General features: G+C 42.8%; 3 protein-coding genes across 3 annotated transcripts in view; all 3 read left to right on the top strand.

Moving 5' to 3' along the window:
- LOC309331889 (carboxypeptidase inhibitor SmCI-like) overlaps positions 1-9,538 on the top strand; it is a 9,658-nt gene extending 120 nt beyond the window's left edge. Inside the window, exons 1-5 of the mRNA XM_081844471.1 lie at positions 1-86; positions 2,981-3,160; positions 4,201-4,383; positions 7,805-7,984; positions 9,330-9,538. The exon at positions 1-86 is cut by the window's left edge and continues 120 nt beyond it. Of these exons, the coding sequence (XP_081700597.1) occupies positions 1-86; positions 2,981-3,160; positions 4,201-4,383; positions 7,805-7,984; positions 9,330-9,370 (670 nt within the window). The 3' untranslated portion in view covers positions 9,371-9,538. The remainder of the gene's footprint in view (positions 87-2,980; positions 3,161-4,200; positions 4,384-7,804; positions 7,985-9,329) is intronic.
- Positions 9,539-16,900: 7,362 nt separating this feature from the next.
- Positions 16,901-38,561, top strand: EI24 (EI24 autophagy associated transmembrane protein). The gene is made up of 11 exons (XM_081844461.1): positions 16,901-17,058; positions 23,593-23,740; positions 26,771-26,916; positions 27,747-27,807; positions 29,823-29,889; positions 30,655-30,779; positions 32,300-32,419; positions 33,415-33,526; positions 34,564-34,675; positions 35,504-35,578; positions 36,829-38,561. Exons 2-11 carry the CDS (start codon positions 23,699-23,701, stop codon positions 36,992-36,994), a joined length of 1,026 nt encoding a protein of 341 aa, XP_081700587.1. The 5' UTR covers positions 16,901-17,058; positions 23,593-23,698; the 3' UTR covers positions 36,995-38,561.
- Positions 38,562-41,047: 2,486 nt separating this feature from the next.
- On the top strand, positions 41,048-53,512 carry STT3A (STT3 oligosaccharyltransferase complex catalytic subunit A). The gene is made up of 18 exons (XM_081843240.1): positions 41,048-41,202; positions 44,850-44,972; positions 45,207-45,267; positions 45,997-46,118; positions 46,424-46,569; positions 46,969-47,059; positions 47,160-47,266; positions 47,861-48,025; positions 48,539-48,719; positions 49,198-49,353; positions 49,687-49,778; positions 49,917-50,072; positions 50,334-50,522; positions 51,719-51,835; positions 52,049-52,151; positions 52,262-52,450; positions 52,640-52,755; positions 53,248-53,512. The coding sequence occupies exons 2-18, from the start codon at positions 44,885-44,887 to the stop codon at positions 53,284-53,286; spliced, it is 2,118 nt and encodes a 705-aa protein (XP_081699366.1). The 5' UTR covers positions 41,048-41,202; positions 44,850-44,884; the 3' UTR covers positions 53,287-53,512.
- The last annotated feature ends 1,264 nt before the right edge of the window (positions 53,513-54,776 follow it).

Raw genomic sequence — 54,776 nt, 5'->3', positions numbered from 1 at the left:
GACAGCAGTCATGCAGGGTAGTCACATTGCTGTCCTGATCCTGGAACTTCTCATATGCTCATATGCTGCCGCTCAGCAAAAATCAGGTAAGAGTTCCCTCTCAGAGAGGTGTGGATGATGATGATGATGATTTCAATTTACCGTATTTTTCGCCCTATAGGATGCACTTTTCCCCCTCCAAAAATGAAGGGGAAATATGTGTGCGTCCTATGGGGTGAATGCAGGCTTTCGCTGAAGCCTGGAGAGCGAGAGGGGTCAGTGCACACCCTTCTCACTCTCCAGGCTTCAGGAAGCTATTTGCAAGCTTTGGGAGCCCGCGGGACTTCCCACTGGGCTCCCTAGGCTTGCGGATAGCAGCCTGTTCTAGGGGCTTTATTCCCCCCCCCAAAAAAAAACACTAGGTGCACTCTATGGGCTGGTGCGCCCTATGCGGTGAAAAATACAGTATATACCGCCCTTTAGCAAAAGATCCCAGGGTGGAATTCCACAGCCCGAACAAAAGAAAATGGTATCACACAGCCTGAACAATATAAAATTGCATTAGAACCGTACAGAATGTGTCCTTGGACCTGAAACTGAGATTGATCCAGCAAAAATGACTGTTTCAAGTACACTGGACTCCACAACATTTGTCTAGGAAGGAACTAAGAGCTTTGACTGCTCAAACAAAGCTTTCCGTTTCTCTGTGGAACACGATGTAAGGTGGTTTTGGATAGCATGGGGGACTCGCATCAAATATTAACAGTTTTCTCTTTCATTATAACAGGGAAAACCTGCAAGAAACCCTTGAAAAATACAAGAATTCAATGGTTGTCTTCTTACTCATTCCTGTTGCATTTCTTCAATATTGCTACCTGCTTCTTAAGCCCCCTTTCATTGTTTCTTTGCAACTTGATAGTTTCCACCTGGATCCCAGAGCACTGGGCTTGCCTTCTCCCAAGACACAATGGGATGTGTTAAAAGGACACAGCTTCCACCATCTGTTGGACTCACTGTGCTCAGAGGCAGTTCCTAGAGCTTAGCAGAAATCACAAAACTCTGAGGAAATTAAGCAATTCTTATATGCTTGAATAAGGATGAGGTTGAGCAGTTAAGCAGCGCTTCCCTACTCAGCCAGCCATCCCAACCAGTTGTGCCATCAGCACAGGTCTTTGGAGCAGATGTCAAGGGCCCTGCTCCGGATTGAGCAGGGAGGGCCCTCAAACCAGTAGATCTGGCTTAAGACATTTTGAAGTAAGTGAAATAATATGCATTACCATTAAATCCAGAGTTTAATGCTGCTGACCTGCACCACTGATCCCAGCTGACTCAAGAGGGTCAGAGCTGAGCTTTGTGGCTGGTCAAAACCCTTGAGAATAATATCAGTCAGAAAAACAGGATAGGTGCCTCATCATCAGTAGGAACAGGGTAGAAACTCAATTTCATTTGTGTTTAAAGGCAAATCTACTGAATTTCTACTTCCCGAAATAATATGCGAACTGAAACACAACGCAGTTCTCCAGCCAAGTAATGTGTACCAAACTGTATATTCTAAAGTAATGTGTGCATAAAAAGGTATATAGGTATATATAAAATATATAAAGGTATATATATGAAATATATAAGGGTATATATAAAAAGATATATCAGTGATAATGGCATACAAAATGCACCATATGTTAAAAATGTTAAGTGTTGTTACGCAGTACCTCGGGTTAAGTACTTAATTTGTTCCGGAGGTCCGTTCTTAACCTGAAACTGTTCTTAACCTGAAGCACCACTTTAGCTAATAGGGCCTCCTGCTGCTGCTGCACTGCCGCTGCACAATTTCTGTTCTCATCCTGAAGCAAAGTTCTTAACCCGAGGTAATATTTCTGGGTTAGCGGAGTCTGTAACTTGAAGTGTATGTAACCTGAAGCATATGTAACCCGAGGTACCACTGTAGTTCATGTGGATGGCGATAGATGGAGATGCGAACTACAGCCTGAAGACAGAATTCTGAAAAGTGACTAAGTCATTGCAACAGCTTGGGAGGGCAAGAGGAGGGAGACTGGCTGGCTGGCAGGTGGGCAGGCAGGTAGCCCGGGTGAGTGAGTGAGTGATTGCACAGGTCACCCAAGCAAATGCCATGGGTGGGCATGTGACCCCAGGGGAAGCAGCAGAACAAGAGGCAGTGTGGATAAGCCCTCAGTTGTTGGACAGCCATGTTCAGGTGCAACACACATACTTTACATTTCCCTTCTCATTTTCATGCTTTGCAAACGCTTCTGCATTCCTGACAGGATGAGCAACAAACAAAAGTTTGCCAAGTATGATAAAAGAAAACAAGAAAGTTTCTGAGTGTGTGTAATGTCAAATGTACTCAAATGGTACCACTATCATGACTACAGAAATGAATGGTGGTTTGTTTCTGCTGCCTTGTTCCTTGGGAACAAGTACCAGTATGTTGTAGAAAAGGATATGTTTTATCACGTAAAAGTAAGGGCAGACCCACTGAAATTAACCAACCTAAGTCATGCCCATTATCTTCAGTGGGTCTACTCTGAGTAGGGCTAGCGTTGGATACAACCCAAGGGCATTGCGCTGCAGAGGTTGGGAATTGTCTTTCTGCCAAAGGGCTGAATGAGTGCCTCCGTCCTAGTGGTGGATGTGACCAGATGTAAAAGTGCCTGGGTGTTGAAATCCAATGTTTTCATCCCTCATCTAAATTTAATCCAGGGTTATCATTTCCGTAGTGTTTCTCTTTTGGGAGGGGAAAAAACCCACTTTTTTGGATTTTCCACAGAAAAGGTAAATCTGGATTAAACGGAAAAAGAATGTGTGATGGCATTTTAATGAGGACAAAATTGTATAGAAACTGCGTAAGACTTGCATGTATTAGCAAGAACATCCACAATAAACTGCCATGTGGAAGCTTCCTGGGGGTGTGATAAGGAAGTTTCTCTCTCTCTCTCTCTCTCTCTCTCTCTCTCTCTCTCTCTCTCTCTCTCTCTCCCTCTAGGAAGATATCCTTCAAAATGCGAACTCCCTACAGAAACAGGAAAATGCAAAGGAAGCTTTCTAAGATTTTACTTTGATCTCCACACCAGGAAGTGTGAAGAATTCGTTTACGGTGGCTGTAGAGGCAATGCTAATAACTTCAGGAATCCGACGGATTGCATTTGGGAATGTGAAAGGTTTGGTAAGGGAAAATGCTACCTTTTGGGTCTCATCTGGACAACCAAGAGCCTGCACTTTATTCTTAACATGCTGAGCAGTCTACTGCAGGGGTCACCAGCAGTGGCGTAGCGTGGGGGGTGCAGGGGGGGCCGGCCGCACCGGGCGCAACATCTGGGGTTAGGGCAAATCCACGGGTTAGGGGGCGCAAATCCACGGGTTAGGGGGCGCAAATTACTTGCCTTGCCCCGGGTGCTGACAACCCACGCTACGCCACTGGTCACCAGTATGATGCCCTTGGGTAGAATAGCACCCCGGAGGTGCCTTTCTTTTTGCAGTTTCAGACTATTTGAGCGGCACAGTGTTCAGTCCCCCTGGAAGATCTGTGATGAATTGCTCATCATTTAATCCGCTTTCATTCCTGGAGGAAAGGGCTATTAAATTACTCATTTCTTCCATTATTTTCTCTGTTCTGTACAATATGGAAAAATAGGGGCACTTACTGAAGAAGGAGCAAGGGGGGGAAAAATCAGGATTCTTCTTTTGCAACTCTACTTTCCCCCATATATCTAATCGCCATATGCTACAATGGTATTGGAGATAATGTGGAAAGGTAGGACCAGACATTTAAGCAATAAATAAAAAGAAAGATGGTTGTAGCAGAACCATGAGGGCAGCCTGCTCAGAACTGGAACCTTTTTTTTGGTCTGTGTGATTTTATTTATTAAAAGCATTTTAACCTAGATTGGCTTTCATTCAGATCAATAAAAAAACCAAGATATTCCCTGCTCACATGATGACAATCTAAAAAACATGGCACAAAAGGCAAAAGGGGATGGAGAGGGAAGAGGGAAAGCAAACTCAGACACCAGTTTAGAAAGATTTTGCCCATCTCTCACGGTCAGCACTTGATCCCTTTCCAGAAGTCCCTCATTTCTCACTTGGAAGAGATTATCTCAGGGTTTGGAATCACAAACAAGACATCTTCCAATACTGTTATCTTCTGTGTTTCAAAAGGTGAAATTTCAGATATGAGCCTTGCCTTCTTCTCTCTTCTTTTTTCAGAATTGCTGCCTGAAAAATGCAAACTCCCGCTAAACAAGGGAGTATGGGGCAGAAAACCCACAGTGAGATATTTCTATGATTTCAAAAAGAAGAAGTGTACAATGTTCTTTTATAATGGCTTTAGAGGCAATAAAAACAACTTTTTGGATATTCGACAATGTATTCGAGAGTGTGCAGCTGTTGGTAAGTGCAAATAAATTTGTGGGCTTTCCCAGGCAGCTCCAAATGTCCTACACTTTATTCTAACCATTAGTCATGGACAAGTGCCATTTGAACTCCAGCGATGCAATTGTCTGTTCTTTCCTAGGCCACACCCACGCCATGCATTTTAAAAAGCACTATGATACCACTGTGGTGTGGTGTAGTGGTTAAGAGCGGTAGTCTCGTAATCTGGGGAACCGGGTTCGCGTCTCCGCTCCTCCACATGCAGCTGTTGGGTGACCTTGGGCTAGTCACACTTCTCTGAAGTCTCTCAGCCCCACTCACCTCACAGAGTGTTTGTTGTGGGGGAGGAAGGGAAAGGAGAATGTTAGCCGCTTGGAGACTCCTTAAAGGGAGTGAAAGGCGGGATATCAAATCCAAACTCTTCTTCTTCTTCTTCTTCTTTAAAGTGTTGTGGCTTCCCCCAAAGAATTCTGGGAACTGTGATTTGTTAAGGGTGCTGAGTGTTGTTAAGAGAACCCTCCTCCCTTCGCAGAGATTTAACAACCAATCTTTCTTCACAGGGAACCTTGGAAACTGTAGCTTTCTGAGGCGGGTAGGGTGTCCTGACAACTCTCTGCACCCTGAACAAACTAGTTTCTAGGATTCTTGGGGGGGGGGGGGGAGTCATGACTCTATCATAACACTTGAAAGGCATGGTGTGTCAATTTCACAGAATCATAGAGTTGGAAGAGACCACAAGGGCCATCGAGTCCAACCCCCTGCCAAGCAGGAAACACCATCAGAGCACTCCTGACATATGGTTGTCAAGCCTCTGCTTAAAGACCTCCAAAGAAGGAGACTCCACCACACTCCTTGGCAGCAAATTCCACTGTCGAACAGCTCTTACTGTCAGGAAGTTCTTCCTAATGTTTAGGTGGAATCTTCTTTCTTGTAGTTTGGAACCATTGCTCCGTGTCCGCTTCTCTGGAGCAGCAGAAAACAACCTTTCTCCCTCCTCTATGTGACATCCTTTTATATATTTGAACATGGCTATCATATCACCCCTTAACCTCCTCTTCTCCAGGCTAAACATGCCCAGCTCCCTTAGCCGTTCCTCATAAGGCATCGTTTCCAGGCCTTTGACCATTTTGGTTGCCCTCCTTGGGACACGTTCCAGTTTACCTGTGTCCTTCTTGAACTGTGGTGTCCAGAACTGGACACAGTACTCCAGGTGAGGTCTGACCAGAGCAGAATACAGTGGCACTATTACTTCCCTTGATCTAGATGCTATACTCCTATTGATGCAGCCCAGAATTGCATTGGCTTTTTTAGCTGCCGCGTCACACTGTTGGCTAATTTGACTAATTTGACTAATTCTAAATATTCTGAAAGATATAAGAAGACAAAAACCAAAAAGTGAAGTGAAAAAGGAATGGGAGTGCCTAAATGAATACCTCAAAAGCCAAGGTTCGAGGACAGAAATCTGGAATAACCTTGTGAAGTGAAAGCATAAGTAAGAGGGATTTATATCTAGATGCTAGGATAGAGATGATAAGGAAAACAGGGTGATACAATGAGAGGTAAAGGAGGTGCTGTGGGATTGGTGGAAGTCAATGTTTGTTTTTCTTTTTAGTGTTTATATTATTAACTTGTAAGATATGGATTTTTTTGTATGCTGGTTTTTGTGTTTTGTGTATTGTTATTTTTTTATATTTTTCGTGTTGTTGTTGTGTGGAAAATACTAATAAAATTTATTATTTAAATAATAGTAAAAAAGAAAGTAAAAAAGAAAGGCATGGTGTGAATGTGGCCCCAACTGAGTCGCCTTGCTATAGGAAAGGACATCTGCCATGAGAATGGGGGTGGCAATAGCTAGTTGACTGTGTGTTCGCTCTTTAAAAAACCCTCAGAAGGGATTAATCTTATTGTTCTGGAGAGGAAAAAACACACAGGTTTCAAGGAAAAAGAAGGAAAGCCCTTGAACTCTATTTATCTTCAGTATTGATATTCTAGCAATTGTTTCATCAAGTCTGGAGAAGCTGCGGCTTTCCAGATGCTGTTGGACTACAACTCCCATCATACTGTTGTCATCTGGCATCTGGAGCATCACAGCTTCCTCATCCTTGTACTAAAATGTCCACTGCAGCTGCAAAGGCAGGGGACACACTGGTCCATGGGGCTTCTCTGCCGACAGCAGTCTGCCAGCAGCCAGCCAGCAGCTGCCTATTGTGATTTGTTGTTGTTGTTTAGTTGTTTAGTTGTGTCTGACTCTTTGTGACCCCATGGACCAGAGCATGCCAGGCACTTCTGTCTTCCACTGCCTCCTGCAGTTTAGTCAAACTCATCCTGGTAGCTTCAAGAACACTATCCAACCATCTTGTCCTCTGTCGTCCCCTTCTCCTTGTGCCCTCCATCTTTCCCAACATCAGGGTCTTTTCCAGAGAGTCTTCTCTTCCCATGAGGTGGCCAAAGTGTTGGAGCCTCAGCTTCAGGATCTGTCCTTCCAGTGAGCACTCAGGGCTGATTTCCTTCAGAATGGAGAGGTTTGATCTTCTTGCAGTCCATGGGACTCTCAAGAGTCTCCTCCAGCACCATCATTCAAAAGCATCAATTCTTTGGCGATCAGCCTTCTTTGTGGTCCAGCTCTCACTTCCATACATCACTACTGGGAAAACCATAGCTTTAACTATACGGACCTTTGTTGCCTATTGTGATACTTACAACCATTCCAGAAGATGGGACTGGCTGTCCTTGCCTCTGGCTCCACCTGCTGACGGCTGAGGTAGCTCAGTAGACAGAGCGTGAGACCCTTAATCTCAGGGTCGTGTGTTTGAGCCCCATGTTCGGCAAAAGATTCCTTCATTGCAGGGAGTTGAACTGGATGAGACCCTCGTGGTCACTTCCAACTCTACAATTCTGTGATACTGTTGGGGTCCATGTCTCTCCCCCCCCCCGCAAGTCCCAATGGGCACCAGTGACCACTGGGCACAGGGAACTGGAGAAAGATAGAGCAGAATAGCACTGTACGCCGACCACGTTGCATTGAAACCGAGAGATCCTTTCAGTGAGGCAAGTTCTAATCTTTATTCAGTAATATAGCTACAGCAGGTGTCCAGATATAAACTTAGGGTTCTACTCAGAGAACACCCACTGAAAGTAATAGACACGGCTGATAGTGCTATTACTTTTAATGTAATGGGTCTATTCTAGAATAGAGGTTAGTTGGAAATGACCCTTATTTAGTTGGAAATGACTGAAATACTTTGTATATTTAAAAGTTAGATATAGATATTGAACAGCAAGCTTCCACTACCTTCAATTACAACCTTTTGCAATGTTCCTTAAGGTTATGGCTAACATATTTTATAATAATAATAATTTGCTTTTGCCATAATGTTCTCTTTTTCAAATGGTGCGATTATATATATGAGCCTTTTGCCTTTGTCCCCCCCCCATCCAGTATATATGCCCAAGAGATGTAAGCTCCCTGTAATCAGCGGACCCTGTAGAGCATACATTCGTCGCTACTTCTATAATACTAAGACCAATAGGTGTGAGCTGTTTATCTATGGTGGCTGTATGGGCAATGAGAACAACTTTACAGAACGGATAGATTGCATCCGCCAGTGCCAAAGTTACGGTAAGACACACACACACAAAAAAACAAAAACAAAAAACCACCCCACAATCGACAGCACCTACGGTACATTCTTTCCACCAGATAATTCCGGGCATGGTAGTAAGGGTTGTCGGGAATAGTAATTCTGAGGGGTAAACAACAATGTTGAGAACTATTTGAGGGAAATATTGTGTTTTGAATGTAAAGTATAGTGTGCACACAGCCCTAGAGTGCAGCGAGACTTGTAAAAGTAAAGGGATCCCGACCATTAGGTCCAGTCGTGACCGACTCTGGGGTTGCGGCACTCATCTCGCTTTATTGGCCGAGGGAACCAGCGTACAGCTTCCGGGTCATGTGGCCAGCATGACTAAGCCGCTTCTGGCGAACCAGAGCAGTGCACGGAAACGCCGTTTGCCTTCCCGCCGGAGCGGTACCTATTTATCTACTTGCACTGTGACGTGTTTTCGAACTGCTAGGTTGGCAGGGGCAGGGACCGAGCAATGGGAGCTCACCCCGTTGCGGGGATTCGAACCTCTGACCTTCTGATCGGCAAGTCCTAGGCTCTATGGTTTAATCCACAGCGCCACCCGCGTCCCTCTAGGGAGACTTTTAAGTGTCTTCAAATGAACAATGCAGCAAGATCAGGGTTGGGAGCACAACCCTCAACTCCAACAGGGTTTTGTTCTGATACTTCAGGAAAGTTTTTAATATTTGACGTTTTATTGTGTTTTCATTATTCTGCTGGGAGCTGCCCAGAGTGGCTGGGGAAACCCAGCCAGATGGGTGGGGTATAAATAATAAAAAAATGTTATTATTATTATTTTACTGTCTGACGAGGGCTAAAGTATGGAGAAGTGCCTCAAAAGAATATTGAAAAAAGGCAGGCTAGTAAACAACAACACACAAAACTAATGACATTTTTTTTTTCTTTTTACTTAGTAACATCAAGGTACTTGAGCAAAAAACCTCGTGTTAAATTTGTTGCCATTGTGTTGTCAATTAGGATGCGGAGATATAGAACATTCCCAGTGATTAGTGGTCGTTGTTTTTCATTGTATGGTATGGTGTTGTGGGCAAGGGCTAACTGATGAAGACTGATGGGACCTGATTCCAACTCCATAAAAAGACCACCCCCTAATGGCTACTGGAGCTCAGGAGCAGGAATAGCCTATGTTCCACCTTCATATTTAAGAATAGTGTGCAACCTTCCTTCAGATTTCTTTAGGTTGTATCCAATTAATTTCTACTCTCAGTTGACTCACTGAACCTCAGTTGGTCATGTGCATGAATTTCAATGCTTCTATTATCTGAATAGGACTAGTGTTGGGTACAGCCCTTCATGACCAGCTCTCCTTTCCCCCCTCAGGTCCATGTGAAGACTATGACCCCAAACAACGATACCCCTGATTAATTTTTCATTGTGTCCTCTCATGGAGCAAAGGCACCGAGTGAAAGAATGCTGACTCTCTTACAGCTGTACCAAACTTTGCGGGAATTTCTTGCCAATGAACTTAACTTTTCTTCAGCAAATTGTAGTCTGCTCCTTCAGTGTCATTGTCCACAGTCTCTTTTTATCAAATGCCCGTTTTGCTTCATTAGTTGTTTGTTCTGAGAGGCTTCCCTGATGCTACCACATTACTGGTGTCCAGAGGAGCTATAGTGCAACAAAAGCAGGACAAAAATAAAAAAAACGACATTTGTGATTTCAGTTACAGGATACCTGTATGCACGGCTTCAAAATGAAGCGGTGTGACCACCCCAGAACTTTTGCATGTGGAAACAGCATTAAAAGTGGGATTGCGTATGACCACCCCACTAGCACCGTGAGCACAAATCATCATGAATGTGTAATAAAAAGGAAGTAATGTGTAATAAAAAGGAAGTCTGAGAGATACAGGGAAACAGCTACTATAGAGGGGACCTTATGGAATCTGAGTTAATGCCACAATGCCTTTATACTTTTAGTCAGTCTCCAAGCTATTTTCCTAAACAAAAGTTTCCAATATTAGACCTCTGGGAAGAACCATTTTCTCAGGCAAATTGCTCTTCATGTTCCATATATTTAGAGTACTTTTCCTTGTTGCAAATATAGCAGGAAGAAAGCAAAGAAAGGAGCGAAATCAGCTTACTTTAGCAATAAGAACATCCTATCCTAATTGAAACATATGTATTAACATAAGCAGTTCATTTATCCAAACAAATACCCAAATAGCACTGATGGTAAGATAATGTTTCAAATATAGAAAGGCAACAGAAAAACGAATGATGGGTGTATATCCTTCCAACACTGAAATATAAAAGTCTTTTCACAACCATAGGGATCTACTTCTGCTGTCCACATCATCACAGAAATATGAGTGTGAGAGCACTGGCATATGTCCATGATTTTTCCAAAACAATGAATGCAAACAACAATTTCTGATCAAAACCCACACAATATGCCTCAGAGAGGCATTGTCATGAGCATCTTTCTGAACTAATTTGTTCCTTACCAGAAACATCCATTTTTATTGACTCATTCTCAATTTTAAACCTAAAGCAACAATACATATAGATGCTAAAGCAACTTTCAATTGGTTTGAAGACTGGTTTGAACATTGTAACACCCTATTGCATAGGGAACTTGAGCACCTAAGAACTTGAGCGTCCCATTTACAACTTTCCAACAAACATTTATAAACAAATAGTATGGTTTAGCAGGGACGCGGGTGGTGCTGTGGGTAAAACCTCAGCGCCTAGGGCTTGCCGATCGCATGGTCAGCGGTTTGAATCCCTGTGGTGGGGTGAGCTCCCGTCTTTCGGTCCCAGCTCCTGCCCACCTAGCAGTTCGAAAGCACCCCGGGACTTCCGGTCGGCGCCAGCGATTAATGGCGGACTTCTCCCGGAGCTCCGAGAGAAGTCTGCTCCGCGGGTTCGGGTCCTGCCGCTACGGCAAAGCGGGGACCCTCAGAAATCGCAGGCAGTGAAGCCTGCGAACAAGGAGGCTTGGCGGGTGCCTTTGGGGTCTCCCCAAGCCGCGAAGGAGCCTTTTTAAAGGCTTCGGAACGGCGCGGGGGGAGCGCGGCACTGAGAGCTGTCACCCAGTCCGCGGAGTGAAGCCGCATTGCCATTATCGGAGAGCGCTGATTTTTTCCTGCAAATTGGATCCAAAAACAACTACTCGTGAGTAGGACTAAAAAGCTTAATCGGACCTAAAAAATTTACAAATTCCGTCACGGGAAAAGGTATAAAAGGGAAGTCTGCCTTTTCCGATCTGTAGATACAGCAAAGCAAAGAGACTGCTAAACTGTAACCTTTGAAGACTATCTTTTGTTAAGGGTAACTCATTGATAAAAAGCAAGAACTAACCCCCCACCTAGCTAGCAGGAGCGGTGGGGAGAATTCATCTGGAAAGTTTATTTCCTGCATGAAGGGAGAAGGGAAATTACATCCATTGTCTTTGCACCCTGAGGGAGGACTGCCTTGAAAGAGACAAAGACCTCTTAACTTTGGAATAATTTTAAGAACTTTACTGAACTTTATTGAATTCTACTGAAAGTTACTCCATCTGAGACTGTCTTTTTAAAAACTGTTACATATCTGCAACAAAAAGTTGGGACTAAGGCTTTTCCTTTCCTTTTAAGAAGAAGAACTAGGGGGGGACTTATAAAAAGTATCTTTATTTTAAAAGACTTTGTATCTAAGCTGAGAACTTCCCCCCCTAGAGGAGACTTGGTCATGGGACTGGCAGAGATGACTGGCAGAATCCGAGATCAGGACAAAGAGACAGTGGAAGAAGATTGGAAGAAGTTTAAAGACTATCTTAATAAACATTACAAAATTAATGAAGGTTAAAAAGATATGGGTTTAAAAATCAGTGGTTTGCAGGGGCATTGATTAAGGAAAATGAATAGAATTAATAAAAACTATGGGAAATGTGGGAATGGATTTGCTGACAAGATAAATGAGATTAGAATACAGAAGGGGGAGGTGTGAGGAGGTCAGCGAAATTAGGTTTAGAAAATATGGTTTGAACTTATACTTGTTTATAATTTGTTTGTTTATTCGTTTATGTCTTTATTGTTTTTGTGTTTATATGTGTTTATTCAAAACTTTAATAAATATCATTAAAAAAAAAAAAGCAGTTCGAAAGCACCCTTAAGTGCAAGTAGATAAATAGGTACCGCTTTATAGCGGGAAGGTAAACGGTGTTTCCGTGTGCTGTGCTGTTGCTGGCTCGCCAGAGCAGCTTCGTCACGCTGGCCACGTGACCTGGAAGTGTCTTCGGACGGTGCCGGCTCCCGGCCTCTTAAGTGAGATGAGTGCACAACCCTAGAGTCGGACACGACTGGCCCCTCGGACACGAGGGCAGGGGTACCTTTACCTTATAGTATGGTTTAACTTTCGGTAAATTTCCAATTATTTCCTCTGTGTTGAAATACTCAAAGGTGCCAGTCCATAAATAGACACCCAAAGGTGCTGTAATTTAAGATATTGCCATTCAACAGCAGTGGGTAGATGGCACTTGGACCACAATATTAAAAATGATCTGAAAGTATAAGGAAGATTTCTATGTACCAAATGGATTCTACTTTCTGACAATTGAATTAGCCAGTTAATCTATCCCCTTTTCACCTTCCAAAAAGGTATATGCACATGATCTCAAGTTCAAGCCCTCGAATCTGTAGGCAGGGTTAGGAAAGACTCCTGTCTGAAACCTTGGACAGTAGGTAATATCATAGCCTCGGAAGGAGGCCTGACTAATTTCTCCCTATATCAGAAGTCAGGTTATGCCTGCTCATGTGCAGTGAAGAGGCAGCAACTTTAGACAGAGTTGTAAAAAGCCCTTTCCCCTTCAGTTTGTTCCAATTTATTTTTTCATAGATCAAAAAATTATGCACAGATGTTTTAAAGGAGACAGTAGTGCAGGTATATCAGTGCTGTTGAAAATACAGGAACACAAGTTTCAACCAGATAAGCTTTTGGATCTCAACTGAATTTCACTCTGAGGGTGTTTGTCAGTGGGCTTGAGGATGTTGATTGTCTGTTATGGGCCATTGGTAGAAAGCCAAACACAGAGGGGTTGAATCTTGACCAGCAGAATATTAAGGTAGATTCTATGGGTCATATTATTGTTGATGAGTTCCAAAGTACCAGCAGAAAGGGGATCTACGCTGTTGGAGATGTATGTGGGAAAGCTCTTCTTACCCCAGTTGCAATAGCTGCTGGAAGGAAACTGGCACACAGGAAGAAGATTCTCAACTTGACTACACCAACATTCATATCGTGGTCTTCAGTCACCCACCTACTGGAATGGTGGGACTAACAGAAGCAGAAGCTAGAACTACATATGGAAGCGAGAATGTGAAAACCTATACGACTTATTTTATCCCAATGTATCATGCTGTAACTAAAAGGAAGACGAAGTGTGTAATGAAACTGGTGTTTGCAACTAAACAGGAGAAGGTGGTAGGCCTTCATATGCAAGGGTTAGGATGTGATGAAATGCTTCAAGGCTTTGCTGTGGCTGTCAAAATGGGAGCAACAAAAGCAGATTTTGACCAGACAGTGGCCATCCACCCAACATCTTCTGAAGAACTCATTACACTTCATTGGGTTTTTTCATAAGGTGCCTAGATGTAATTTTCACAGAATCATGGCAGATTCTGGTGAGATCTTGTGAGATCTTCCTGAGCTCTTGCAAGATCTTACAGAGCTCATGAGATCTTGAGAGATTTCAGGAAGATCTCACAAGGTCTTGCTATTAAACTTGCTATTAAAGGTTGTCTCCATGGATCCTATTGTCCACTTTCTCCACTGCATATTATTTCATAGTCCATATTTTATATCTTTCCATATTATCCATAATATTCACTACATTACAAGTGTTATTAAAATCCTGCTAAGGTTTTCATCTGCTTACAGTGGTCTCCTAGAAAATTATAAATTTTTCCCATTCTTCGTTGAAGTTTTGGTCTTCTTGGTTCCTGAGCCTTCCGGTCAGTTTTGTCATTTTGGCATAGTCCAACAGCTTGGTTTGCCATTCCTCTCTGGTAGGGACTTTGTCTTCTTTCCATCTCTGGGCTAGTAGCATCCACATTGCTGTTGTCACATACATGAAAAGTCTTTTCTGTTCCTTTGGAATGTTGGTACCTACAATTCCTAATAAAAGGCTTCTGGGTTTGTTTGTTTTTACAAAAGTTATTTTAAACATTTATTTTTCAATTCATTATACCAGTAGTTTATAAATTTTACCCAAAAGGTAGACCTCTGTTATGATGGACTCAAGTTCTGTCTTTTCTCTGATTTAACTGTTTGCCATACAGTCTTTGTTGAATCTGGATATTAGTTGACAGTATGTAAGCAGTTTCATATTTTTTCTCCTCTTTAATACTTTGGCATATTTTTGATCTCTTCTTGAAGATGAACCATATCTTGGTAAAATATATAGTCGTACATTCTTCTCTTGGCTCTAATAGTAACATTCCAGTGGTGACATTAACAGTGCTGGTGAGTGCCTTTTTGTGATTTTTGTGGCGCAAGTGATGATTTTTGTGGTGCAGGCTGTGCCCCTGGCCATGACGTGTGATTTGACGGTGAGTTTGGGGTTGTTTAGTCGTTTAGTCGTGTCCGACACTTCGTGACCCCATGGACTAGAACACGCCAGGCACTCTTGTCTTCAACTGCCTCCCGCAGTTTGGTCAAACTCATGCTGGTAGCTTCGAGAACACTATCCAACCATCTTGTCCTCTGTCGTCCCCTTCTCCTTGTGCCCTCCATCTTTCCCAACATCAGGGTCTTTCCCAGGGAGTCTTCTCTTCTCATGAGGTGGCCGAAGTATTGGAGCCTCAGCTTCACGATCTGTCCTTCCAGTGAGCACTCAGGGCTGATTTCCTTCAGAATGGAGAGGTTTGATCTTCTTGCAGTCCATGGGACTCTCAAGAGTCTCCTCCAACACCAGAATTCAAAAGCATCAATTCTTGGGCGATCAGCCTTCTTGATGGTCCAGCTCTCACTTCCATACATCACTACTGGGAAAACTATGCCTTTAACTATACGGACCTTTGTTGGCAAGGTGATGTCTCTGCTTTTTAAGACGCTGTCTAGGTTTGCCATCTCCTTTCTCCCAAGGAGCAGGCGTCTTTTAATTTTGTGACTGCTGTCACCATCTGCAGTGATCATGGAGCCCAAGAAAGTAAAATCTCTCACTGCCTCCATTTCTTCCCCTTCTATTTGCCAGGAGGTGATGGGCCCAGTGGCCATGATCTTCGTTTTTTTGATGTTGAGCTTCAGACCATATTTTGCGCTCTCCTCTTTCACCCTCATTAAAAGGTTCTTTAATTCCTCCTCACTTTCTGCCATCAAGGTTGTGTCATCTGCATATCTGAGGTCTCCTCCAGCACCATAATTCAAAAGCAACAATTCTTCGGCAATCAGCCTTCTTTATGGTCCAGCTCTTGAGTTTGGGGTGACCCAAAGCAAAAACCCTGAGGATCCATGAGGATCCATGGTTTGGAACCACATTTTTGGCCCACGGTGTCGTCAGGAAGCCATGGATCCATGTTTTTTTTGTGGTGCTGGCTGTGCCCATGGACACGCCGTGTGATTTGACAGTGAGTTAGGGGTGGCCCAATGCAAAAAAGCGTAAGGATCCATGAGGATCCGTGCTTCAAAACCAAGTTTTTGGGCCACAATGTTGCCAGGAAGCCGTGGGTCCGAGTTTTTTGTGGTACAGGCTGTGCCCCTGGCTATGATGTGTGAGTTAGGGGTGGCTCAATGCAAAAAGTGTGAGGATCCATGAGGATCTGTGCTTCAAAAGCACATTTTTGGGCCATGGTATGGACAGCAAGCCGTGGATCTGTGATTTTTGTGGTGCAGGCTGTGCCCCTGGCTATGTGTGATTTGCCAGTGATTTAGGGGTGGCCCAATGCAAAAAGTGTGAGGATCCATGCTTTGAAACCACGTTTTTGGGCCATAGAGTTGCCAGGAATCCATGGATCCGAAGCTTTTGAGGTGCAGCTATGCCCCTGGACATGATATTTGATCTGATGGTGACTTCGGGCTGATCTAGTGCAAAAATCATGAAGATCCTTGAGGATCCGTGTTTTTTAACCATGTTTTTGCTCCATTGCAGCACCACGAAACCGTGCATGCATGATTTTTTTTTGTTCTGCCTATAGACTAAGATGTGGTCCAGCGTATCATGGTGGTTTTATTTTGTTTCAATATAAAAATCGTATGAATTCATGAGGATCCATGCCTCGGATCCATGTTTTTGTGGTGCTGCTGTGCAGCAAAGTGTTGCATCCACCTTTTTTATACTCCAGTCTGTAGGCGTGCCTTCCAGATGTGATTTGACACTGGATTTGTTGGAGTTATTTTTTAAAACAGTGGAGGATCCATGAGGATCCGTGTAGATCCGCCTTTAACCCAGTCCCGTAAAAGTGCAAAGGATTTCTGAGCTTGTTCCTCCCTTCTTCCTTCCTATATTTAAGCACATCGTTATGTCATCCGCACATGCGGAACCTGGGAATCACCTAGCCCTACTCAGAGGTAGGTTAAGAGCACAAGCTTGTGCATGCCTACTCGGAAGTACGGTAAGTCCCATTAACGGGGAACTACCTCCCCCATCCCGGTGAGTGTAGGATTACAGCCTAAACGGCGGATTTCCCCCCACCCCAACCGGTCTTTTAAGACATGCCCAAATGGAAGGTTTGGGCACTGATATCAATTGTGGAAGCATCCGCAGCAGACGGTGCTCGCTCTAGATCTATGCAGAGAACCCGGCGCTGCGATGGGATCCCGGATGCGGGGGGGGGGGGGGGCAACGCACGGAAGATTTCTCATTGGACGCCGAGAAAGCGGAGAAGGACCCATTAGATTGAACTACAGCTCCCAGATTGCTCTCCGCGGCCACTCAAGGCAGTGTAAAAGTGACACAACCCTCCTGTTATGCAAAGCAAGGGAAGGCTCAGAACTACGTTTCCCAGAGGGCACCGGCTGTGTACAAAGATGCCCCTGGCCTTGGACAGGGGAGCTGTTTGCACAGAACAGAACGACAGAGACTGACAGGTGTGCGGACACCTGGATGAGGTCTGTTTGGAGAGCCTCCGGAGGTAAGTTTGGACCTGGAGAAAGAGGGGCTGTAAATAACGGGGGCTCGGTTTGCATAGTATCAGGTTCTAAGGGCGGAAAACTGACGGGTCTTTTCGTTTTCCGTTTTGGATGAGAGCAAAATCAGGTTGTGGCTCAGGCAGGGCGCCGGCGCCGGTTTTACGCATTACAGAGCTGTGCTAGAGAATCTTGTGCATATGCATGGTGGAATATAAACTCTGTTTTCGTACTGGTGATTACAGACCCTCTAAGTTCCCCTATTTTCCAGGGACGTTGCTGATTTACAGAAGCTGTCCCAATTTCTGATTTGATCTGGGAATATCCCACTTTTCCTTAGGATGTCCCTCTTTTCATTGGAGAAATGTTGGAGGCTAAGAAGTTATCCAACCTCCAAGCCGCCTGAAGGCAATTCTGTATATATATATATATATATATATATATATATATATATATATATATATAATGTTTAATGTTTTATTATGTTTTTATATATGTTCAAAGCTGCCCAGAGTGGCTGGGGAAACCCAGTAAGATGTGTGGGGTATAAATAGTAAAATTATCATTTTGGAATGGGATGTCCCTATTTTCTTCGGAGAAATGTTAAAGGCTATGTGATTATATATAAACCAATTTACCTGGGGATAAGCACCCCTGAACACAGTGAGCTTTACTTCTCAGTAAACACAGAAGTACATTGTTAGTAGCTATAATCCTACTCAAGATTGATTGTGCCCCCCCTTTTTTAAAATAGTGGATGAAGTTAAAACAGTGCTGCAAAAAACTAATGGTATATCTTGTTGCACATGTGGACAATGAAAAATGTTATTCATTTAGTACTGCTAAGAAAATACGATATGCTCCTTTTGTGAAATGGATGTATCAGATAAAGAAACTTAATAAAGATTTAACAAGTAAAATGCAAATGGTTGCAGGTTCAGTTTCCAGAATCTCCCAGCTAGGGCTGGAAGAGACCCTTGCCTGAAAGAACTGAGAGCTGCTGCCAGTCGGTGTCGACAATATTGGGTTTCCATTCTTCCTAAGTATCTTTGTTATACCTGAATACTATGCAAAAGAAGCTACTTAAACAAGTGATAAACCTTGCAGATCTAGGCACCACAACTTCTAAAATTTCATTCTTCTGTGACACAGATTCACTGGTGATTTTCAGACTGTGCTGTAGGAAACTATAGGATTTCTCAAAAACTTTTAAGGATTTTTTTTCAATAAGGAAGATCAGTAATAAGAGACAAGCTTCCCTGTAAGGCTCCAACAACCTGCCGCCATAAGAAAATCTTAAGTGTTGGGGTGTGTGTGTGTGACTATTTTGCTCACACAAGTTTATGGTGAAACCCAATAGGCCCTGTAAATACCGTGAGCTCTAATTTGCATCCCAGAATGTATTTCAGTCTCCTCTACAATATTTTTGGGGACCTGGGGCTCCATAGCAGACAAGTTGATGCTGTAGAGATTTCCTAAATGTTAAGAAAGGCTGAAAACCACTGGTATATTCCAGGAGGGGTACAATTCAATAGTGTCTCACCAAAGGCTGAACTGTTGGAATGCTAAGAGTTGAATGCATATATGCTTGTGTGCGGAATTGGGATTTTAATCCACTTTTTTGTGATGACTCTGAGATGACGGATGGGTTGGTATTCCTGTTTAACATGGAACTCAATATTGGCCTGTGTATTTTCTCTGTCCATGGATTGAAATGTTTTCAGGAGAGCATCGGTTCAAGTACATGTTTACTCAGAAGTCCAGCTGAGTTCAAATGGGTCTTATTCGCTGAGGCAGCAGCGCTATGCAGCCTTGACAAAAAGGGCTGTTGACTTCAACCGCTTAGTACTTGAGTTAATATTGGCTTTTATTTATTTTCTACAAAGGGGATGCAACCGAATAATGCAGAGGATATATACAGTATGTGTGTGTATTTTCTCTAGACTGGAATCATTGTAGGATTGCAAGCCATCTGATTATTAATTTCCCTGTCACCTTTTTACAAATATTTACCACAGCTTTCAAAATAAAAGGGCAATGTAGTTCTCAGGTTTGGCTTGTTGGCACTGGGTAGAGGAATAAATATTTCAACAGGGCGAACCTTATGGATGTGTGTTTTAAGACAACCTGTAAAAAAGAGCACAGCAAAAAGCAAACGAGCCACACATTGAGATGCTCTTAATTTTTATTTTCATTTGTCAAAACAGGTCTGTGAGAGACTGAGCAGGGGCGTCTCCATAGCAACGCTGCATTCCCCCCCCCCCCGGAGCTTCCCGCTTCCGTCTCCTCCTCCATTACTGCGCTTGCTCTTTACCTCGGGGAAAGGAGTGGAGGGGTGAGAATCCGGGAAGGGCGCATGCGCGTTTCCGTCATACCCAAGCCGGCCGTCTTGCTCCTTGTAATCCGGAGAGAGAGGCGGGGGGCGGGAGGGGGTGCCCGGTGCGTCGCGCCTGCGCAGTGGCTTCCCGGTCGGCGCTGCCCAAGGAGCTTGTTATTCAGCTCAGTCAGCCTTTTCTGGCGGCCCAGGCAGCTGCTTGTCAATTGCCTGGCCACGGACTCCGAGCACCCTAGGCCGGCAAGTATCGAAGACCCCGTATAGATGTCTCTCTGTGTGTGTGTGTGTGGCTTGCGACACACCTTTACCTTCCTCCGCCTCCCCTCCTAATTCCCTCTTCTGGGGCTCCCCCCTCCCCGGTCCCTCTTTTCCTAGTTGCAAGCCTAGATTGGGGACCCTCGATCTGGTTCTCCATGCCTGCCTCCTACCCTCCCACCCAGCAATATCCTCCTACCATTTCCCTTTTGGGCAACCTCACACCTTTTTCCTATTCATAATTTTAATCATAATAATTTTATTATTTATACCCCGCTCCTCTGGGGTATAATAAATTACCTCGTTCTCAGAAACACTCTTCTCTAATAATTGCATGCAATTGTGACCTGCAATACCTCCCTCCCCCCATCCCTTCTTTTCGTTTGCTTTAATAACATAATATACACCCTTTTTATTTGTGCTCGCCATCCCATCTCTTTGCCCTGGTCTGCAATAGGTACATAACCTCAGATCTTTCCCCATATATAAACCTTACACTCCTCCAGTCGCTGCTTTGTTGCTCTGGCACCTTCTCTCTGTTTGCTCTGACAGGCATCCTTCTGTCTTTTTCTGCTTTGGAGGACCACAAAACACACACCCTTCAAACCTTTTGTTTCTATTCCCATGTACACCCAAACCCTTTAAATCTTGCATCTGTCCCTGCAATTCAGCACCGCTATACCCAGTTCTCCTTGTCTGCTGTGCTTGAGCTGCCCCTTTTCTCTCTAACTAATTTAGCTTCATCGCTGGACTCTTACCGTCTTTTTGCATCATCCCCATACTCCATTCCCATCTTTTTCTGAGTGTTTTTCTGAGTGTTTCAATTCACTGTTGAAGTGTGCAGCCTTTTCTCATGAAATGACCTAAATTGCCATTTTGAGGTGGAGCGCTGTTCGTTGCCAGGCAGGTGCTAAAGGAAGATGGGGTGCATATCATTGCTAATTGTTTTATGATTTTCTGAAACTAGCACCTATTTGTATATATTGTCTAATTTATAAGTCCCACCCTCCACCACATGGTTCCAGAGTGACCTATTTGCCCTGTGTGAAATCTGAGCTTCTGACAGCAGCAATGAGACTGAGTGCGATCCTAACCATATATACTCAGAAGTAAGTCCTGTTGAAATCAGTGGGACTTACTCCCAGGTAAGTGTGGCTAGGATTTTAGCCTGAACCAGGAAGTCCCTAGTTCAAGTATTGCCACAGCCACAAATTTGTTACATGGGCTTGGTTCTCTCAGCCCATCATGGCTAATACGGGAAAAATAATACTGACATACAAGACAGGGCTAATGTAAGGATTACTAAGAAATTTTCTTCAGGTTTTTTAAAAGTATGATATGAACGGTCACTATTATCATTAAACTGAAGTGTAGCTTTAATATTGTAGGTTGTGTTGTGTACATTATTTTAACTGGAGCACTCAGCAACTTGCTAGGAACAGCACAAATTCTTTTTTGGCAAGAGGATGAATGGATAGTGAGATCAACACAGTAATTTTGTTCTCAAGTAGGATGATTCAGTGAGCTGTGCTTGCATATTGTAGTCCCTAGGATGGTGTTAGGCAGTATTTCATATACCAGAGATGGACAAACACTTGTTTCAGACTGAATAGCTTTTGTTAGGAAGAGTTAATGCCCATTAGTGAGGACCTGTGAGACCCTATAATACATAATTATGCTTTGCATCTAACTATCAAAGCTCCTTGCAGTGGTAAGGAAGTAGTGCCATCCTTATTTAAAATATGAACAAGCTGGGGCTTAATTTGGAAGGGATTTTAGTTGCCATTCAATATGTGCGTATTCAGAGCTATGCTCACTAAACTTCATGGAATTGCTGTATATGTATGGGACACTAAGGCCAAATTTATACCGCTCATTTTAAACCAGTTTGAAATGGGTGTAATGAACCCAGATTCTCCAGTGGGGTTGTGGGAACAGTAGTTTTATGAGAATGAAAAACTTATTTGCTAACAGATTCTTTGTACCTTCATAGAACTATGCTTCCCATCGGCTCTGGGTGGGAGCCTTCAGCTAACTGTGTGTAAAACTGATTTCAGTCTGTAGTAGTGCAGACATACCCTAAAGAGAAACTTTCTAATGACATAGAGGTTCTATATCTAATTGTTCACTTTGGAGTGACTGCGCCATTAGTGTGGTCTAACTAGTCTAAACCTGTGCTGAGCAAATGAAACACAAAAGAAAGCACACACACACATTCTGCTCTGAACAGGAACGTGTGCTTTCCTGACACTCCTTCTAATTACCTTTTGCTGAACGCTGGAGGCAAAATGTGTATATGAAGGCATATATTAATACGGAACTTGAGAATCCAATGCAAGACTAGGAACAATATGATTTTGTTCAAGATGAGTCACAAATAGTTTCTTTATAAATGCCAGTTGTTTGCTTTTCTATTTTCTTTATCTACAAAAATTGCTAAGTAGAATGATTTCACTGATGGAGATCACGTTAGGTGTCATTTAAAAAAAGGTATAACTTGCTAGAATGGTGGCTCTTACGTACTTGAACTAAAATGGAAATAACATTTCACACAGAGCTGATCTGACTCTTTAGGTAATTCCTGAATTGACGGTATTTCCAGTGATTTCAGAAGCTTGGTAGTTTTTCATTATGCCAAACCACACAAACTATAGTTTGAAAACAATGTTTTCTGATGCTAGCTTTCCAGCCAACCCCAAAAGATGGTTTGCCAATTCAGACACCACACTAAAATACATTTGACAAAGCATTGTTAGCTGTGTTTGGATGCCTGGATTCAGCCTTAGTCTAAATATTAAAAAATGCATTTATTCACAGTTAGCCCAGATTACATTTCCAGCGGTGCTCCTCTGTCCGCTCCCCTCCCCCTTGATTCACTGTCTGCTGTCTAAATGTAGATTGTAGATTACTTGGGGCAGAGAGCTTTCTTCTTTTTGACACCATTTTGTCAAGTGAGATGTACAGTGAGCATGCTGTGTGAAGAAGCAGCACAAGGAGCGTACAACACTGACAAATTAGAACCTTACATTTTATTCAAATTTCATGCGCACTAGAATCAATTGCTTAGCCATTTTGAATATGGAAGACTTTTATTTCCTTTTAAGTGTTCGCTAATTACAGGCATCCGTTTATCATTTGTTGGCTTCAGGTTTATTTTCCTCAAAGAGCCTTTTCCGCTGTGTAATGGGATCGCCATACACCTTGCCACCTTCTGCACTCACAATAAATATTCTTCGTTGTTAGGTTTGGTCACTATTTTAGTCTTAAAAGTGCAAGGACATCTATGAAGCATTGCTTTGTTTTATATTATGTGTGTAATTTCATAGCTGAGAAAGTGGAGATTCAGAATAAGTATGTGAAATACACTTTTTAGGGTGTGTCTGTTTTGTGACTCTTTACTTCCCTGCCTCCTTGGAACATATGTATTATTTTTTGGATGAGGGTAAAGAGTGATGTAGAGATAAAGGGAGATTTGGAGAGTTGGGTTAAAGGACGCAGATGGTTTGGACTGGTTTAGCATGTGGAGGAGGGAACTACATGCAGGCATTAATTCCCCACCTAGGATGGAAACCACCTCCTGTAATTCTGTCAACATGCTTCACCTCACCTCACCCCACACCCAAACCACAACAGCTGAATGCTTGGGCAGTGTGTGAATGCCCAATTACTTGTGGTTGTTACGGCAGCTGGAATGTTTTGCAGAATCTTTGACATTATTACTTGAGTGTAGGTTGCAAGCAGCAAAGTTAGAAATTATCTCAGAACTTCATACAAACCAGAGATCTCATTATTACTGATATAGTCTTGGGCGTTGGAACACTTTTAAAAATCTGTTATTCACTGCAGCTGAGAATGATTCAAATGAATGCAACTGTTTTATTTATAATCCATCACAAATGCGTTTTGTTTCTTCAGTAATGGCAATCTCTGCTTTTCTCTCTCCTATAAGGCTCGACCAGTTTTCCACCTCTTCACAATGAGACAGTTCTGGCTTCACTTCTTCCCTTCACCCTGTAGTTGATAGTTCTAGATGTGGAGGCAATGCTGGAGTAGAGATGGCAGACAGTGTCAAGATCTTCCTTAATGATCTTATCAGGGTAAGTGTTTCCTTTTCATTATGGCCATCTATTTTTAAATTGTGTTTATAGGCTAAAATTTGATTCCAAGTATTTCCAGTTGGATATTAAGATTTGTGGGTTCTAGTTTTCTAAGGTGCCAAGCAAGCCTCTTTCTGTCAGGCAGCACAAGCAAGGAGAGGGCTCAGACCCTCCATGGCTATTTCCATCTGGAGTTGCATTTTTGGTGGGCAATAAATGTGATGGTAGAGTAAAATCGTTCTTAAAGCAAATTTCCTTGGGGTCTGATTATGAAGGGCTATGCGAGCTGATAATAGGATTGTTCATACAGCCGTGGTATGGTGCTATAAGATTAGGCTATCTGGTGTACCCTTTACCCTTCTTACACGCTCTACTTACTTAGCTCCTGGTTTGTGGCAAACCATATGTCTGAACTGGAAAACTGGTTTACACTTGCCCTCAGAATTTGATTGTGGAAACCTGGCTTGAAAATCAAGAGCAAACCGCAGTGTAATACCCAATGTAATACACAGTGTAATATACCCCTCCAGATATTGCTGGTCTCCAACTCCCATCTCTAACCTTGTGGAAGATGGGCGGGCATGAATTTGAGACTTCATTTTGCTTTTTCCAATCTTGTCTCCAATTATGTTTCCATTTACCTTGTTGCTCAAGCATCTTTGTTTCCTTTCTACTTGATTCAATCAGCTTTCCCATCTTCCTCTATACCACTGCCATACTCCGACTGTTTTCTATTCTTTCTAGGTTTTTTTTTTGTCCGTACTCTTATTTCACACTTTGCAACAACCAAATGTGCTTCACACTGATCTTCCCGAATTTCATCTTGATATAGTTATCTCTGTGCAGCATTCTGCTACCAGTATTAACCCCCTTGCCAGCTATTTTGATCTCATTTAACCACTCCTCTGTTGGTTTTTTGTTTCGTTTTTTGCATCCAGTCTATGTTTTCTGCTCTTATTTGGGAACTTCTAGAGGCAGTGTTTTGTATGCCATAAGAGTTCTGAACTGTAACACATTACACAAGTTTGGGGGTGTTGATCCCAAAGCAAGCTGTTGATGGTTCAGGTATAGTGGTATCTCAGGTTAAGTACTTAATTCGTTCCGGAGGTCTGTTCTTAACCTGAAACTGTTCTTAACCTGAAGCAACACTTTAGCTAATGGGGCCTCCTGCTGCTGCTGCTCCACTGGAGCACGATTTCTGTTCTCATTCCTAAAGCGAAGTTCTTAACCCGAAGTACTATTTCTGGGTTAGCGGAGTCTGTAACCTGAAGTGTATGTAACCTGAGGTACCACTGTATTGCCTAGGTTGATTCTGCTAAACTAATACAACTACCTTTGCAGGAAAACAAGAACTAACTCTAAACCCCTTTGCATAGGATGTACCTCTTGAGCGGCTTCCTAGTTTGGCACTATCATTCCCACTGGCAGGGAGATTTAGAAATGCTCATAAATAGCTCTTCATGGTTCTGTCACAGCTTATCTTTTACCCCTCATTTTCCATCAAGCCCTTTCTTTCATCCTCTGTTCTTTATTCATTCTACAATCCCTTATTCTTAAAACCAGCTCTGCCTCTTACTCTTGGAACTCCTTCCCAGACAATGCCCACAATACTGTTTCAGTTTCTATGTTCAGATCTGTTCTTAATAGCAGATTCTTCTCTCTCACAGTCCTAAACATTCTAGATTTTTTTCTCCCCCCCCCCCTTTGTTGCTTTCCCTACCCTCTCACATCACGGTCCTGCAACCCAATCATGTGCATCTTTTCTCAAAAGGAAGGCCTACCTAATTTAATCAGACTTAGGACTCGGCTACATTAGTAAAGAAAAAGCGTTTTATATGTGTTATAACACTGTGCAGTCTGGCCCGCCACAAGGTCTGAGGGACGGTGAACTGGCCCCCTCCTTAAAAAGTTTGCTGACCCCTGGACTACACAAATCTTTGAAGGAGTAATAGTTTGCCAAAAGAGAAAACAAACTACCCTCTGATGTCATTTTCTCTGAGTCCCTGGAACATTTAATCATTTTATTCTAGGTCACTGGGTAGCTAATACTAGGTGTTGCTCATGGATTGATCTTTGGCTAAAATTGAGAGTGCTGGAGCTCCTGCTTGGCTAGAAAGCCATTGGCAGATACCCAGGCTTGTCTTTTGAGAAAATATTAGAAGGAAAAAGAAAATGTAATGCAAGTATCTGAGCTGTCCCAAACACTTGAGCTGTGGTTTGCCATATAGTACAATGGACTATGTGTGTACGTTGATTCCATTATTGCAGTATGCAGCTGTAAGATTTGGCATTAGGCTTGTCATACAGCATCCTGAAAACAAAATCTGTCTTACGTTGTCATGTTTCTAGACCTCTAGCTTGGAAAATAAGTTCAAAAATGTGTAGATAATGTTTGACTGAAGTTTCAGAAATCCAGCGGGTGTTGCAATAGGCTTTCCAGTAGCTGGAGTTGCCTATTTATGTGTAAATTCTCATGGTTTAGTTGTCCCACTCCAAGTAGGTTTCCCTGAGTAAACCTTCATTTCAGACTCTTTCTTTCCTCTACTGGAATTTGGTCAATAAGATGGGAAGAGGGTATGGCTCATCTTTGAGCTGGCAGAGCAAGTGAGTCTTTCCCTTTCTTCTTCCTAAATTCATCCTGTAGTTCATAAATCAGAGTTGTCACAAAGTTATTGATTAATCTGTAAAACTCACCTATTCAGTTTTCCCTCCACAGTTTCCCCAAAACTTACTGAATTTGGGCCTGATTACAGTTGTACCTTGGAAGTTGAATGGAATCCGTTCTGGAAATCCGTTCGACTTCCAGAATGTTTGGAAACCAAGGCGCAGCTTCTGATTGGATGCAGTAAACTCCTACAGCCAATCAGAAGTCGTGGAACCCGCACCGGACGTTTGGGTTCCAAAGAACGTTCACAAACCGGAACTATCATTTCTGGGTTTGCGGTATTCGGGAGCCAAAACGTTCAAGTCGCAAGGCGTTTGACTTCCAAGATACGGCTGCATTTTGTCTCTCTCTCCCTCTTTGTTTAGGGAATTAAAGACTCCATATGGGGGATCTGGACAATCTCCAAGTTGGATGCTCGAATCCAGCAGAAAAGGGAAGAGCAGCGAAAAAGAAGAGCAAGCAGTGTGCTTGCCCAGCGAAGAGCACAGAGTGAAGAGAGGAAGCAGGAGAAGTGAGTTTGGGAGGGTTTGATCGCGCTCCCACTTTCAATATACAAAGATAAGAAATATTTTACAAACCAAAGTAGGAATGCCTACTTTGATATGCCTACTATGCCTACTATGATAACGGCACTGTGGGATATATAGAAGTTGGAACCGTGTATTTTATAAACGCAGATCCTACTTACCAAACACAATGTTTTCCATGGAGATCATTTGTTAGGCGAGTGTTTGCACAACGAGTCTGTGATTTCCATTATTTCCTATGGAAATATTTCTCAGCCCCCCTCGCCGCTTTTTCAGTGGTTTCTTCCTGAAGCGGCTGCAACCAAAGAAAAAAAACCAATTTACCCTATCTCTCCTGCTCTCCGATTCACCCAATCCCTATCCCCACCTCCATGGTTTCTGCCTGAACATTTCTACCGACAAGGGGAAAAAACACAGAAGGAAGAAAACTGGCTGTTCAGATAAGTGAATCTATAGAGTGTATATGGACTTGGGCATAATGTATGGATAAGTGACTTTTTGGGAAGTGAGTGTGTGGATAGCAGGACCTGTGTGTATTTCTAAATATGGTGGGCTTTTGGGAAAAGAGAATTAAAAAGTAGATTTATTATTCTACTCGGAAATGGGTGTCCTGGTGGTCTCCCACCCACAGAACTGATCTGGTCCACATCTGCTCAGTTTCAGCATCTAAAGTTATCAAACCAACCACTAGGTTGTGGATAAGTGGGAATTTGACAAGAGTACAATTTAAGGTATTTATTCTGGTTTTTTCAGAATGTATATTCACATCGTCACTTTTCGGAAGCTCTCACACATTCCCCTTGTTTCTCTCTAGCGAGCCCCGGATAGTAAGCCGAATAGTTCAGTGTTGTGCATGGAATGGCGGTGTATTCTGGGTTAGTATATTTTTGTTGTTTTAAACATCTGAACATCACTGAAATGATTGTGTACATGTTTGCTGGCTTGCATGCATGAATCTTTCAAATCGTGGAGCAAACCAATAAGTGACTTAAATCTTCCATGTTAGATTGGTTTGCCAATGTTTTACTATCTCAAATCAGATTTTATTTTTTCAGAGGGTTCCTGAAAAAGGGATTTGGATATGCAGCCTACTTAATTCTTCTGCTGCTTTGTTGCCAGTAATCATTGCCAGCTGCCTTCTGGCCTGCCCACAAAATGTCTATGAGCCACCGGAATGTCTAGACTTACATTTTTGGGGAATCGTTGCCTTCATAAACCAGTCCTTTCATTTGTGAGCCTATTTCTCAAACCTCAAAAACTTTTGCACATTCAGATCTAGAAGTGGTCTTGGGAAGAGCACCACTGAACTGAATTGTGTGTTAGAACCAGCTCAGTCTTCTGACCTTGTGATTAGTATAATGGATGTACACAGCCTTGATTACCGGTATTTATTGTGGGTTTTAAATTTCCATTCAGAGTGTGTCTTGGCTGGTGAAGTTTTAGTATGGAAGCACTAAAAAGGAACCCATCTAATATGGATTTTGGCTGTATTTAGAGGAAAAGTCAGAACGCTACTCCTGCTGCTCTTTGTTTTAATAGAGCTTCTAGCTCTTTCTCTGCTGTGTGCATGCAGACATATTAAAGTGCATAGGCAATGCAAGCTTAAGTGATCAGGGGCAGAATTTGGGGACCATGGCAACAACCATTCCCCCCCCCATGGTGGCCATCTGTAACTGCTTCTCCTTAAACAGGGTGGGGAACCTTTTGGCTCTTTCCAGAAGTTGCTGAATTACAACTCCCATCATCCCTGGCCATTGGCCACACTTGTTGGGGCAGATAGGAGTTGTAGTTCAGTAACTTCTGGAAGGCCAAAAGTTCCCTGCAACGTCCTTAACAACAACAAACGAGTTGTTCAAGGTGCTTCAGATCCCAAAATTAGCCAATATGATTCCTTCCAGATGTTTAGCACTATAAGGTGCATCAGGCCCAGTCTGCATGGCCATTGACCAGAGATGATAGCAGAGTTGTAGTCTAAATCTGCATTGCACCAGATGAAATGTCTGCTGTAGGTTCCATGTCTGGTTCTTCCTTGATGATTACGCTGTAGTGTTGATGGTCTAGCTTTATGCAACTCCATCTGTGTCGTTCATAATTCAGAGTGGATTAGCATATGCCTGTAGAATTCCCAACGTCTGTCGCTTTATACTGTTCTCCACATACATAGAGATGCAAGTGCAAGGGGTTACTTTCTGGTAGTGTTTGCTAAGGTGCATGGGCAATACCTTGTGTGTGTTTTCTTGTACACCTGTCTGTATGCGGGGAAGAATAATACACACCTGGAGGAAACTGTAGACTTTGAAAGGGTAAACTAATTTGCAAATATACCGTATTGGCCTGAATATAAGCTTCACTTTTTTCCAAATTCTGACCGCGCAAAGTTAAAGCGTGGCTTAAATTCGCGACCTTACAAAAATTCGCGGCCTTACAAAAACGATATCGCTGCTGAAACAGACATATGGTAAAACGGAACAAAAAAAGTTTTCTTGCCTATTTACGAGCTTGAGACTGTTCATTTGCCATTTACGGGTGTGAGTGCCTGCGGAATTGTAGCAATTGAATAGCAATTTGTGATTTTAGTGATTGTACAAAAAATTTTGCAGGCTTGCAAGATTAAAGGCTTAAGTTGACACCAAGTTACAATTCTACCAACTGCAGCGATTTTCAGCCTGTAACCCAATTTTAAGGGAGCGGCTTATATTCGGGTATTGTCTTTTTTTCTCTCCCCCTCCCCCCCCCGAATTTTAAAGGTGCGGCTTATTTGCAGGTGCGGCTTATATTCGGGCCAATATGGTACTGGAGATTTCAGAATTATGGCTAAATTGTAGAACGGAGCATGTCTGTACAAACATGTTAAACTGTACTGATTTCCTTCTTTGCTTCTTCTTCTTAGCTTAGTCTCCTCTTGTTCTATCAGGTATTTATACCTGTACTTCAGTCAGCCACAGCACAAATAATCGGTAAGTATTAGAAGTGCCTTTTATTATCTGCACCTGGTATGACAACTTTAACTGTTGACCACAGTAGTTCAGGCACTGGTGACTTCAATATTGAATCACTGCAATGCCCTCAGTGTGGTGCTTGACCTAGAAACTTCAGCTGGCACAGAAGGCTGCAGCATGCTTGCTGATGGGAGTGAGACCCTATCAGCATATATCCTCTGCTCAGAGATCTGCTATGGTTGCCTATTGGTATCAGGCTTTCCTGTACAGTTCATTGGTGCCTGCTTAAAACATTCTTGTTTAGGCAAGCCTAGCCTGGCAAGTAAATGTTGATATGTTTTTGATCTTTTTTTTTACTGTTAATTTTAGTTGCCTTTAAATGTTCTAAACTGTTTTATTGATAATTTTAACATTTCTTGTAAACCCATTGGAGGTTTCGCTACAATCACGTGGTGTATATAAATAAATTTCGTTAAATAAATAAAAAACTGCCAGGAGACAATTGCTTGCATCTTGGTTAGCCAGTCGTCAACTCATGGCAACATGAACCGTGTGCCCGAGGGACCTTGGACTTGTTTCAGCTACTAGCCCTGCATGCCAAACCTCTTTGGAAACTGTTGGGAATCTTCAAAAATAATTTGGAACCTAGTATACAGGGGTCTGCCATTCAAAAGCAGTGCACCTAAAGTAGCTTTTTGGCTCCTGTCACGAGCCTTGTAGAATTCACAATACTTTGGTCCCAGACATTTGTGTGGCTGATTTTTGTATCTTTGTCTCTGGAAGGTGACCCCTCCTTACACGGTGATGTCTGGTCCTGGCTGGAATTTATCCTCACCTCCATCTTTAGTGCCCTTTGGGTTCTTCCCCTCTTTGTGCTGAGTAAAGTTGTCAATGCCATCTGGTTTCAGGTAGGTGACCTTGCCAGGAAGATGTTACTCCCTTTGGTGCAATGCTTGTCAATTGAGGATTTCAGTACTTGTCTCACTAACACCAAAGTCTTTTACAGTCATACCTTGGGTTAAATATGCTTCAGGTTGAGCGTTTTCAGGTTACGCTCTGCGGCGACCCGGAAGTAATGGAACACATTACTTCCGGGTTTCGCCGCTTGCGCATGCGCAGATGCTCAAAATGACGTCACATGCATGTGCAGATGCAGCGAATAGCGACATGTGTACGTGCAGACGCGGGTTGCGTTTGCTTCAGGATGCGAATGGGGCTCCTGAATGGATCCCGTTCGCATCCAGAGGTACCACTGTACTAATTTATTGAGAAATAAGAACACTATATTCATTGGTGCTTATTCTCTTGTAAGTACATTTAGGATTGTAGCTAAAGGGTGTATCTCATTTGGCTGGTCCATATCTATTTATATCTGTATATCCACACACACAGGGACACAGGTGGTGCTGTGGGTTAAACCACAGAGCCTAGGACTTGCTGATAAGAAGGTCGGCAGTTTGAATCCCTGCAATGGGGTGAGCTCCCATTGCTCGGTCCCTGCTCCTGCCAACCTAGCAGTTCGAAAGCACGTCAAAGTGCAAGTAGATAAATAGGTACCGCTCCGGCGGGAATGTAAACGGCGTTTATGTGCGCTGCTCTAGTTCGCCAGAAGCGGCTTAGTCATGCTGGCCACATGACCCGGAAGCTGTATGCCGGCTCCCTCGGCCAATAAAGCAAGATGAGCGTCCCAACCCCAGAGTCGGCCACGACTGGACCTAATGGTCAGGGGTCTCCTTACTTTTATCCACACACACAAACTACACACACACACACACACACACACACACACACAATTCATGCATTCAGACACACTTGGATATGCACACATACATATCCAGTAATTTTAAGGCCGCTCCCCCTAAGTCTGCTGTTCCAGCTTGGTCCCCTTTCGGTGTGCATATTGCAAATTAAGCAGTATGTAAAGTGAAAATGGATACATGTCTGATTATGTACCAATGATGTGCACCTCATGATTGGTTGTGAGGGGCCTGGAGGAGGGTTGGATCTCATCAGTTTCCAAAGCGGAACAAAGTAAAGTGATGGTATTAGGAGAATTCTATTACTGCCCTTACTGCCACCTGTTTTGAGTGGTGTATTGAAAGCTTTCATATTTCATTTCATTTCATTTTTTAAGGAAGGGAAACAGCACCTTGGAAGTTAAAGCAGCTGTGTTAAAATGCAGGACAGTAACAAATGCTACTGACCTTAGGAAGAACATGAATGAAATCCTTGGTTTTCTGATGAGATATTCTGTATTTTCTTTTAAAACAAATAGCTACAGATGTTTTACCCAAGATGGTTTATATTTACTATGCCTGTTTTTGTTCCTTGTACAAGCTGTATTGTGATGACAGTGGTCCCAAGTAGTGAGAGGATTAAATCTTGTCTTAAGAAATCAGTTTTGCAAAAACATTTCCCTGTGTTTCAGGACATTGCTGATCTGGCTTTTGAGGTGTCGGGAAGAAAGCCCCAGCCTTTCCCCAGCGTCAGTAAAATCATTGCTGACATGCTGTTTAATCTCTTACTGCAAGCTCTTTTCCTCATCCAGGTAAGAGCTAGGAAGGCCTGGCATCTCTTAACAACAACCCAGTTACTTAGTACCATCAGTATATGCAAATGTCTGGCAAATTTAAGACTAAATAGAACTTTTAGTTTCAGAAATATTGGAACTCACAAGTGGAGAATACTTTTGTTTTTATGAATCTTTTATTTGTAAAGGGAATATTTGTATGAGTTAATGCTTTATAGTCCCTTTAGAGCTGCACTGTATCTTTGTATTTTTGTCCTTCCAGGCTGTGAAGCTTTATGGTCTACATTTTTGATTCTTTGTTTCTTTTCTTTTTGCTAGATTTGCATCGTTGTTGTTGTTAATAAAATAAAATTAAAAAATAGCAAGGAAGGCCTGGACTCTGGCTGCACAGACACTTAACAGAATAGTAAAGAATGGGACCTGAATATCACCTAGGCCTTGTACATCCACACTGTACATGTAAAGTATATTTATACCACTTTTCGCAGATCTGACTTCTCCCAAGCGTCATGGGAACTGTAGTTCATCCCTCACAAATCTGACAGTTCCCAGGATTCGGAGCGGGCGGGGGGTGGGGAGGGAAGCCATATGCTTTAAATGAATAGTGTGGATGTGAGCTATGAGGCAAAACCTGGCATCAGTCAGGCTTTTAAGAGACCAAACTCTGCATTCAGACCATGAGGTACCTAAAGTAGAAAGCTGCTCAGGAAGCTGCATGCAGGTAAAATATTTCCAGAAGACTCAAGGGTGTGAACTGAGTACCTCTCCTGCCATGCCGCTGTAACATCTTAAGAATGATTACTTAAGCAGCTGTTGCCTCACAGGAATGATGGTTAAACTTTAGTGGTGCCCAAATGGGTGGCAATTAATGGATGAGAGAAGCAAAAGCTTCTAGTCCCTTCATTTTTTGCTTTTTGGGGGCTAAATGATGGCGCTTCTGTTGTGATTGGAAGGCACCTGCTTTGCAGATAATAATGCCTCTTTTTAAGTTGATTCCTTCTTGCCTTCTGCAGGGAATGATTGTAAGCCTGTTTCCCATTGATATCATTGGCCAGTTAATTAGCCTGCTTCATATGTCGCTGCTCTACTCACTGTACTGCTTTGAGTATCGTTGGTTTAACAAAGGTAAGTGCTTCTCTTTGCTTCCTTATTCAAATAGCTGAGTTTTCTTTAAAGCTTTGGGCCGGTCCATACATATTTACCTTTCTTTTGTGCCTGGGGTCTCCGTGGCAATTGAGGGTGACTTGCCGTAGATTCTGGCGTATTAGGCGACTGGGCGTATAAGACGACCCCCCAAATTGGCAGCTGCCAATTTGGGGGGTCGACTTATACGCCCAGTCTTATACGCGGCAGCTTCGCTGGGCAGTGGTAGTGGGCGGCGGGCTCCGTGCCGGGAGGAAACTGCCCAGCGATGCTAAGCCGGCTTTGCTGGGCGGCTTCCTCCCGGCGCAGAGCCTGCTGCCCACTGCCGCTGCCCAGCGAACCCATACCCGGCGTATAAGCTGACCCCTGACTTTTTAGAGGATTTTCCGTGGTTAGAAAGTCATCTTATACACCGGAATCTACGGTAAATGGAAGGGTCTCAGCACCAGCCGTCGAGATTTATGACACTGTCATGGGAGCTTTTAGCGCAATCCACCCATCCCATGTGCTTAATGGATATAAATGTTACCACCACAGATGAGATCTTGATCATCTATGAACTGTCCCTCTGGTGGTGTGTCTAGGATGTTGGGGTCAGGTCAAGGTCAGGTTCATTTCTCTGCTGCTCTGCAGAGCAGATTGGGAAATACCTTGAGAATGTTGCAGTATTTCAGTCTAATCTACTTCACTGGGTTATTGTGAGTTGCTTAAAATGTCACTCTGAACTTTATGGAGGAATGCAGTGTGTCCAGAACTTATCCAGAACTAATTCCCGCAAATTCAGTGAGACGCATTCCTTAGTAATTCCTTAGTAATGTATGACCCAAGTTTTTGGCATCTTTGTGAAACTCCCATTTGTTGCGAAACACTGTGAGTTCAACTGCACAAGTTTGCAAATGGCATTTGAGGGACTTCCGCCCTTTTGATGTTGTTGCAGAGAGATCTTGGAATGTGAAATCCAGTATCTATGTGTCTTTGCCTTCTTTTAACCACTTTGTGATTGGCTTTTGTCATGTCAGGAATTGAAATGCATCAACGATTATCCAACATTGAAAGAAACTGGCCTTATTACTTTGGATTTGGCTTACCACTGGCCTTCCTCACTGCAATGCAGTCTTCTTACATTATCAGGTGATTTGTTTGGATATATTTTCTTTGGATATTACAGCAGGCAAATGTAGAATCAAATGTACACAAGATAAAGCTGTGGAACAGGAAGGGAGGGTGTGGGGTTAAAACAGCCACCCCTGACCTGGTGCCCTCAAGATACTTTTGAATCCAACTTGCATCATACATTACTATTGACTATGCCGGCAGGGTCTGATGGGAGTGGTAGTTCAATAACTATCTAGGGGGCATCAGTTTGGGGGAAACTGTGATGAGTGCAACTAATATTGAGTGAATGATAAGAAAACAGGGTAGATGGTACTGGTGTGGGGCAGGGAGATAAGTTGTAAAGACAATTTTTGAGTCTAGGGCAGGCATCCCCAAACTCGGCCCTCCAGCTGTTTTGGGACTGCAATTCCCATCATCCCTGACCACCTGTGTCCCTCGAGTAGGATTAGTGCCTCTTAATTGTTATCTCAAATTAGTGTTGGTGAGTATTGAGTGTGGGAAAAGATCTTGATTTTATTGTTGGATTTCTTAACATTAAAAAGGGCTGCAGCAAAACGTTGCAAGGGAAATGATTAGACTTGCTTGTGCGATAAGAATTTGCCCTGAATTTGTGTTTGCATTTCTCTTGCCTCTGCTACCCAATTCTGCAATGTGGATATATACTTGTGTTCAACTTGCACAATGTTATTTGCTCGTAGGTCGACTTTCACAGATCTACAGAGATACCCTTAGCAGTAGTTCTGTAAACATTGTTGCTGTATCTTGTGCCAATAGGCGCACGTGTGTGAACAGAAACCATCTCATAATAAGAATGCTCTGATTAATTTCTTATTTCTTTTCCAGTGGCTGTCTGTTCTCCATTCTTTTTCCTCTGTTTATCATCAGCGCCAATGAAGCAAAGACACCAGGGAAAGCATAGTATGTATTCTCTCTTCCTGTATGAAATGATGGAAAAGAAGTCTACCAGTTGGCTATGAAATCTGTTCAATTCTTCACGCTGCTAACTGCTTCTTGCCATCTTTGTGATTTAATTTAACCCTCTGTTGGTGAACTAGATAACTTTGGGAGCCCTGACGGCAAGTTTAACATTCTCTGTATTCCTGATGGGCAGTGTGGGGTGTGCTTGGTATTTGACCAGCAGAAACTGGAGTGTTGAGTGGAGAGAGAGTCAAAAGAGGCATTTATCTTCTGTGTAGAGTAACCGGGACAGAGTTAAGATTCCCAAAATGACTACAGGTGCCACTTGCGGAGACGACTTTTGTGGAATGCTGAGACTTGAATCTCAATAAAGCAAATTACATGTTGCTGAAGACACTATCCTATCTGATGCATACTGTAGTGTATACAGTTGCTCCCAACTGTGCTCAGCTACAAAGATATTTAAACCCTGAATGTCCTACAGTCTGTTTATAAAGTACTTCAGTTACGGCTGCATGAAATGACCTTAGGTTGTGTTATGGCCCTTAGAGTGCATACACATAGGCATATTTTGTATGTTTTGTGTTGTGAACTGCCTTGTAATGTGCAAATTAATTAATTACCGTAGATAGTTTTGAAAGTGTTACTTTTAGACTGCTTGGAAGTAGGGCTGTAGAAAGATACTCGCAAAAGGAGCATGTGCACCTGCGTATAAGATTTCTAAGCCTAAACAATTGCACTCAAAAGACAGAATTTCAGTGCTAGGTCCCCTTAGAACAGGGCTGAGAAACCTTTTTTTTCCCCCCAGCTGAGGGCTGCATTCCCTTAGGGCCAGTTTTCCAGAGGCCACATGCCAGAGACAAAAGTGGGTGGAACAAAGTATGTGATTCTTTCTTTTGCGCAGTGGAGCTTCATTCCAGCTATGCAAAATAAGAGAGGATTCTATGCATGTATATGTACATGCAAACATGCACTCCCTCTCCAGGCAAGCAAGATAAATCTTCAGTCCAAGGACACATGCCAGGCATGCAAACTAGAGCATGCCCACTAGAGTGTGGGCCAGGGTGAGTGAGGGGTGTGGCTTGGGGAGGGAGTGGCCTGAAGAGAAGCACATGAATTGTGCTGTTTTTTCATTAACTGATGCAAGGCAGAACTCGGGCAGTGAAAGGTCAAAGTGCTCCGTTCTTATTTTGGACCAGAAAGCCTTTGGCTGGGAGCTAATAGCCATTTCCCCCCCTCTTGTGTTCCAGCCACTTCCAGCTGCGCCTCTTTTCCTTGGTGGTCTTCCTCAGCAACAGACTCTTTCACAAGACGGTTTACCTTCAGTCTAGCCTGAGCAACTCTGCTTCAGCCGATCGACTTCAGCCCTCTCCACACTCATCACCTGCCAGACAAAAGGCTGCTTTGGCGCACTGAACCATAACCAAAGCAGAGAGGGGCGGGAAGAGTACTGTTCCTGGCTGCTGTATACATGGTCCTTAGGTGCAGGGGAGGGCAGTCAGTGTTCTGCCAAGGGGCTTGTGCAGCCTCCCCCCCCCTCCTATCACTGTTGTGAGCCCCAGTTGAACACCAGCTCTGTGTCACACTGAGCGTGTGGAGTAAAATATTGGGGTGGGGAGGGAAGGGAGCAGTAGAGCCTGGGTTTTTTAAACACCTTTTGTGAGTTTTTCGAAAGCAAGGTTCTTTGCTTGTTTTCACGGCATGCAATGAACCTGTGTCTATACTGGTTGGTGTTTTTTGTTCGTTTGTTTTGTTTTCGATATTTCTCCACCTGATCCTGTGCCATTTCCCCCTCCTGATGAATGATTTTTTTGTAATGCATATTTTGTCGTAGCTTTGTGATAACGCTGATGGGGTCTTTACGGTGAACCGCACCAGGAGTGTTTGGGTTTTCTCAATGATCGTAGTTCTTTGTATAGCATATAACTCAGGTCAGGATTTTGTAATCCCTGTTGTGCTGAAATGAAAAGTGGATCATGTAGTTCTAGGTTCAAGATCAAGACACAGAGTAGGAGGATTCCGCCCCCTTTTTTTTTTTCTTTTTTGGTATTTGGTGACATCTGTACAGTTCTTTCTGCCAACTGACACACTTTGGAAGTGTCACTTTAAAGGACCTTGATGAGTGCCACTCAAACTGTTTTATGCTGGAAGGGATCTGCTTTGATGGATGAAACAAATTCCTAACCTTAACAGCAGAATGTATGGATTATTTTTTTAAAAAAACCTACATCCTTGGAGCTCCCCCCCCCCCCAAAAAAAACCTCCTTCTGAACTTTCAAAGGGAAAATATGAAAAGTGTACGGGTAAGTTCAGGCACTGAAATGGAAACATGTCAAATCTGTGGCTGGGGTTGTAAAAATTGCAGTGTAATATTTTGTTAATGGAAAGAGGTAGATGTGTGTAAAAATTAGTGTCTTTATAGATCCTGGTGGTGTTTGATGGCAAAAACCACAATGGCAGTTCCAAAGGATATCCACGAAAAACAAGAGAACTCTTTTTCCTACAGCACTTCTGTACAGGGTCCCAAGAGGTGTCACTATCTTGTTAAATCTAGGTATGGTGGGTGTGCATTTGCAGCAAAAAGATTTCAAGTCACGGTTAAGAGGCCTCCAGCTCATATGCAACCTGCCTGATCTGCAATTGTTGTCCCAGCCAAGTCAGAATGATGTATGCCGAAGAGCTCCTGTGTGGTTGTAGTTGCAGCTGAAACTAACTGCTAGTCAGCTCAGGATATGTGATATTTGTATGTATCCGTCTGTCTGTGTGTGCATATGTAACTGTGTATACACAAAGGAAGTGCAAATGATCCTGATTTTAGACAGTGTTTCTCATGCATGTCAAGACTTCTGTAGGGCCGAAAACTATGAAATTCAAAAAAGCCCGTTGGTTTTTGCAGAACTGAGGTCAGTCTACAGATAAACCTTTTCTCTAGTATTTTCACACTGAAATATTAAATGAAAATGCAAAAAACTCAACAACCTTACACGACCTTGAATTGATTTTGTGATTGAATTTTGAAGCTAATTTCATTGTGGTGCTGATACAGGGGAGAACTTGGAGTTGCACTCACTGCCAATTTCTGTATATTTTGGAAAGTTGCATTAGGATACCTTTGAACATATTGGGTTGTATCCAGTTAAGTACTACTCATAGTAGACCCACTGAAATTAATGAATCTAAGTTTGGCATGCCCATTAACTTCAACTAGTCTATGCTGAGGACTAGCACCGGAAACAACCCAGTGGAACCACATTTTGAATTATAGTTCCCGAGATCAAGGAAGGAACAGGTTTTCATTTATTCTTGGATATACAATCGTACCTTGAAAGTATAATGGAATCAGTTCCGGAAGTCCATTCAATTTCCAAAACATTCAAAAAGCAAAGCGGAAGCTCCTGCAGCCAACTGGAAGCCCCGTCAGATGTTCGGCTTCCAAAAGAACAATTGGAAGCTGGAACAGTCACTTCTGGGTTTCAACTGTTTGGGAGCCAAAACGTTCGAGAACTAGGCCGTTTGACTTCCAAGGTACGACTGTAATAGGATGCCATTTGAACTAAGATGGTGGACTGAACCTTTCAAAACTGCACGGGTTTCTTAGAACTCCCAAGGCTGATAGTGAACTAATATTTCTTTTAAAATAGGTTTTCTTAAATTGTTTCTGTACTTAAAGATCTAATGGCTCTGGTTGTCTGAGACTACACAGTCCTAAGTAAGGAGGTACCGTGGGAGGTACCGTGGGTAAGGAGGTACCGTGGGAGCAGGGCCTGGGCGGGAGTGTGCTAAAGTTCTGTCCAGTCCTGTTACGTGGGATCAATTCCAATCTGTTACCTCCGAGGATGTGGACAGGCTGCTTGGAAAAGTGAAACCGACCACCTGTCTCCTTGATCCTTGCCCATCCTGGCTGATAAAAGCGAGCCGGGAAGGGCTGGGCGATAGGCTCTGCGGGGTGGTGAATGCTTCCCTCTGTGAGGGAGCCTTCCCAGACCCGCTGAAAGAGGCGGTCATTAAACCGCTTCTTAAAAAAACATCTTTAGACCTGACCAATTTGGCCAACTATCGCCCAGTCTCAAATCTACCATTCTTGGGCAAGGTGATTGAGCGGGTGGTTGCTGAACTACTCCAAGCACGCCTGGAGGATGCAGACCATTTGGAATCCCTTCCAGTTGGGATTCAGGCCTCACCATGGGACTGAAACTGCCTTGGTCGCGCTGGTTTATGATCTCCGGCGGGCTAGGGACAAAGGCAAGAGCTGTTTCCTAGTTCTGCTGGATCTCTCAGCGGCCTTTGACATCATCGACCATAATATCCTTCTGGACCGTCTAGAGGGGCTGGGAGCTGGGGGCACTGTTATACGGTGGTTCCGCTCCTTTCTCCTGGGCCGTGTCCAGAAAGTGGTGTTTGGAATACAGTAGTTGCTTTGGAAGACAATAATCGGGCATCCGAACAACATGACCAATCCACCGAAGTTGATGTTGAAGAATCCTTGTTTTGACACTGGTGATCTTTGCTTCTTACAGTACACTGGCATTAGTTTGCCTGTTTCCCAAATGATGTGCAACATTTTTTGGAGACAACCTTGATGGAATCTTTCAAGGAGTTGGAGATGACATTTATCAGTGGTCAGTGTGTCACAAGCATACAGTATAAAGTTAAGGGGACCCCTGACCATTAGGTCCAGTCGTGGCCCACTCTGGGGTTGCGGCGCTCATCTCGCTTTATTGGCCGAGGGAGCTGGCATACAGCTTCTGGGTCATGTGGCCAGTATGACTAAGCCGCTTCTGGCGAACCAGAGCAGTGCACGGAAATGCCATTTACCTTCCCACTGGAGCGGTACCTATTTACCTACTTGCACTTTGACGTGCTTTCGAACTGCTAGGTTGGCAGGAGCAGGGACTGAGCAATGGGAGCTCACCCCGTCGCAGGGATTAACCGCCGACCTTATCAGCAAGTCCTAGGCTCTGTGGTTTAACCCACAGCACCACCCGCGCCCCTAGGATACAGTATGCATACACCTAAATATGGGTGTATAGTTCTGCAATTCCGAAACTACTCATCTTTCATCTTCCAACGTGCTCTTGAAAAATTATGCAACGCTACCCCCGTTGCGCCGCCCTCCCAGCTCTACAATTCTATAAATCCCATTGCACTAAACGGAGCTCACCAAATGCATCTGACTTCACCCGCAGAGCACAGAACCCTGATCTCCTTCCCCGGCCACGCCCCCTCTGCATCCTGTCACGTGGAGAACTGTGGCCACACCCCTCCTGCCCGTCTCCGAATTCTACCAACAGGGAGCGACACGTCACTGCTCGCGCCCTCAACCAAACTTCCCTGGTCCCTCAAAAGACAGCCTTCCCCGCCGTCTCCCTCCCCTCCGCCAATCAGCGACGGAGGCGGCGGAGCGTGCCTCTGAAACCTCCCCTTTGGCGAGAGACGCTGGCCTCGTCCTAACGGCGCTCTTCGGAGAGGCCGCCCCCCCTTCGGCGTGATCGGCAGCCGTCTCCGCCAACCGCTGGCCGGCAGTTGGGCTGGCGGGAGGCGGGCCGTCTCTGCCGCAGGGAGTGGATGCGCGTGGAGCGGATGGCTGAGGGAGCGGGCTGAGGAGAGGCGCCCGAGTCACACAGGTGAGGGGAAGCGAGCGGGCGCCGCTGCTGGGCTGAGGCTTCCTGAGGGGGGCGGGAAGAGACTTGGCCGGGGCCTGAGGGAGAGCAGGGGAGGCTGAGGGCGGCCGTGGGCTTCCTTGCGAAGCTGGCCTGGTGGGAGGACCCGCGACCCCGGAGTGAGCTGGCCGCCGGCTGAGGCGGTTCCGCTTTCTTTTGCCTGGCAGGAGCGGCGACGCCGCCTTTGAAAAGTGCCTCCCCTTCAGCCCTGAAATACGGTGCTTATTTCTCCCACGCCGGTCCCAAAGGCCCATGTTGCCGCTCTTCAGCACCCCAGCCGTGCCCCGGCTATTACGCGGAGGGCAGGGCCACAGGCCCCTTCCCTCGAGGGGCTTGCGGTCTGCAGAAGATGAACTCTGAGGGAAGCGGTTTTCCTTTTCTAAAAGCAGCAGCAGCAGCAGCAGCAATACAGCCGGACAGGGTCTGTGTTGCAAGAAGCAGAACTGCATACGGAGAGAACAGTGGCACGTCCCTTTTGTCATGCTGGTTTCCCCGCTTCTCCAGCGGCCCATCTTGAAATCTAGAGTGGCACATGCCCGTCACCACCTTTAGCTTTGCCTAGATCTAGGCCCAAACTTGGGTCTCCATCTGTTTTTGGACTGCAGTTCCCATCATCCCTGACATGGGTCCTGCTTAGCTAGGGGTGATGGGAGTTGTAGTCCCCAAACAGATGGAGACCCAAGTTTGGGAAACCCTGATCTAGGCAATGCATGCTTAACTTTTTTAAGGGAGGGTACTCCCTCCCGCAAATCTTAAAAGCCCTATCAAAGCTGTGAGGCAAGATATGGCTTCCCTGCTTAGTTGGCAGCCTCCTTCCCCACCAGGGGCTATAAAGGCAGGACACATGCTTCGTGTGCAGAAGAGCTCAGGGTGTCTCCCGTTAAAAGGCCTTGAAGAGCTAATGGTTCTTAATGCAGACAGCTGTGGACTAGATGGACTGATGGTGTTATTCATTGTAAATTAGCTTTATTTAAACAAGCAGACAAATGTTTGCAAAGCAGACCTCCCCTATTCTGTTTCTATAAAGATATGCTCCCCACCCCATTTCATAATATTGTGGCAAGTTTCTCATGAACTGTACAATTCCTTCCTTGCATTAAGAAATGTACTGGTGGCACATGTGTATGTGTAGATCAGCAGTATGGCTAATCAAACTTTGGTTAATCCCTGCACATGCAAACACCCACAGAACATGCAAACAAGCCCTTGTACTCGCACAGCAACACAGGGTTCCCTGTACAAAGTCATCTAACAAAAAATAATAATAATTAGTTCTATAAAATTAAGTAGACCACCAGGGTATCAAAGAGATACTGAAAGCATTTATTCTTCCTATCTCTTTTTAGTTTTATTTGGACCCTTGGCAGATATAAAATACTGTGTAATATTTACTCATTTTTGCACTCTTTGGGATAGGGCGTTAATTGAGGTCCACAGAGTCATAAGGCAGCAACTGTGCCTTGTGTTCCTAGAGGTTGGAACCTTTAGTCATGTAATAAATATCCCCAGAAATAGATAACATTTCATCTTCAGCTCTCTAGAATCTGCTAGGATGAATTCTCTCATCAGAGTATAAGGCATATTGCTTTTTTAAAAAATGTCCTCATGGTACAAAAGATTTGTTTCTTAAAGGTTCTGCTTGTGATGAGGATGGTCATACTGGTGAGTAAGCTGTAGTCTTGGAAGTTGAGAACATCCAGTGTAATGCAGCTAGCTATAGTTACAGATAGGTAGCCGTGTTGGTCTGCCATAGTCAAAACAAAACAAATTCCTTCCAGTAGCACCTTAAAGACCAACTAAGTCAGTTCTTGGTATGAGCTTTCGTGTGCATGCACACTTCTTCAGATAGGCAGCTAGCTATATTAGTTGTAGGTTTACAGTCAAACCTTGGTTCCCAAACACCTCCGTTTTAGAACGTTTCGGCTCTCAAATGCCGAAAACCCAGAAGTAAGTGTTTCAAACGTTTTTCGGAAGCCAAATGTCCAACGCGGCTTCTGCTTGAGTACAGGAAACTCCTGCAGCCAATCAGAAGCTGTTTCTTGGTTGTCGAATATTTCAGAAGCCGAATGGGCTTCCGGAACAGATTACGTTCAACAGCCAATGTTTGACTGTACTAATTTGTGTAACATGTCTCTCTGTGTGTTATGCCTGACATTGGTATTAAAATACCAGAGGAGTCTTGGCTTGATAGATGTCGGATTTCAGATGGCAAATACCGTACAGACACATCTTTTAGACTATCCCTGCACCCCACCCCTAGCACAGCCTTGGGTCCCCAGTTCTTAAACTACAGCTCCCATCATCCTTAACCACTGGTCATGCTGGCAAGGAATGATAGGAGTTGTAGTCCAACAACATATACAGATTCAAGGGTGAGAGGCTGCCTTAGCATCAAGAGATGAACTATGCAAAATGAACTATGCTTTTTTGGGACAGTTAATTTCTCTCAATTTCATATTTCATATCCATATGTTTCTTGCTGGTAGATTTACACATTTGTCTACCGATCACTATTGCTCAATATTTACCTAGTGCTATCAGTGTTGTAGACAGTGACAAGCCAATCAGAGTCTGCTGCGCTTACACAGCTGCACCAAGTTACTTAAAATGGCTTCTATTTGTTTTGTCTTTATTACCCTTCCAAAATTTTGTACTACTGAATTTCTGATAGAAAATGCACACTCAATATTTGTGTGTGTTTTTTAATATGATGTTTGTGGTTTGTAAGGTACTGGGTGGGAAAATAAAAGTAACGTTGAAATGTATAAGTGAATATATTTTGTATACTGTGCTTTATTTGCTTTTATAAATCATTGGCCTCACAAATGCATAGATAGGACCCAATTTTGGTACAATAATGAATGCATTTTCTTTTAATATATTTGAAAAGTTGTGCCTATATAAGAGAAAATTCCCATTCAGGCTGTCATTACACATTTTATTTATTTATTAAAATTTTATACCCTGTACCCATAGGTCTCAGAGCTGTTGACAACATAAAGTTACAATATAAAAAGCACAAAATACATAATAAAAATGATTAAAACAGTTAACAATACTAATGTATACAAACTAATAAAAATACATTCCCCAACAAAAGCCTCTAAACAATATCCAGCCCACAAATATAAATACAAAATCCAAATTAACATATAACATTTAAAAACAAGTTATAAACAATTAGCTGGCATAGGCTTATAAAATAAGCCTGAAAATACCTGAAAGCTGCTATGTTAATGTGTCGGAACAATTGATGTTGGCTAACACAGCTCTATGAGTATGTACTCAGAAGCAAATCCTTTTGAGTCCAATGGAACTTACTCTCAGATAAGTGTGTATGGGATGCAACCTTAGAGACTTTATATGGGCAGAAGTTGGTATTGGATCAGTTCCTCTGAAAAAGGAATGCTTTTGTGTGGAATTGTGTCACTGAGATTTTAGATCGGTTCTCAGGAGGGATACCTTGTAAATGACCCAGGAGATGACCTGTCCTAGGAAATATGTTTGCTTGTAATGTTATAATTTAGAGAGCCTGAAGACTTGGTTACACTAGTTCAGTTTAAAAAACCCCCAACAACCTTGGTGATCTCTACTTTCTGTTTTCCTTCCAGGTATTTAAGGATTGCTTGCTGTTGCCTTTGCCAAAATGACCAAGTTAGGCTTCCTCCGCCTCTCTTATGAGAAACAGGACACTCTCCTCAAGCTCCTGATTCTGTCAATGGCAGCTGTGTTATGTAAGTTTGAGTTTAAAAAAATTAGTCAGGGATAACTATATGACTATAAGCATCATCTGCATCTGCTGGTTCATTTTGTATCTTATGCCTTGATGCTTATACCTAATACAATGCTAGATGCTTCTTTGATGGCTATAACAGTTTCAAACTAATAAGCGTCCACATAACAAAGGACCAGCATTAAAACATTTTACCTGTACAACTGCATTAATATTCCTTCCTTTTGTGTTGCAGCTTTCTCTACTAGACTCTTCTCTGTTTTAAGATTTGAGAGTGTCATTCATGAATTTGATCCGTAAGTATTCCTGTTGCCTCTTAGTAGTCTACTTTGCTCTGAGAGAGCAATTGTTCTGCTATGCACAGGTGTTGATTGTGGTGTTACCCAGAAGGATATTGATAGATTGTCCTTCTCTAATGACAGGGCTTCAAAAATATCTGAACGCTAAGAGTTTTTCTGCAGAAAATTTTAATAGGGTTAGCCTTGGTGAATTCAACAGTAGAAGTAGTATCAATTTTAGTTAGACCCATCTGGATTGAATAGGGAATTGATTTAAAAATGTAAAGATGAAAGTATAGTAGAATGAATGTTTTCGAAAGTAACTTCTGAAGCTGTGAGACCAATGACAATTCTGTTTTTCAATGAAACACTTAAATCAGTGGTTGCATGAACATGTTTATGGGAGATGGAGCTTCTTTGCTTCAGATTTCCAGTATGATTTAGAGAAGCTTGTATAAAGCAATGCACTTTGTGTTGCAGTATGCCAAATGATATATAAAAGTAATTTGGATGCTTTTAGTTGCTTGTGAAAACTGTTTGGAGTGTTTGTGTTTGGAAATCAGATCCCTACCAACCGAAACTGGAAACATTTCTCATCAATCAGGCTGACACTGGTTTATGTATTAGATGTGGCAGTGCTTTTCCATAAGAACTTTAGATGAAGGCTCAAACTGTAATATGAGGAGCAGCAAATAGTGTGTTGTATATGCAGCTGAAGAGGCACTCAGATTTCTGTTGTTATCACAGGTATTTTAACTACCGCACAACTCGCTTCCTGGCAGAAGAGGGTTTCTATAAATTCCACAACTGGTTTGACGACAGAGCATGGTATCCGCTGGGTCGAATCATTGGTGGGACTATCTATCCAGGTAAAATGATGTTCGGAACTTTGTCCTTTTTTTAAACTGTGGATGAAAAGTGCTAGAGAGAATGGGCAACACTTGCCATGCATCTTCCAGAAGGGTTGTAGTGTTTTGTCAAACTTATTTAAAGCAAATAAATGCCCTGCTAGTATTGAAGAGGCTTTACTTGGCTGTTTGGAGGTCAGACATCACCCCTTGCTGGATGAGATTTGGCTCATATTTCCAAGTCCTGCACCTGCTCATTCTGTTCTTTTGCATTTGGAAAATCTGATTTTTTGCCAATAGAACATCTTTCCTTCCCTCTGTCTCAGGTTTAATGATCACATCAGCAGCGATTTACCATGTTCTGCACTTCTTCCACATTACAATTGACATACGAAATGTGTGTGTTTTCCTGGCCCCCCTTTTCTCCTCCTTCACCACCATAGTAACGTATCACCTCACCAAAGAACTCAAGGTAAAAAACAAGGATGGGTCATGGTTGCAATGCTTCCTAGTGCTAATTTCATTCATCACTGTAAAAGATCTGAGGCTGGTATTATTAGTTTCTAATCGTTGCTTACACACAATTTATGAGGCAGTTAACATTGTGCATGTTCCCTTTAATTCATATAGATGATGCAATTGTATGTTTGCATATGAAAATCTTCATTTTTTAAACAAGAAAATCCACATTCTACAAGTAGACCTCATTTGCAAACCTGAATTGTAATGCATACTTGCTAACTTGAAGCCTGTACAGATCTTAAAGTCACTATTGGGATTGATGAGTAAGAAGGAACCGGGAAGTCTTTTGTTACATATCGTGAAAGACAGTCTAGGCAATCAAAGTTCATTTTTTTATTATTCTGTCTAGGATGCAGGGGCAGGTCTCTTGGCTGCAGCAATGATAGCTGTGGTACCTGGTTACATATCTCGTTCTGTCGCTGGATCCTATGACAATGAAGGTAAGATCAGTGTTTAAAGCACACTGCTTACTGGCATGTGGAGATTGCATGATGGGGGGTTTCTTCATGCGGTTGACTCCTATGTCTTGTTTATTTCCAGGTATTGCTATATTCTGTATGCTTCTGACTTACTACATGTGGATCAAAGCAGTGAAAACAGGCTCCATTTATTGGGCAGCCATGTGTGCACTTGCCTATTTCTACATGGTAAGTGATTTTTCAATAATGCTTTGAATTTATTGAGCAGCAGTTGTTTCACCCATCAGATTAATCTTCCATCATCAGAGCTGGCCAGAGTGAGTGGAATTCAGCCTACCAAGCTGAATATGTTTTGCAATGCTGGACCCAACATCACTGCAAGTTTGTGAAGGGACTAGGTATTGGTAATAAGGAGTACTCAGCACCGCTACAGAAATATTGTTATTGCTGTATTTGTGGGAGGGGTGGTGGTGGTTGAATTGGTGATTGGTGCCATAACAGTCAAGTTGTCCGTGAGCCTTCAGATTCTCTTGTGTAAATTTTACTTCAGTCATGAATACACAAGGAAACCTTAAGCAATCATCTTCACCACATCCCTCCATCTGTGAGACTATCAGGCCCAGGCCCAGCTGTTTCTCACACTAGCTCAACAGGGGTATTGAGTGGCCTTTTAATTTAGCAATTGAACAAGGCTCTTTTGTAAGAGTATGCCTCTGTAGTATTGACTTCTACTTAGAAGTTAAAAATATTTTGCTTTGTGGAGTAAACAAACAATAGTATTTATAGATGTAAAATGCTGTGCCCCCTTTAATCTTTTTTCAGGTTTCTTCATGGGGTGGTTATGTGTTTTTGATTAACCTCATTCCCCTTCATGTGCTGGTGCTGATGCTAACTGGACGATTCTCCCATCGGATATATGTGGCTTACTGCACAGTATATTGTCTAGGAACCATCCTATCAATGCAGATATCTTTCGTTGGTTTCCAGGTGAGAAATCTGGCATACTGAAGAAAGTTGGTTGTGATTTTGTGCAAATCCATGTCTAGCAGAACCTTCCTTTCTGTATGATAGGGAAAAGATAAGATCATCCACCAGGATCAGCCCTCAAATAGCATTTCTCATTTAATAAGAGGAATATTATTGCATTGTTGCCTCTTGATAAAATGCCACTCTTGCCATAAAACAACCATATTCTCTCTTTATTATACTCGCCACAGAAAAGCATGGTCTTTTTGGGCTTTACCCAAATCGTTTAGCTCTGTTATTGAACTGAAATAGAAAATTGGAGGGGGAGACACTCGTCAGATCCATATAAAGTAACAATAATAGAAATGGGGCTAATAGGTAACTGTATTCTATGTTGGACTAATTGTCCATGTGTACAGCGATAATTCTTCGTGGCAAAGAAGTGGCTTACGTATGTGATACTGTTGGCCAGAGACAAATTATTTAGTTGTCACATAACGCAGCTTAATGGTGCATGTTTGTTCTTTCCTGCAGCCTGTCCTGTCTTCTGAACATATGGCTGCCTTGGGTGTATTTGGCCTGTGCCAGATTCATGCCTTCGTAGATTATTTGCGCAGCAAACTGAACCCTCAGCAGTTCGAGATTCTCTTCAGGAGTGTAATTTCCCTGGTTGGGTTTGTCCTTCTGTCAATAGGAGCCGTTCTGATGCTTACAGGTGCAGTTGGTGCTACTAAAATGCATGCTATTCCTATACTCTTACAGTAGGAACAATATTTTTCCTAATCGATAGAGAATTTGCATGTTTTTGTCTGGAACCATTTTTTCCATTAAATATTTTAGTACTTGTTTTTCTTAGCTGTGTGCATACACACAGTTGCTGAACTGTAAGCATTTGGTTTTGCCATGCTGGGAATAACAGTTTTTATTTAGATACATTCTGAGTAGCAATAACTGAATTATGGGGAAGAAACCTGTTTTGATATTTACCTGAAAACAATGAAAAACAAATATCACTAGGGGTCCATCAGGTTTTGTTTTACCTTTTAGGAAACTGAACTTTAAAATTTGAGCTTTGGGGAAATTTAGGTATAGAATATGCATATTGGAAATGAGATATTGTGTAAACTTGTTGAGAGATATTAATTACTCTGTAAACTTGAACATGTACATTTGGATCTCTTAATCTCACACAGGAAAGATCTCCCCATGGACTGGCCGCTTCTATTCACTGCTGGATCCTTCCTATGCGAAGAACAATATTCCCATCATTGCTTCAGTCTCTGAGCATCAGCCTACCACATGGTCATCCTACTATTTTGATCTGCAACTCCTTGTTTTCATGTTCCCAGGTGAGTTTAGCATAGCTTTTTACTATGCTTTCATACCAACCACCTTTTGCAAATATCTGACTCTTGAGTGGGGAACTGCTAGTCTCTATGACACCCTTCCACCATCTGGTGCCCTCCAGATATTTTAGGCAACCTCCATTATTCTTGACCATTAGCCACACTGGCTGGAACTGCTAGGAGTTGTAGCCCCAAACATTTTGAGGGCTTCAGGCTGGGAAAACCTGCCCTAATGCCAGTGTTAAATACTGTTTTAATAAGAATGCTCTATTTGTATTCTCTGCACGCATAGATGTAACTCTTCTGGCAGCTGACTCATATCTCTTTGTGTTACAGTTGGCCTGTATTATTGCTTCAGTAATCTGTCTGATGCCCGCATTTTTATCATCATGTATGGTGTCACCAGCATGTACTTCTCGGCTGTGATGGTGAGTACTGAGAGTTGACTTATCATAGGACTGGCAATTTTTTCATGGAATCTCCTTGTTTCTGCTGTCCCTATGCTTCCACAGTTTTTATTTCATTTGCATAGTAGCCAAGCACTCTGTATGCTGCTGTCTTAACAGGTTCGTCTCATGCTGGTATTGGCCCCAGTTATGTGCATTCTGTCTGGCATTGGAGTCTCCCAAGTGTTGTCAACTTACATGAAAAATTTAGATATCAGCCGACCTGACAAGAAGACAAAAAAGCAACAGGATGCTACTTACCCCATCAAAAACGAAGTAAGTGGCTATGTGAGGTTACTTGCTTGTTAGAATCTTATCATACTTTTCTGGAAGATACTAAAAATATGACTCAAAAGGAGAAGGCCGGGTACTCCACTAAGATGTGCATAGGAAAGAAATATTGTGGGAATTGCACTTGAATAGTCTACAGATCACCTGCTATATATGGCTAACAGTTTTTGTGTTGTAAGTAAGGTAGTTTCTGTATAACTACTGAGTGGCTGTTTCACATTTTGATGGCTACTCTTGCTTTCCTAGGTTGCCAGTGGCATGATCCTGGTCATGGCTTTCTTCTTGATCACCTACACTTTCCATTCAACTTGGGTAACCAGTGAAGCCTACTCTTCTCCCTCCATAGTGCTGTCAGCACGTGGTGGTGATGGCAGCAGAATAATCTTTGATGACTTCAGGGAAGCTTATTACTGGCTTCGTCACAATACACCAGAGGTATAAATCTCTACAGGGCTGGTCTCTGCACACACATTGAGTTTGTTTTAGGTGCGGTGGAGAGGTTGGAGGGCCTGCCCTAAAGGAGCAGGTATGCTTCCTAATCTTTATGTTGGCTGACGTTTAGTCTAAAGCACATGTGTCAGCTATTATAAATACTTTAAATATTTCATTTACAAAGATTCCTGAGGCAACTAACAATACACGAAAAGAAAATCATTAGACAGCAGTATTTGAACTGATAAAATAATCTACAGATTCAGTAGGAGCATGGATCAGGTCCTACTCAGGAATAAAGCATTGCTCAAGGAGGTACCTTGGCAAGTGAGTGGGAGTTGAGGACAAGGGTAGGGATCCTGAGTAGGGCCTCTGAAGATGATTTTGATGATCCATCAAGTTTATTTGGAAGCAGGTGGTTAGTTTACATTTTAGGGAATCTGCATATATTTTCTCCTTCAATCTGAAATATTTGTGGTGGCATGAATGTCCAGTTACTGCCTGATTATGTATTTGTAATGTCATTATACGAAAGGACTGTTGCCTAGTCTGTCTCGTTGGCATACATTCTTGGGACTGGTACCTGTCTGAATGTGTGCTGTCTCTAATTGTCTTGAATGAACTTCAAGGTGGGGAGGGAAAATGCTGTTGGCTACTGAATCTGTTGAATGTTGAACCTTCAGAATCTGTTGAAACTTCAGAATGTTTTATAATTAATTGGGGCAGGGGACGACACATGCAGATACATAGTATTAAAAAACTAAATTCTTCCTCATCTCCCAGTAATTTAAAATACATATAATAAATTGGCACTGTACAATTCTTGTAAATACTTTTTAAAAAAGCTTTTTTGAAAATTACTGATGTAAAATGGCATGTGAAGAGTCTCCAAACCCAAGCAGAATGGTTTCTAATTAAAACACTTCTATTGTTAAAAATACTTTGTCAGCATACGTATTAAATTTGTTCACAGTGGCAAATTCATCATTCTTCTGTTGTGCAAAAACCTGCTTCATATGGTCACATATGAATTTTTGAGAATACTGTCATTTCCATTCAACTGATAATCCTAGGATACTGACCCACAAAGAGAAATTTTTGTAGTCATTTTGTCCTTTCACTGCATCACAAATTAGCTCAAACTCATTTACTGCCTTTTAATTCACTACATTGATTGCTTTCTTCTGTTTCGAGCTCAGGATGCGAAAGTAATGTCCTGGTGGGATTATGGATATCAGATAACAGCCATGGCAAACCGAACAATTCTTGTGGATAACAACACTTGGAATAACACCCACATTTCTCGAGTTGGTCAGGTAGGTGCAGTATCTCTGTGAATTCCAGGGGTTTTTTTTCCATCGCATTCCAGAGAAACTATGAAGGCATTTTGCAGTTTTCTTGTCCCTGCTATTTATTATGAACTACAAAATTGAATGAAGGAGTTAAGACTCTTTATTAATGCATAGATAATAGAAGGCATGGTAACCGAGATATGTGAATTTATAAGCTGCTTTTTGTTTAATTTTCAGGCTATGGCATCCACCGAAGAGCGAGCTTACGAGATTATGAGGGAGCTGGATGTCAGTTATGTGCTGGTAATATTTGGAGGCCTCACTGGATATTCCTCGGATGGTAATCTCATACGTGTATTGTGCAAATTTCCCATGAATGGACCTTTAATTGTTCTTTATTAATGGGTTTTCTGCTCTGTTACATTGACAAAGTTGCCGCTTCTTCCTTAGATATCAATAAGTTTCTGTGGATGGTGCGAATAGGAGGCAGCACAGACACTGGAAAGCACATAAAGGAGCATGATTACTACACACCAACAGGAGAGTTCCGTGTGGACAGGGAGGGCTCTCCTGTGCTGCTTAACTGCCTCATGTACAAGATGTGCTACTATCGCTTTGGCCAAGTCTATACAGAAGCCAGTAAGTCACTTGGCTGTGAATTGATGGAAAGCTAGCGGGGGGGGGGGGGTTGATGTTGAAGCATCTACATTTTTGCTAACACAAACAGATTTTTTCTTACAGTGGTAAAACTAGACATAATAGGGAGAAGGGCACCAGGGAACTGACTGAAGCTACTTTTGTTAATTCTCTCTCCCACCTCTTTTCCAGAGCGTCCTCCAGGTTATGACAGAGTGAGAAATGCTGAGATTGGCAACAAGGACTTTGAGCTTGATGTATTGGAAGAGGCATATACCACAGAACACTGGCTAGTCCGAATATACAAAGTAAGTAGCTGTGCTGTGTGTGGTGTCTGTCTGCTTCTAGACACTGAGTTTTCATTCCTGTATTTGAAAGTCATGGGAGAAATGTCGCATGGGCCCCATTTGCTTCTGGAATGGTATGTGTCTTGGCTGTTCAAGGTCCTAAACCCTAGAAAGTAATTAGCACTGTCTTGCTACAACATTTAGATCTATCATGAGCCACTACATCACAATACAAGTGAAGTGGAATGGTTGCTCTGCTTTTTACCCAGACTGGATGGTGTTGGGGAACAATTTGAGCACATTAAATTACTAGATTTCTCAGCAGCACTGAATAGCAAAAGCATAAAGAGCCATTTCTTTTTCTATTGAAGATATAAAATCCTTTGTTAATTGCTAGGTTAATTATCAGAGATTTCATTGAAGAGTCCTCTGTTTTTACTGTTTAGAGACCTTTTCCCTAATAAAGCTAAACTACAAAAAACATTTTTTTATATATTAATTTTGCCTTAACAGGTAAAGGACTTGGATAATCGTGGATTGTCGAGAACGTAATTTGCCTTCAGATACACGATAATGAGCACTGACCGAGCCATTGCCTGTGAAGCAGTTGGATTTTTTTTATACTGTTTGTCAGTAAGGAATTGGGATTTAATTGCCCAAGAAATCCCGTCCTCATGTAATGAGTCTGTATTAGATGGAATGATTTTTACAAATATGAACTGGCTACCAAATCAGAAACAGTAGCTTTATGATGGGATCATTAAAAGGGGTATGGAAACAGTGTGTATTTGTATTCATTTATCTCTGTCCCTTCACTTGATGGTTTTCGACTATATTCTACATGATCAGACATAAGTAACTCGGAGAAAGAGGATCTGTCAACGCTTGAATTACTTTTCCTCGTTCCCTCTTGTAAGAGAATGAAGCAGCTGGAATAGGTCTTCCACCTATGTAAATAAGGCTAGCTTCTTAATTTTCAGATACACTTGCCATACAAAAAGCAAGCCTCCCTCCAGCTGTCGCCATTGAAGGAATCCAAGTAATTTGTGTGTAAATGAAGTATAATTTCATATGCAGTAGGCATCTTAAAAACTAGGCACTTAACATTTGCATTAACACCAAAGTGAGTCTCCAGACATATCACATGTATTCTAAAGGTCAGGGGTGAGCAAAACCAAAAAGTGGCAACCATATTGGATAAATGAACAAGCCTGACTGAGAATTGTCTCCTTGTTCTCATGGCCTTTAAACGCCTGGATTTTGAGCCAGATCCCCAGTGTTTTAAAGCTTCTCAAGTACAAGTTATGCTTAAGTAACTAGCACTTTGGTAGTCATAATTTACCTTTATTTACTGAGTTCACTGTTCAGTGAGGTTTGCTTTCAACTAAGTATAATAGGATCCTAAATTTGCAATGCTCTTCAGTGAAACTTAGACCTAGGATTTCTGCTAGAGTGGTCTGTCCTATTTTCCAGGGGACAGTCCTCTGTTTGAAGTTCTTTTTGGTCTAAGTTCAGTTTAAAGAGAACCTTAAGAGAAACCAGGGCTCTCAAAATTGCCCATTAACTGCTACATCTGGACAGTAGTACACCGGGGACATAGATCACCTAGTCAGTCTTCCCTGTACATTAGAGGGGGAACCTCAGTCCTAGGGGTCCTGGAGAAGGGCAGTAGCTCTGTGGTAGAGAATTTGCATGCAGAAGGACCCAGGTTTAAATCCCAGCATCTCCAAAAGTGGTTGGGAAAGACCTCTACCTAAAACCTGGGAGAGACTTGCAGACAGTACTGAGCTAGATGGGCCAGTTGTCTAATTTGGTATAAGACAGCTTCATTATTGGATTTGGGGGTGGGGCTGAGGCTGAATTTTGAAAAATGACGGTGCTACTAATTTACCCAAAGTTTAGCCAGGCATCTCCCAGAAGATATAAAAAGGGGCAGCACTGTTCACAGAAACCCAAAGAAACAAGCCTTGCAGCACTTTAAAGCAGGCATGGGAAACGTGGCTGTGCAGATGTTGGGTCCACCTCCCATCAGCCGCCGGCAG

Source organism: Podarcis erhardii (assembly GCF_964252035.2).
Source record: "Podarcis erhardii genome assembly, chromosome: 16".
Classification (NCBI taxonomy): domain Eukaryota; kingdom Metazoa; phylum Chordata; class Lepidosauria; order Squamata; family Lacertidae; genus Podarcis; species Podarcis erhardii.
This window is presented reverse-complemented; position numbering and strand designations above follow the sequence as displayed.

Excerpts from the sequence above, each read along its gene's own strand:
- EI24 (XM_081844461.1), top strand. The coding sequence starts at position 23,699 with ATGGCAGACAGTGTCAAGATCTTCCTTAATGATCTTATCAGG. Across the intron at positions 26,917-27,746 it reads GAAGAGAGGAAGCAGGAGAA|CGAGCCCCGGATAGTAAGCC; the intron begins GTGAGTTTGGGA and ends GTTTCTCTCTAG. Across the intron at positions 35,579-36,828 it reads AAGACACCAGGGAAAGCATA|CCACTTCCAGCTGCGCCTCT; the intron begins GTATGTATTCTC and ends CTTGTGTTCCAG.
- STT3A (XM_081843240.1), top strand. The coding sequence starts at position 44,885 with ATGACCAAGTTAGGCTTCCTCCGCCTCTCTTATGAGAAACAGGACACT. Across the intron at positions 45,268-45,996 it reads GTCATTCATGAATTTGATCC|GTATTTTAACTACCGCACAA; the intron begins GTAAGTATTCCT and ends TTGTTATCACAG. Across the intron at positions 46,119-46,423 it reads TGGTGGGACTATCTATCCAG|GTTTAATGATCACATCAGCA; the intron begins GTAAAATGATGT and ends CCTCTGTCTCAG.